The following is a 72089-nucleotide window of genomic DNA, read 5'->3' as shown; positions in this document are numbered from 1 at the left end:
AACTTCTTTTTACAATATTTCTGTACTGGATCAGTCTTATACCAGTACGCAGGCTTCTACCTACAGAAGGCTACAACCTTCTCTCATTCACCAGCTTCTCCAGTAAGGGAGCTACTACCCCCTTAGCTCTTGAACTAGCTCATGTACTAGTACGTAGGTGCTGACCTACTGAAGGCTACAACCTTCTCTTTCTTCCTCCAGGTACCACGTTGCATAAAATTTCAGACTGGATACTCATGGAGCATAGCATCATAATCTAAAGGCCACATTTAATCCAATTTTTATACTCGACCCATTAATATCATTGAAGCACAAAATCAATCACCACTTTCATCATCAATCTCTGAATCACTCAATACTGAATCATTGAAACCCTGTCAACAAAATGCAGTCTCCAGAACACAGAGCAGAACACAGAATTCTGCAACAATGTCCAGATTCAACTGTATCATCAAAATCATGCATTAGAGTGCATACGCTACTTGGAAGAGCCGAACCATCATGTATACACAACTTCACCAAAGCGAACCAGCGTATATGTTATCAAATACTTACCAATAACTTCACTATACTTCCTGACTTCAGGCATACCCAGATCACTACATATACAAGGATAATACATGTGTTAGCAACCAGATCTAGTCCATCAGATCACACAAAGATAAGTCATTATGATCCTGATCCTTTATTAGATCTCATCCATCAACACTGAAGCTAAACACAATCAACCAATCTGAATATGCAGAATATGACACTAGTAAACAGTCACCAGAACTCAAAACTTTGTCTCAACCAGAACCACCTGTAACTTCAAACATCATAGTTTATATGGTATAAACTATTTGGATGTACCTAACTTGCGTATATACGCGCTTTTATCAAAGTCAACCAGTGTATACATCTGTAAATATTCATTCATGATTTGCAGCTATTCCAAACTTGAGTTATACCCAGATCATAATATTTACAGAACATTACATGCATCAGTATACAGATCTAGAATAAGCATGATCAAACCATATAGAGATGATTCATTCCAAGCCATTAGATCCCGATCTATCCTTAGATCTTGTTCTCCATCAACTGTTGAGATTCCTCCTTGGATCAGATCAAGCAAAGCATCATGAAACCACAACCTGCATCCTGGATCTTATACTTCATAAGATATTCAAGACTTTTTGAGTGCCTTTGCCTAATGATCTTCTCCTCCTTTTATAGTCTTGGGCCTTACTCAATACCATGATCCAAAACCACTTAGAACCAATACCTTGGACCGAATACCTGGGATCAACATGTTGGACAAGATACCTTGGACCAATACCATGGATCACAATACCATTGTCCAAATACCACGGACCAAAACCCAATGTATGTGCCTTTCCTTGTATGAAAGTGTGTGTATACGTATACGCACCTTTTGGTCAGCTAACCTATGTGTATACGTAGATTTATCAAGGGGAACCTACGTATATCTCTTTTTCTTTGTTTTGTGAGCCTGAACTGTGATCTGTCATCTTAGTAATTTGCCATCAAGGACAACACCTGTATCATAATGCCAACAATCGCCCCCTTTGGACTTGATGGCAAAGCTAACTTGCCATACTAAGAAATGTCATATTAATGAGTTGCCATTGTACATTACATCTGAACTAATTCCTTTGAACTGCCCTACATCCCATGTATTCTGTCACATCTGATATCTCTTTTGTAGATTCATCTAGTTATATATGAGTGAGTTGTTTTGCTACAAGTGGGTTGTGATCAAGTACAACACATGCATCATAATGCCAATAATCTCCCCCTTTGGACTTGATGGCAACAACCACACCAAGTCACTCTCCCCATTTGACATTAAGGGCAAAGGGCGAACCAAGATATTCTCTTCCTTGATATACATTCCACTGTCCATACTCCCCTTGAGTACCTGCTGAAATTTCTGATTGATCTCCCCTTTTATATATGCCAAGATGTACCAATCCATCCATTCTCCCTATGCCAAAATCTCTGCTTTGCTGAAGTGTGTTGTTCATGCTCCCCCTGACTATAAGCAAGGTCTACAAAAAGATGTTCTACAAGAAGAACATGGCTCTATACATCATAAATGACCTTCCTATTAGCAAAGACTCATACATATATCCAACTCCCAATGAAGTGGGGATTGACTCATCCACCCAACCAAGTGGGGATACACCAAAAGTTTACACATGATAAGACAAGAACATTACATCATCCATCCCAGGCATAGTGGGGAAACCAAAATAGGTCGTTACATGACCTTGATAATAAAAGAAATAGATGACATAGAGACTAAATATCTAAGACAAGACTATGATAGTCATCAGCATCAGCAGCATCTGTCAATCATCATTCAGACCAACAACCTATATTTGTCCATTAGTGTAGATAACATCAACCTGTGACAAGGTATGTCTGCATCAATTCATCCTCTTGATCTTGAGCATTGTCATAACCTTCCATGAATCAATTCTACATATGTCATACAAAATCATTCACATTATATCATATGTGAAAAACATCATAGCCATCACATCATCATCATGATCTGCATGATCTTTTATACCATTCATGTCTCATTACTCAGGAACATCCCAATCTGATCAACATATGTGAGTATCAATATAGGTAAGAACTCATCATCATCACGTCTTCAAATAGTTATGTCTTCATGTGATCTTCTTGTCCAACCAACAATGCAACTTCATGTATCTAGCATATTGTATATATCACTATGTATCTAGCAACCCTTGAGCTCAAGATCTTTTGTCAAGACTTCTTGATATCATCAACAGCAACAATCCTCAATCATGTGAGAGCCAAGAACTATAGGAATCGTGCATCATAACTGTATTATATGATCTTTATGCATATGACGACAACAGCATATGAGTGACTTATCATCAAGTAATGAATTTGTGTATTCAAGCTTTGTACTTCTCCTTATCCTTAAGAAACATAGATGCATTGTCAGAGAATCAACCACAAATCTGGTCTGAACACCAACTATGTAACCCCAAGAATCATATGAGGTTTTGTCATGGACACATCATAACCATATCATAGCAAGATGTATTATTTAGCCATATAAGAATCATCACCAAGGACTTCTAACCATAATGCCAACAATGCATTATTCAAAGCATAAACTCCCCCTGAACCTGTGCCATCTATTTACTGTCAGATCTGATCATGCATATATCAGCAAGAAGTATCAAGGCATTATCATCATCAAGTTAAGATCAAAAACACTTCTAAACATCTTATGAGTATAAAGAAATTTCCACACATCATCGGCAGATTGTAACCATTATTTAAATAGAGCAAATAATGGACTGAATCATATCATTTTTCCTGAGCCTATCCCACTAATTTTCCTCAAACTACCATATACACGACTGTGCATTGTCTAACTGGCATATATACGTGACTTCTCTTTATGAAACTTGTGTATGAGATTTAGAACACTAAAGTTTTATACTTTTAGCTTCCTATGAATCTGTTATGTCTGTGTATGGTGTTGTGCCACATCTTCCTATCTGTACTTCCTTCTTCTTCCATATCTTCAAGTGTGATGATGTTTTCTTCTTTTGGTATGATGCCCGTACTTTTTTCCTGCATTCCTTTGCTATATGTCCAAGCTTGTTACATGCATAACATCTTACATGTTTCATATTCCTTCTATAGGAATCAATAGCTTTGTGACCAAACATATTGCAAGAAAAACAATATCCCTTAAAGTACCTTGAACATGATGAGCTTTTTGTGTGATGGTCTTGAACCATTCTACTTCTGCATCTGGCTGTAACATGTCCAAAATTATGACATACATAACATTCAACATTATTCATCAGAGGAAATAACTGACTATCACTTTCATAGTTAGGAGTAAAAGATTTTCTTTGAAGAATTTCTTTCCTTGGTTGTTGATGGGATTGGCCTCTCATCTCCTTGTTGAGCATTTTAGATTTTGCATTAGAGTTCCTTGTCTTACTCTATGAACTAGATTCACCTTCAATAGATTCATGAAAACCAAGACCATTTTTGATAGCGGGAGACCTTTGACTACTAAGAATATCATTCAAGATCTTAGTACTATCTTGAAATAATAAGAGCTTATCCTTTTCTTCTAATTTATCTTTTAGAATATTTACCTCAACTTGATGTTGCTCTTCCTTCTCAAGATACTGTTTCTTCATGATTCCTTCAGCTTTTCTTCCTTCTTCCAACTGATGACTTATTTCAAGAACTTTGTTTTCTTGTTTTTCAAGGGCTTGGAGTAGTTCCTTATTCTGCTTATTTGATTCTTCAAGATCTTCTTTTAGCGAGAGGATCTTAGCTTCAAGACCTTCATAGTAACTAGATCTATCTCTGAGTTTCTTGATTGTTGTGCTCCTTTCATTTACTTCATTTCTTAATGATGTCACTTCATCCTGAAACTTTTGACATTGATCTCCCTTTTCCTTGAATAGATTCCTTACCTTGTTTGCTTCCTCTAGTTGAGCTTTTAGTTTGGTAACTTCTTCTATGGAGACACATTCCCTTTTGTGCAATAGATCTTGTTGATCTCTAATTTTGTCTGTAAGCCTTTTAAATTCTGCCTCTATTTGATATCTTTCTTGCTCACCCATAAGAGAAAATTTATTTGTTTCGCTATCACTTTCATCATCTTCAAATTGATAGAGAAATGTATCACCAGAGGATAACAAATTCATACTTGATAGTTCTTTTGCTTGTTTATCTTCATTCTGAGGTGATTCTGAATATGAAGTGTTGCCTCCACATATTCCCTAATGGATTATCCCACTGTCATAGTTCTTTTGAGATGTCTTCTTCTTCTGAGGTGCTTTCTTCTTTAGCTTCTTTCCCATTGTTCTATGGATCTCCTTCAAGCGATCAAGCTTCTACCAAAGGACCTGCTCTGATACCAATTGTTGGAAATAATATTGAGAGGAGGGGGGGGGGGGGGGGGGTGAATTAGTATTATCAAATCAATAGAACTTTTTCATTTCCATACTCAGATTCATATATGCTACTTCAGTTAAGGGAACCCGCGTGTACACGCAACTAGCGTATATCTAGTAACCTTATGATTCAGTTAATCCATTAAATGTTGATCTTTAATTAGTGCATCAGAACTTCATTAACCATATGAACAATAAACCGGTGCAGTAAAATAGAATAGATCATCACACGCAAGAAGCACACATGAACACCATGATGTAAGGTGGGAACTCAATGTGGGTGAAAACCACCTGCTACAATTTGTCTCTATCTTCTTTTAATAAGAAACTTCCTTTTACAATATTTCTATACTGGAGCAGTCTTATACCAGTACGCAGGCTTCTACCCGCAGAAGGCTACAACCTTCTCTCATTCTCTAGCTTCTCCTAGAAGGGAGCTACAACCCCCATAGCTCTTGAACTAGCTCATGTATTAGTACATAGGTTCCGACCTACTAAAGGCTACAACCTTCTCTTTCTTCCTCTAGGTACCATGTTTCATAAATTTTAAAACTAGATACTAATGGAACATAGCATCATAATATGAAGGCCACGTTTCATCCAATTTTCATACTCGACCCATCAATATCATTGAAGCACAAAATCAATCACCACTTTCATCATCAAACTCTGAATCACTCAATACTCAATCACTGAAACCCTGTCAACAAAATGCAGTCTCCAGAACACAGAGCAAAACACAGAACTCTGCAGCAATGTCCAGATTCAACTGTGTCATCAAAATCATGCATTAGAGTGCAGACGCTACTTGGAAGAGCCAAACTAGCGTTAAAGCGAACCAGCGCATATGTTATCAAATCCTTATAACTTTGCTGCACTTCCTAACTTCAGGCATACCTAGATCATTACATATACAAGGATAATACGTGTGTTAGCAACTAGATCTAGTCCATCAGATCACATAAAGATAAGTCATTATGATCCTGATCCTTTATTAGATCTCATCCATCAACACTGAAGCTAAACACAATCAACCAATCTGAATATGCATAATATGACACCAGTAAATAGTCACTAGAACTCAGAACTTTGCCTCAACAACCAGAACCACCTGTAACTTCAAACATCATAGTTTATATGGTATACGCTATTTGGATGTATCTAACCTGCGTATATACGTGCTTTTATCAAATTCAACCAGCGTATACATATGTAAATATTCATTCATGATTTGCAACTATTCCAAACTTGAGTTATACCCAGATCATAATATTTACAAAACATTACATGCGTCAGTATATAGATCTAGAATAAGCATGATCAAACTGTATAGAGATGATTCATTCCAAGCCATTAGATCCTAATCTATCCTTAGATCTTGTTCTCCATCAACCATTAAGATTCCTCCTTGGCTCAGATCAAGAAAAGCATCATGAAACCATAACCTGCATCCTGGATCTTATACATCATCAGATATTCAAGAATTTTTGAGTGCCTTTGCCTAATGATCTTCTCCTCCTTTTATAGTCTTAGGCCTTACTCAATACCATGGTCTAAAACCACTTAGAACCAATACCTTAGACCAAATATCTAGGGTCAACATGTTGGACAAGATACCTTGGACCAATACCATTAATCATAATACCATGGTCCAAATACCACGAACCAAAACCCAATGTACATGCCTTCCCTTGTATGAAAGTGTGTGTATACGTATACGCACCTTTTGGTCAGCTAACCTGGGTGTATACGCGACTTTATCAAGGGGAACCCGCGTATATCTCTTTTTCTTCATTCTGTGAGCCTGAACTGTGATCTGTCATCTTAGTAATTTTCCATCAGGGACAACACCTATATCATAATCCCAACAATCTCCCCCTTTGGACTTGATGGCGAAGCTAACTTGCCATACTGAGAAATGTCATCTTAATGAGTTACCATTGTACATTACGTCTGAATTGATTCCTTTGAGCTGCCCTGCATCCCATGTATTCTGTCACATCTGATATCTCTTTTGTAGATTCATCTAGCTATATATAAGTGATTTGTTCTGCTACAAGTGGGTTGCGATCAAGTACAACACATGCATCATAATGCCAACATGAAGGATAACTATCCCCTCCCTAAAATGGACCACATTCTCCAGGGGGTAGTAGGCTCATCGAGAATTTCATTACTTGATGGATTCTTTGGATACATCCAAATCTTAGTTCAACTAGAGGATCGAGCAAAGACTGTATTTACCACTCCCTAGGGTACTTTCATGTATTTTAAGATGCCCTTTGGATTGATGAATGCTGGAGCAACATTCCAAAGACCAATGGACATAGCTTTTGCAAAAGAAATCAATGACTTTTTAGTTGTTTACCAAGATGATATCACAATGTTTTCCAAGACAGATAATGAACATCTAGATCAGCTAAGAAGAGAATTCATAAAATGTAGAAAATTTGGCATATCCTTAAAACCCAAAAAGACACTCTTTGGATTAGAAGAAGATAAACACTTAGGACACATAATTTCAAAAGAAGGCATTAGAATTGATCCATCTAGAATAGAGGCAGTCCTAAATATCAGTCACCCTAGAAACATTAAAGAATTGCAATCATTCTTAGCTAAAATAAATTTTCTTAAAAGACTCATTTCTAACATAGTTGAATTAATCAGAGAATTGAATAACATGTTGAAGAAAGACTCAACACTTAGGTGGATAGTAGAGGCTAAGCAATATTTTGAGGGAATTAAAGAAGCCCTTACTAAAACACCTGTCCTCATCAGTCTTGATTTCAAAAAAAAAATTATATTTTTTTCTTTTACTTCAGAACATACTATTGTAGCAGTCTTGTTGCAAAAGAATGATCAAGGTTATGGGCATCCTATTGCATTCTTCAGCAAATCTTTGAGAGATGCTACACTAAAGTATAATATAATGGAAAAACAAGATCTTTCTTTTGTAAAATCCATAAAGGATTTCAGAGTGTACATTTTATACTCACACATTATTGCATCTATTCCAAATTCAGTAATGAAGGACACTCTAACACAGAATGGGCCTGAGGGAAAGAGAAGCAAATGGATTGCCACTATTTGGAATATGATATTGAAGGAAAGCCCACAAAACTAATCAAAGGCCAAGGTTTAGCTAAACTCATGTCTGAATCAAAATCCTAGGCCTTAGATATAGATTTCATTGGTGCTCTAGATGATAAGGAAGAGATGGAAACTCCATAGATCAATGAAGTCTTTTTAGGTTCACCTTTGTATACATATATCATATTTGTTTTACTAAATTTACAAGCTCCTCCTGGTTTATCTAGAAGTAAAGGTAGATTCTTGACAATGAAATCAATGAAATATTGTATCATAGACAATGCTTTATTTTGGAAATATAATGGTGGTATTTTGTTGAATTGTTTATTAAAAGATGAAGTTGACAAAGTCATGCAATAATTTCATGTAGGAGATAGTGGAGGACACCTATACTGGAAAACAACTGTTGATAAGATCTTAAGGGCAAGTTCTTACTAGCCCACCCTTTTTGAAAATGTCAGAAAATATGTGACCTCCTGTTAGAAGTGCCAAATATTTAAAGGAAATAAGAAACTCTTTCCATTATCCCTCAAACCCATCTCCACGTAAATGCCATTTCAGTAATGGGGACTAGACTTCATTGCTGAAATTCACCCATCCTCCTCAGCCCAACATAAATGGATTTTGATAGACACTGATTACTTTACTAAATGGATAGAAGCCACCTCTTGTAGACAAGTCACTGATTTTTTCAGCATCTCATTCGTTGAAAACAATATCATTTCAACATTTGGATGCCCACAAAAGCTCATTATTGATAATGTAGCTGCCTTCAAATCCAAGAAAATGGTGGACTTTTGTAATCGATACCACACTACCCTTGGCCATTCCACGACTTATTACCCTCAAGGCAATGTTCTTGCAGAATCCTCAAAGAAAAACCTTGTTAATATAATCAAGAAATTGTTAGAAGACAATAAGAAGACCTGGAACAAAAAGTTGGTTAATGCCTTATGGGTAGATAGACTCACTACAAAAAAGTCCATTGGTACATCTCCTTATCAACTAATGTATGGAATGGATGTTGTTTTTCCATCCTCTTTAGGAGTACCAATGATGAAAATGATTCAAGAACTGCAGGTAGAATCCAATGATATCCAAAGGAGGATAAATCAGACAATACATTTGCAGCACACCAGGGAAGAAGTCTATGTCAAATCCCAAATGATCCAAGATAAAATCAAAAAGATTTTTGACAAGAAAACCAAAGCTAATTATTTTTACATAGGTGACAAAGTACTCATTTGGGATTCCAGAAGAGAACAAAAAGGTAAACATGGTAAATTTGATTTCCTTTGGCAAGGCCCTTATATCATTTATGGTTACAGATGTAACAATGCATTTTTCTTGAAGCAGTTAGATGGAAAAAATCTAAGAGGTGGACCAATCAATGGTAGAATGTTGAAGCATTACTTGTCCCCAGATTAAAATTAGCTCATTTGTTTACTTTTCTCATTGTACATAACATTGTAAATTTTAGATTGTATTGGATGATTACCTTTTGAGGTTGAAACCCAAAGAGAAGGCCCTACGCTTTGAAACGTGCACCATCATATGTATGAATAAAGGAGATCACAGAGAAGTAGTTACAAGGCAACCATAGTCAAAGTTTCAAAGGCTACTAATATTAAAGCTCTTGACATTTCACGAGGAAATGCCATCCCCATGTGGAGCCACTGTTAGGGTCTTATAACAATAGGATTCATAATTTTGAATTGGCTATGATTAGTCTTGTAGTATTGTACATACTTTTTCTTTCTGCAAATTGTTTTCCAATATTAAAAATAAAAAATGTAAAGAGGGTATGTCCTAAAAGAAAAATCAAAGCACTAAAACAAAAGGATCAAAGAAAGAAAATAAAATATGAACCCCACCAAAAAGAGATTGAAAAATAGATTCTGAAAGTGATGCAAATTCAAATGCCACTACTTTTTACTTTGCCTTGCAAAAAATAAGATATTGTGCAACTTGTCAAAAATGTCACAATCCATGATGGTCAAATAGTTTAATATTGATTCATTCATGCTTTAAATTTCATGTTGATAGATAGAGAATAAAGATCTAGCCAGATTGTTTAATCCTGGCAGATTAGTAGTTAGGTAGAGAATAATAATGAGCTCATAAGTTTAAACTGAGCCATTAGAAGTTATAAGATTAGAATTAGATAGTTTTCTTATCAAAGAAAAAGAAATAAAGGGTCAGTAGTCTCAAATGCACCCAATAAATGAAGAGAAAATGCTAGGGTAAATAAAGGGTAGGTAGAAGAGGTTTTGGAGTGCACAAGGTTGCAAGCTCAAATTCACCTTCATTATGCTTAATCCTATGTTTCATGTGCAGGAGAAACTATAAAAGAAAAAGGACATTCACAAAAGTCATATATTACTTTGGATATTTACCCTAAAAAGTTCTATATAATTTTGGGCCCGAATACTAAATCTTATTCACTAATTTCCCCTCATTTCATTAAACGCTGACATGTGTAGACTACTCATTTCCCTTCATTAACCCTTCATTACTTTTCATTTCCTAATATTATTTCCCCTTTTTTATTCCAAAGGACCTTTCCCTTTTCATTTCCCCTTATTCCTACACATTTCCATTGTAAAAACCTTTTCCCTTCATTTTAACCCTTTTCCCCTTTATTTCACACCTTTCCCTAGACATTACCCTATAAAAATCATTCTACCCTTATTAATTTCCCTTTTCTGTTTAAACCCACTAAAACCCTCTTATCCTAAGTATAAATAATGTATTGAGCCCCATTAAAAAACCCCCCCGATACCCTTTTTTAAATCATCCTAAATGTTTTTCTAACACCCGCTCGCATATTCCCCAAACCCTTTATATTATTTTAACCTATTATTTCTATACATTTATTCCCACTTTGTATATTTCACCCTCCCACTATATTATATTCCCGATCCCAAAAACCTTTGTATATGGGTTATAACCCTCCGTCATATAACCCATGGTCCCCACCTTTTAATACCCACCACATATATTATTTCCCCATACAATTAAATTAAACCTGACCCCACACCCCGACTCAGCCCTCGCAACTCTGTCGTGTGATAACCCTTTGATCACCCTCTTCCAGATCCAACGGCCCATACCCATATCGTGTGCTCCCAATGTTCAACTGTTAAAATCTCAAAAGCAGGCGAGATTCATGGTTTTGCCCGATCACCTTTTTGCTACATGGTAGCCCCACGTTATATCGCGTGCTCTGAAAACATACCACTCTACACTCAAAAGTAGTGTGATAAGCCACAATACTGCCTCCCTATGTAGGATGAAACCACCTACTATTCAAACATTAATTCTTCACCCAAAGGTTAACCACTGTTGGTTAAAAACCAAAAAGCTGCCCTTTTTACCCTTTTCACTATTATTTTGTTACCAAGAAACCTCTGTCAACCAATTCTAAACCCTAAAGCTTTGCTAAACCATTTTAACCCCACTTACAACCAGAAGACGCTGCAGACTCCCATTTGAAGTAGCACAAAGACAATTGAATCCTTACAAAGCCTCTGTTGCTCCCACAGAACCTTGACTACATACCAAATCTTTGTTTTCTAGGTATTCTTGAAAGAACTAGAATGACCCTATACTTAAGCTCTGCATAGTGTTTATAAGAGGTTAATTAATTGAACTAATTAAAAATCCTTGCCAAACTAAAGAAACCCACTGTGCATCCAACAACCCTTTCCAGCAGATTGTATTAACCTTTTGCACTGTTCCAGAAGTCCTGAGCTTACTCCATAAGCCAGATAGTAATTAATTCAATAAAATAAACAAAACCATGGATTCCCAAAGCATTCTAAATTAAAAACCCCTGCAAATCCCTCAACTAGATATTGACCACCTCCCATTGGCCGACAAAGATTTCCAAATCAAAGACACATTTTCCCCTAGCTATCTATTGAAACTCCACTGCTAGAGTAAAGACAAATTCCTCAACCACAGTGATGATATTAAATTATGGGAATCAAATTTTCCTAAATACTTATTCAGACAGGTATACCAGTTCCGTGAAATCATCCTCCTATGCCAACTTTGTTATATCCCAAGCGAAAGAGGCATAGTATCTCCTAACCAACAAATTTTATTTGCAATCACTGCAAAGTCAATAAACCAAATGTTCCAAGACCAACCTAAGCCAAATGAAACACCATTTTCTATTAAAAACCTCATTGAACTATACTTGATGGTGGACCTTCCGAAGAGGTCTCAAATTTTTCAGACTTTCACCCTAGAAGAGGCTCATATTCCTACAGACAGTCCTCCATACTCTGCCACTATTTTTTGTGAGAGGGCCAGACAAATTGTAATCATGCTCTCTTGTACTCCAGGATATAGCACTAATGAGCATGTAGATGAGCTTGTACTTGATTTCCTCTCTATTTTCTTCCCAGGCAAGCCTCCAGTTACAGTTTTCAACTTTGCCTAGTTCTTAGCAGACAGAATACATGATCAATTGATCAGATTGCCAAATGAAAGGGTATTCAAATACTCTTCAATATTGGTCCATGTGTTCTTATATTTCTAATCAGACAGGTTTCCAGTCAACATCCAAAACCTAGATGCTAAGGGTCGTCCTAGATCTCTCATCTTTTCGACACCCTTAATCCAAAGATATTCCAATATTTTCAGCTACAAGGAGTTCATTGGTTCCTTTGTTCACCAAGTTGTTAATATGCTAAGCAGTAGCAATCAACCGAGGATCAGTGATGAGATAAAGAGAGTTTTATAGTTGTCTAAAAACAGTAGAATAGGAGACTGTTATTTATACCAGGACCACATTAAAATAAGGGTGTATGGATGCCAGCTTACTCCCTAAGCTATCCAAATATCTCCCCATGAGAATATTTTCTTTAGAGTATATCAACCAGATTATAAATTCAAATGATGCGAATTTTCTACCAGCTAGGAAGCAAAAACAATTCAAAATCAAAAACTAGCTTGGTCCTTTAATCTACAACAATAGGGAAGCCGGAGAAGAAGCAGAAAGATGTTTGCAGGAAATGAAGTTTAGTAATAGTTTCAAATGGTAGTATGACCCTTTAGGTGCCAAATTTTGAGTCTAGGCCAGAAATTGAAAAATATGCCAACCAGTTAGAGTGGTTGGAAGAAACCTTGATAGATATGGAGAAATAGATGGATACTAGTTCCATTCTGCGTACTCCAACCCTACAGGACAGAAATGCAAAAAGGACCAGGGAAGAAGGTTCTTTCTCAAACATAGATACAACACATGATAGATTTGAAATTATGTACAGGAAGAATCCCAAGATAAATCCTGTAACTGAGCAAGAAGAGAGTTGAAACAGTTGAGACAGTTCAAATCATTGATACAAATACAATGGTTAGAGAGAGTACAACTCTAGCAATTTCATAGGATAAAGAAAGGATATAAAGGAGAAGTATAAGGAAATCAAGTTGAGAAATGAGGCATTGAAAGCTGAAACCTATGCCCAATATTTCAAACAGAGTCCTTGTAATAAGAATAGGTTACTTTCAGCTTTTCACATTAAAATAGGGCAAATGCAAATGACCTTTTTGCAGCCAATAGTACAACAGCCAAAGTCATCATCAGATTACAACAAGATAGAATTTGACGTTTTGGCCAAGAATGTTCATCCCATAGATCGGATTGCATTTCATAAGAAAGCAGGAGAAAAGATATACTCAATAATGACCAACAAGACTATGAGTGTACAAAAACTTCAAAATTCTCTAGACAATATCACAACATAGTTCAAGCTAGAGAAAGCATCCTCACAAGCAAAGGATAACAGAATCGACTCACTAGAAGACTTGGTTATTGAGATTGGCTATAATCCAAATGACATCAAGGCAGCATAAAATCTCATAAAAAAGAAGAATGAAGACATTGCTGCATTGAAGAAGCAACTAAAGTTGCCTCCTTCTAAACATCCACATCCCAAGGAAGTTCTAAAGAGCCAAAGCCAAAAATATGAGATGATGTACCTCATTTTGCAGTTAAATGCTCAGTTAAAAGAAATGGAGAATGAAATGGATAAGTTAGTACATGAGAAACATGCCATCATGGAAGTAGCTACTGTCACTGCTATTCCTACAGTTACTACAATAGTTCCTTTTACTTTGGCAACTTCACTGGCCCCACCAGCTCCAGTAGCTACAACACTTCCAACTGTATCAAGAACTACATCAACAACAGGTTCCACAATTGCAGCATGTCATCCTAGTGATGAAGCAAGTAAACTCATCAAATCCATGGAAGATATGTCCAGCAAAGCCACTGAAATAAATAGAATTAAGGAACAAATAAAAATTCTAGACGATGAAAAGAAATTGGCTCAAATCATGCATAAGAATGAAGCTAAGAAGTCAAATAGGTTAAACGAAAGGATACAAAAGTTGGAGAAAGAATTGACACTAAAAGAGCCACTAGCCCAAGAAAAACAACTTTTATGGGCCAATAACATTGACTCAGTCAATCATATTTTTCCATCTATATAAGTGATATTTGAGCAAAACGATTTGGTCAAAGAGGCTCGTGAGTAAATTCAAAGGATTAGAGCTGAACTTGGAAATATTCCAAAAGACGCCTCAAGAATAATCCAGTTCCTTAGCTCAAAGAACATGTATGAATTGTGGTAGCTTGGAATAGTTGATAGAACTGGGACCATACTAGAGGTAAAGAAGGTAATCACTAAAAGGAACTTGATGGCACAACTTGAGGATAAATGCCAAACAATGGAGCTAGCAATATCTAGGTTTATGGTAAAATTTGATGCTTTGAGGCAGAAAGGTCTGCCTAATCCATTGGTGATTAATGACAGATTGATGTCACATGAAGACTATCATAAGAAAATTAGAGAAGTGGAAAAGGAACAAGCCAACAATTCCTCTATGAAAGGGATGCCTAGAGGAAAATTCCTTTACCAGACTTTTGAGAACTTGCTAGAGGTAAAAATTCTTTTTGTAAACAATCCCACTTTTGGAAAACACACAAAAACTAATGAAGTCTACAGGAGAATGGTAAATATTAAATTACCAGAAGGAGAGACATTGGAAAAGTTGAATGATTTACTGTAAAAGTGCAAGCTAAATAGCGAATATAGAACAATGAAGGTAAAACAATAGATCAACTATGTCAAAGAGTATCAGTCAAAGGCAGAGTAAAAGGATAGCCAGCGTAGAGCAACAACAAAAGAGAGAAAGCAACAAAAGATCAAAACAACACATAATAAAAGTGGGATAGCTTCCATCAATTACATATGTCTTTATATTCTTTCATGAAGATATTTTATTTTCCTTGAATAATTCCTAAAACATTTTAAGATATTTTGTAATAAGTTTTTTTTGTATATATACTTCATAATTCGAAGTATAGAGGGTGGATTACTGAACATTTCTATAGTTACATTGACCTAAAACCTAAGGGTTTATTGTAACCTTTTGATGTCAATAGATTAGACTGAGTAGTAAAGGCATTACATTACAGGATTCATGTGTTGGGCCACTTTAGTGAAGTATGTTTCATTTGTTAAATTGTTATTTTCTTAAGTATTTCACATACATACATGTTTTCCAATTTGAATGAAATAATGGGAATGTTACTTCATAATTTGTTTAAGTACACTCTGTGTTGAACAGTTATTCATTTTGATGTTTTCTTCTCATATCCAGAGTAGGGAATTCTTCATTGCTCCTTAGTTTTTATTGATCTCTTTCATTTCCTTTATTATCCGGTTTGAGGAATCCTTGACTTCTCCTTGACCCCAATTGAAAAACCACTTCACCATCCAACCTAAAAGATCTGAATTTACTCAGCTACCTTGCCTTGTGAACACTATTTTTAAAACTTGATTGAGTCCTATTTTCTTGACATTTGGAATCCATAGCCCAATGGTAAAAAGACATTTATCTATCCATCTAAATCAGTGATTCCACCACCAAATCAAATCAACAACCAACCAAGCTTAAATAACTAGCCTAAAATTAACTAATCCAACAAAGTTAAATCATTAAGAGAGAGCCCTCTCTGAGCATTAGGAAGGCTAGATCCTGATATCTAAAGTAGGTTTGTGGTTACCTCTATCATTTCTTTAAACACAACATGACAACCCTAGGGAAATTTAAGAGTGATAACAATTCGAACTATGTAAACATTTGTCAAACTCATTGACAAAGTTTTAAGCATTTTCGCACAAGTGTCATCAAAGTCATACCAAAGTTTATATTAAGTGTCTCACTTGTCGTAATTGGTCATAAAGTTGTCACACGGAGGGGAATTATTTTTTCATGGTTCATGGGTCATCTTTGTTGTCATATTGTCAAGTATTCTATGTGTGAGATCACAGTCAAATTATTATCATTGTTTACATCAGTCTCATTGGTCTTACACTTAGCCATTTATGGGAAGGCTTACTGTCTTAGCAATTTCGCTTCACTTGGCCTCACTTAACTATGCACTGCATAGTTTCAGTCCTTTATCTATGACTTTGTCCCTTGTCACTTCATAATGTGCAGTTATTGCCTCCCAGGACTGTTGAATTGTGTAGTTTTCATGCCCAAGCTCTAACCTTGACTTCTAGAATGGCACAATCATTCTTCCCAGCCTGGTCTTCAATGTGCATTGCACAATCATAAGACTCAAGATAATTCGCTGAGCCTCTGAACTATGTATTTGTGTAGTGACCCTACCTCCATCTCCTCTTAGTTCCCATCCCCTCAACCTATCCCACTGGCTCTTAGAACTATGCAATTTTTTCCCTTAGCCCTACCTAAACTATGCATTGTGGAGTCTCAGGGCTCAAGCCTCACCTCTAGCTACTTGAAATGCACAACTACATAGTCACTGAGTCCTCTCTCCTAGCCTATCACCTGGTTCTAGCTTAGGTAATGGATCAAAATGCACTATCCTAAACTATGGTGTTTTCAGATTGATGTTGTCCCATTATGATTGAATAGTAGATGCAGGTACTCTATCATATCATGGAAAGATGATAAAGATGAAGATGAAGGAGGGAAGCATGTCGAAAGACACACTTGTAGTTGAACACACAAGTCTATCAATTAAGAAAACTGAAGGGACACTAGTTTGCGACCACCATTCACGACTTGAGATCATTGAAGATTCCTCGTCATGAAGCCATGCATAGGTGAAGAGAAAATCACTCTCAAGAAGACATTAAGTACTCAACAATAGTGGCTTGACATTGCAACATCATCAAGCAGTCCATGTCAGCAGTGTCATGTCATTTCATGTCATGAGTGGTCATATGCCACACCTTGTGGCCAATGATGTAACATATATTTCGGAAATGTATTGTAAAGTGAAAGTCCAAGGGATATGTGTGGAATACGAAGGGTCATGTAAAGTTGGATAGTCATAGGAAGTCAATGAGTCATGAGGGTAAATGAAGAGTCACAAGGAAGGTGAAGGATCACCTCTTGATTGTTATATATACTCTCCCATAGTAAGACCAAAGCAATTTTCACCTTGTCTCCTCCCGCAAAGAATTAGAGGGATAAGCTAGTTCTTTTGGGGAGTAGTGATGGCTCTAATGATCCACTACTGGAGCTAGGGATGTTCATTGTATACATGTGTCTTGGAAATTTTACTTAATAATAGAAGCCTTCAAGGTAAATACATTCTTCTTACATGAATTATGAATGTTTGTATGTATTCTGTGGGTATTTGTTCTTCATGTTTGCTTTCACATGCGATAAGATAGTGGAACTATTTATGTTGTTTAGTACTTATCTTATTGAGAATTTGTTGTAATGATTTTCGTTGTTATCCGATCCTTGTCATCTATTACGCAGGAGACTAGACAGACCTTTTTATTTGTTGGTTGTAACGACCATCATATCCTTTGTGGACTATTCTACTTGATGTTAGACATATCCTTTTGGCTCATGTGTGTATCCTCTATGGTGGTACTACTACATATCTATTAGAGGCCAACTTTTTTCCCCTCTCCGTAGTATAGTAACTTTGACACATCTACGACTAAACACTCACTAGGCACACCTTCTTGTTTTTCGAAGGCGCCATTTCTCCCCTCTTTCTTGCTAATAGTTAGATCCAAGGAAAATCTTTAAGAACTTGGAAATTAGGCCTTTATACCTGATGGGACTCCTACACTAAAAAGTGTGAGGTCTAATTAGGCATTTATATAGGGGAGATCCCCTGAACATTGTCAGATCGAGCACCGTAAAAATTGTGTAATTTATTTGGTATTATGTGTGGATGTTATGTTGTTGATTGGAAATGAAAAAGAAATTATCTAGGATTTGAACATCCAATTGTCCTCCAAATGTGACATGAGGGATCTTGGTGCAACAAACTACATTTTGGGCGTGGATATTAAACATGATCAAGTAAAGAGGAACCTCTAGTTAAAATAAAGGAAGTATCTCGAGATAATATTGTAGAGGTTTAATATGTAGGAAAACTAACCAGTGAAGGTTCCTATTACTGTACATGTAAATTTATGTACTAAACAATGCACCAATACACAAGAAGAATAAGAGAAAATGTCATGTTTTCCATCTACAAGTGGAGTTGGTAGCTCGATGTATGAAATGATCGGTAATAGACCAAATATTTAACATGCAGTGGAAGTATTGAGCAGGTTTATGTCAAAACTAGGAAAGGAGCATTGGAGAATAGTGAAACAAGTTTTCAGATACTTGCATGGCACTAGTGATTATGGTTTGTGCTACCAAGGAAGACTAGGATTGGAAAAGTTTTGGACATACATGGATTTGTTGATGTAGATTGGGTTGGAGATCTGGATGGAAGAAGATATACAAGTGGGTATGTCTTTAACCTTTTTAGAGGAGTAGTCAATTGAATGACAAGAGATAGTATGTTGTGGTAGTTTCAACTATAGAGGTTGAATACATGAAAGCCACTTATGCATTCAGGGAAGTAGTTTGGCTCCAAATATTTTGATCAAATATGGGGTTCGTACAACAAGCTATAAGGATATAATGTGATAGCAAAACTACAATTTTATTAGTAAACAACCCTTCTTATCATTCAAAGACAAAGCACATTCATGTTCAGTATTACTTTGTGAGGGATATCGTTGAAGACAAAATGGTGTTGCTTGTAAAGGTGAAAAATTTGAAGAATGTTACAGATGCATTAACAAAGGTCGTGAGCATTGAGAAGTTTTCATGGTGTAAAGGAATAATGGGAATTGAGGGCTATACCAAATATTGTGCACTCTTGTGGCCCTTATGCAATCCTAGGGAAGACCCACCCATGGTTTTGCACATGGTTTTCCGCATGTGGTTTTGGGCATGATCTTTTTATACCCATGGTATTTTATAGATCCAGTCATGGGACCTATAGTTATTTTATAATCCAAGGCTAATGGATTGGGGTTGATGAATGCTTCAACATGTATATCTATGTATTGTAATATTGAAAGGAATATAATGATAAACCAATCTAATATTAAGCAGAGCCTTTTGGTAGAAATCACATAAGAGAATTTTTTAGCTGACGCATTTTGAACCAACAAGTGTGGTTCATCCTCAAGACCAATTGAAGAGGCATAACATGGAAAAGGCTTAAATAGAGATCAATGTAGCTACATAATTTCAACTAATGACTATATTTGAACAATAATATTTAAATTGTGATATTAATTTATTAATATATTAAAAACAAATATTATTAAGTAACGGTTATATTAAATGACTATTTTTAAAAAATAATATTTAAATAATGATATTAGTTTATTAATTTTTAAAAAAATATTGATAAGTAACAGCTATATTAAAAGACTAGTTATTCAAAAATAATATTTAAATAATGATATTGGTTTATTAATTTATTAAAAAATATTAATAAGTAACGACTATAGTAAATGGCTAGTTTTTGAAAAATAATATTTATATTTAAAAAAGAAAATTCAAACTCTAGACAAGTAGGGAAGTCAAATATTATAAAAATGAGTCGAGACCCTAATTGAGACAAGATCATTTAATAAAAAAAATAATTAATGGAAAAACAAATAAAATAAAACAAAAGTATACATAGTCATATATATATATATATATATATATATATATATATATATATATATATATATATATATATATATATATATATATATATATATATATATTCAAAGAAAAGCAATCAATAAATAAAATAGGGTCAACAATAAAATATGGGGTTGAGTCCCATTAAACAAATAACAAAAATACTAAAAGGAGTTAGGAACGAATAGGATGATAAAATACGAAGGATCAAGAAAGTAAACTCTAATGAAGAATAAATCAACAACAAATACTATAAAAAGGATGGAAAAACCTACATAGATAAATAACCAAACAAAATAAATCTCAAAAAGAAGCCTAAAAAATTATGAGGACATGATAAGGACCCAACTTCTACTAATATTCCAACCATCATCTCTATTCAAATTATTGGGTTTTTTTCCAATTTCTAGGGCCTCCCTCAATTTATGATGATGGAAACGACTAACCGTAGCAATGACTTGGGCCTTCTCAATGTAGATGTGATGCTTAGATTTTATTTGCATGGTTTGGCAAAGTAGAGGAGTGGGTCCTACCATGCTTGATGTCAGTGGCATGCCCACGAATCCTTTGATTAATTGAGTGACCAGTCTCACCAATGTAGGGTGTCCCACAAGAGCATGGGATAACATAAACACCCTTCATATTCTTGGGGTCCATTGGGTCTTTTACAGATATAAGGGAGCTCCAGATGATATTTAAAGTCTTAAAGGTTGAAGCCACCTTATGCTTGCTTAGGATCCTTGCAATCTTGTCAATGGTCCCTTGGATAAAAGGAACATGAACACCAGAAAATCGATCCATGCTATCTTTTTTAGCACTGAGACCTCTTTCAGCTCTAAGGAAAGCCTTAGTACATTGGTGTCTACTATACCAATTATTAAAGAAAACAGTTAGGATAAGTGCTTTCTCTTCATGGAGATGGTTGTCATGAGAAACTCTTAAAGCTCTAATCACTAAGGTGTTGAGAACACCAAGCTTTTGAGCTGGGAAATGATGAGAATTAGCATGAAGATATTGTTTCGTATGAGTTTTCTTACGAAATACCTGATGAGAAAGAGAGCCATCATCATTCCTTGAGAGGAGGATGTCAAGGAAGGGTAGATTACCATTACATTTAAAATCCATGGTGAACTTTATAGAACTATATAGATTGTTAAGATGGAGGAAAAATTGTTCCAACTCTTCTTTACCATGGGATGAGATGACACAAGTGTCATCACCCAAACCTCTTCAACATATTAGGCAGAAGAGGAGAATAAGCTAAGTCCCTTCATTCAAAATCCTTAATGAGTATATTAGCTACCATAGGGGAGAGGGGGGAACCCATGGTGACACCACAAGCTTTCTCATAGAATTACCCATCGAATGAAAATAAAGTAGAAGTAAGACAAATAACAACTAAATAAGTTGTTTCAGGATCTGTGATGTGCTTGATGACTTAGATGGCCTCGTTGATAGGGATATTAGTGTAGAGGGAGACGACATCAAAGCTCACAAGCTTGTCATATTGATCAAGCTTGAAACTATTTAGCTCATTAACAAACGATGTAGAGTCCTTGATGAAGGATTCTGTATAGCCAACAAGGGGCTTAAGCTTTTGAGCTAAATATTTATGAAGAAGATAATTTGGCTCTCCTATCATGTTGACAATGGGTCTCAGAGGAGCCCCTTCCTTATGAATCTTTGGAAAACCATAGATTTTGGGAGTTAAAGGGAAACTTTAACGAGATGACCGAGCTACTAGCCTTTATAGCAAGAGCCACACTTTTTCAAATATTCTTTAGGGGATCCTTGTTGAGTTTCCTGTAGCTCCTGCTATTATGGAGGTCATCCAACATCTTCTGACAGTAATCATATTTATAGAGACTAACCACAACACCACATTTTTCATCTTTGAGAACAACAATATTCTTATTATTTTTTAATGATTTGAGAGAATCAAACTCAGGTTTGTTGATGTTGTTCTTGGGGGGCTTTGCCTTTCTAAGGACAACCACAGAGTATATATGAATGATATCTTAAGTGAATTTCGGTAAGTCTCTAATACCATATTCAATGTGACATATGAAATCGTCAACCGAGATCATTCTAGGAGAAAGAGAAAAAATTAAACCTTTCTCCAAAATACTAAAGATAGGGGCATCAAAAGAAAAGATAGAGAGATTGTCAACCGTCTTACTAAAAGAGGAAAGAAAATTAGAACAAACAATATTATCCAAACCTAGTGCCTTATTACCAATCCTATTATTATTACAACTACTAGAATTGAAAAATGTTACAGCACATTTTGTCACTCTCCCTGTACTCCCTCTTCCTTGATCCTAGAGGACCTCTACAATGAACTCTACATGCTTTCCCATCATGAAGAAACTCCCATTGTGTCCCTCTTCATGAGAAGAACAATTCCCCTTTGCATCATTTCCAAAAAATCTTTTGTTTTTCCTAGTTTACAAGACTGACGCTAATGACCCGTGTCCTCCCCACGCCGATATGCAGGGATTATAACTGCCCCCCATGCCAACCAGATCGATTGAGCCTTTTTCCAGTTGCACTGATCCTCTTTCGGAAAGTTTTTTAAATTTGGAGCCGAAGCTTCCAGCTCTAGAAGCTTTGCAATGGAAGTTTGGTAAATGGTTAGGCCGGATGGAGCCAAGGAGGTCAGATTGGGCTTCTTTCCCCTATTAGAATGGAACTACCTCAAGAGATAAGACCTTCTCCCATGAGAAAATGAACCATCTCCCATTCGTTCGAGCTATATAAACCTCCACTTTTCCCAAGCACAGGCTAGTGTGGGTGTGCTAGTGCTAATTAAGCTTTGTTTGGAGTAATAAACAAGTTATCCATACTTTGTAGCTTTCTAGTTTGTGTTTAAGGGAGAATTGTGAGTAGGTTTGGTGTGAAGCCTAAAGGGAAGAGCATTGAGACTACCATTTCTGGGGCCATCCATGAAATGATAGCAAAAGTGTGTGGGAACTTGGATTTGTCAGAGGAGAACAGCAACGTCGAGAAACCGATTGTAATCTCTTCTTGATTTAATAAATATGGAACTATTGATTGATTTCCTACATAAGATGTTATTTCACATGTTTATGGCTTGATGTTTCTTGACTTGTTAAGTACGTTGAATACAATTTGTATAGTATCATGGTTGTTGTCTATTGTTGTCTACTTGTTTCAGGTGTTTGCAAGAAGAAACGGAAGATAGCCGTAGCAAGGAAGCAAGGTCGTCACCAAAAAGATAGCGTACTAAGAGGAAGGCCCTCTTAATTGGTTCTAACCTAAGGAAATATTCCATAGAATGTCTTGTTTGTGGCTAGAACCGCTCTCGAGCTAGAGGAATTGTTTGTGTCTGCACTTAGAATTTTACCTGCACAACAAATTTGCAACACCACTAGGGAGCCAATCCTTCTTTTTGCTTGTTTGTAATTCCATGGTTCTATGTCAACCTTTCTAGTATCACCATTTTCCTTTAGTTTTGTATGCTATGCCTTGTTTACTGCTCCGGGCTTGAAATTTATAGTAGCAAGTTTGGTCTCAACCTTTGAGTTTTTTTTTTTTTTTTTCCTTGTATCCTTGGCCAACGCGCTTATTTCTTTGACAGTTGGACCGAATGAAGCGATATACTTAGGAACATTTGCATCAACCCCCTTCTGGTGCTTATTGTCAATTAGGTAGTCGCGTCGATGCCTATACGTGAAGATTAGGTTTCACCCTAGATCTCGACCAGTGTGTCTTTCTCTCTTGATTTTTGCCTTCTAGCTTGTTTACACCATGTTCTCCTTGACTAGAAAGCTTCATTTAGCTTAGTTTATGTGCTTTCCTGGTTTAGCCCACCCTGTGATGTGTTAAGTCTAGCCCTGTGTGAAGTTCTTCTCTATTTTTTCTTTGAATCCCTCAATCAGCGCTAGTTTTCCGTTAGGTAGTCGCGCTGATCAGGCCATCAGTGCTAGTTGTAGTCTGGTCAGTCATGTTGGTTGTGCCAATCGACATTAGTATTTAGTTAGGCAGTTGCTCCAGTCTTTGAGTTAAGAAAAAATATGAATTTTTCCCATTCCATTGCTAGTGTGTCGTGACCCTTAGACTCCCTTCTTCATACTCCCATCTTCATTACTTCATTTTCAATTGAATGAGTGAAAGAGTCATTTTTTCTCTTATTTCAAGTGTCTCTTTTCTCGTTTCGAGCATAGATTACATTGCTTGGTTTGTTGATTGAAGCATTTATGTGTTTGGTTTGTTTGATTCAGGAAAAAGTTTCTTTTAGTTTCATTTATCATGCGTTGGATTTGATCAATGCTTGCTTGTTCGGAACTGTGAAAATTTTCATTAAAGTGCTTTCTGCGAAAGATTCATTTTTCATTTTATGAAAATAAGAACGTCATTCTAGTTTACTTAAGTGATAATATTGCATTAGTAGCATTATTGAGAAGCTATAATTGCATCATCATAGGCTTGGAAATGAAATGAAACTTCTTTTGTTGCTAAGGGAAGATTAAGTGCATTTAGTACATGTATAAGTGTAATTTTCATTCTTTGATTGTTGCATTGACTGTGTGCTCTCCATCCCTCAATTAGTGTTAACTTTCATTGAAGAAAGATTTATTTTGTCATATAGCTACATATAGGAGTTTTCAAATGATAGTGGTAGGGCCTTGAAATTGAAACCTAATTCAAGATCAACTATTAAAATTTATTAAATTAATCTAAGGAAGCATTGAATCTTAACCCTCACATTTTGTGGTCTAGGCTAGAGATGTGTTCCAGTGTCTTTAATCCTAGCAGTTTTCATTTACTTCGGCATTAGACAGTGCTAGTATGGACTTGTGCTCCCCGTATTGTTGTGTATATAAAGGGATACCCCACTAGGTTTGTGATCCTTTATCCGTTGGAAGCCGAGTCTACCGCCTTGTAAATGTGATACACCGAACACAACATTTGGGGAGATTGCTTGTGCGTACTTCTCGGTTCGCCTAGATGTATTATGCAGTTCATGGTTACCTGGTAATCCTTTATGCCTAGAGTACCCTGAGTAGTCATCTTTTATCTTCACTGAGTCTTTAAATTTGAAACAATCATTGAGCATTTTTCCTTTTGAGCTCATTAATTTTGAAAGTGACTAGAGTCACCTTTCATCGTTTTCTCGACTCTTAAAATAAGAAAAGGCAAAGTTCTGTTTCAGTGTCTTAAAATTAACTACCCATGAAATATTCCTGGTTAAAGTTATCTTCCTTAGTGTTTCTTTAAAAGCTGATTCCAATGGAAACATTTCCATAGTTTACCAGTTAAGGGTTCCCTTCAGATGGGAATCCTGGTCCTTTTCCTTCTTTTGGAAATGTTGATGCTCCATATATGTCAATGTTGTCCCTCCCTAGGTTAACCATTGGTTTACCTATCTGTTTATTTTCGACCTCGATGGTCCTGAGTGTCCCAACATCACGTTGATTCTAAAGTTGAACTATCCCCTTCTTCCCCTATTTCTTCCTCTTCCTCTTCTACTTTGCCTAGTGAACTTTTGAAATCCAGTAACCAGGAGGCTAAGAAGAAGAAGAAGAAGAAGACAAAGAAGAAGAAGTCATATAAATGAGAGGCCAATCGTGCGGCTGTTACTCTAAATTCACCTCTTATCAAAAAACCTTCTGATCCTCCACGGAAGGTTAGATTCCCTTGCAAGTTGTGTAAGGGTGACCATCTCCTTCAAGACTATCCTGGCATTCCCAGAGTCTTAGAGGTATGGTCTCAATACCTGAAATGACCATCCTCGTCGACCTCTAGAGATCGTGTCGATGCTATGCCTTCAACTAATGATGGTAAGAAGAAGGGAAATATTAGATTCCCATGTAGATTATGTGAAGGGAAGCATCTTCTTCACCTTTTTCCTCTTGTGGATAAAGCTTCCAAAGTTTTGGAAAACCTTACAGATCCCCAACCCCGACATCCTGTTCGTTATCAGAGGCTTTCTTCTAACCCTCTCCTGGTTGGTAAAGAGATTGACTTCGATTCATCTCTTGATCTTCATGGTCTTCCTAAGCGAGACTCTCTGTGTTTGTTCCTAACCAACCATTAGTCGAAAGGAGTGTCGAATTGGCTCCACCTTCAGTTTCTCTCTCTGTTTTGGAAGAGAGTGGTGATCATATTGCTCATGTTCTTCTCGTCTCATCAAATTCTCATGAATTGAAGAGAGACCCTCTCATCCTAGTTGCTCACGAGAGTCCTTCTCCTATTCCTATGGAACATGGGGGAAATCATATGATACCCCCACCAAGTAGTTCTATCATTTCTTTCGATTGGAGTCACTTGACTACTAACAATGTAAGCTTTGAAATGGGAATTGATACTGTTACCCGTTTCATAGAGATAGCAAAAAAGTGACCTGATTTTGAAAAGGGGTGATGCAAAACGAACACATTTTTTTTAGAGCATAGTTTTTGGAAGGAATGTCATGGGAAGGATAGTTTTATGTACATTAAATTTTAGAATGGTAGTGATTTTCATGCTGATTTTAAAAAGTGAGTATTCTGCATCACCCCCATTTTTTAAAAGACCTGTTTTTTGGGTTTAAATTTTCTAATGTATAAAATGTAAATAATTATTTTGTAAATTTGATCATTTTTGAAGTGGTCATTTTCTTCACATTCTCTCGTTTTTTTTTTTTTTTTTTTTTTTTTTTTAGTGAGGTTTTTATTGTTTTGCATTTTTAAATTAGGAGGTCGATATTTAGAATTTTCGATATTCTACATATCTATACATCTTTAATTGATTTTTCAATCCACATGAAATAATTGTTTCTAAAAAACAATATTTTTTAACAATGGACATAAAAATAACCATTTTTAACATAAAAATAATTAAAAAACTACACGTTTTGATAATTTTTTGCTAGAATTGACATGTCAAAATCACAATTTTTATACAATAATTTTAACTAAAAATGGTTAAATAATAGCTTTTTTTATGAATTTCATGTCAATAAAAAATAATAATAATCACTTTTTTTTTCAAAAAATAATGATTAACTTAAAAATCAATGCGAAAATCACATATTACAAATATTCAACGTATAACAACCCTAATTGAGTGTTTATTCTTCTCATAAAATGTCAAAGTCAAAACATTGCAAAGCTTGATTTACAAGCATTACTTAAATTTAATCAATAATGTCACGTAATCCAAACTCTTCATCCTCTAGAGTTTCATCATTGTCTTCTTCCGCAATATTTTCTGTTTCCTTTCGCTCATTTTCCTCTTCTAATGGGTCTTTGATGTCTGTGAATCACCCAATGTATGTCTTTCCAAACATTCCATGTAATGGAAATTGGGGTTCCTTTGCCTTTTTTTCCACACGTGATTCACTAAAGTCCCCTTTCTTCAAACCAATTTCTTGCATTGCATTAGAAGAAATTGAAGAGAATTAATTCTTTGCTGAATGAAACTGTAATGGATCTTTCTCAATTGCAATGCAATTTCTTCCTTTTTGAAGGCATCATGCTAGTGTTGTACCTATTTATCAAGCACAAAAGAAATAATGAAGTAAATTAGTACAATGACATATTAATTAAAAAAGAACATATTGAAATTCAATTCCATATAGCAAAACTTACCTGAGCTAGAAAATAAATCCAGAACCCAATCTCCTTCATTTGACTGTCGCAAAGACATGGCTAAATCGAGCTCCTAAATAACATTGGGTTACATTGTTTAAGTGCTCAAACAGCTCAATCGAGCGCTTAAAAAGGGCTCAATTGAGCAATCATTTTTTCCACCCAAATGTGCCATCTCTTGCCAAAAAGTGTGACCCAGCTCCATGCTTTCACCCTTATAGATTATGAATTTCTAACAATCTATATCCTAATTATTATTATTATCCAATTTTAAGGTCATAGCCAAGCCAAACACCAAATTGGTGTATGAAACCCCCTTGTTTGTGGGATAAGAGACCCACCTCCACGCAATGATTTGATTATTGTCTACGAAGGAATACCTACTCTAACCCCTTTTAGTTTTTGAACCTATGACCTCTTAGGAGGAAACACATGCTCTTAACCATTAGGCACTTGACCTGAGATGCCTCATGTTTAACTCTAATGTTATAGGAGCATTTTCTCAAGAACTCTATCCAATAATTGGACACCACACACTCTATTGACCCCTAATTCAATTCTGTGGCATTTCAATGTTTACCCTCCAAAACTCATTTAAGGCCATAAATCACACTTAATATTGGTTTACTATATTTGTGAAATTTTTAATTCTTTATAACTAATCATTTAGTTTGGGTTGTTGTTTCTAAAAGGGTATGGCCCAAAGCTTAATTATGTCCAATGTCACTTCATAATCTAATGATATGTAAGAAAGATCTCTTCCACTTGAATTAATAAGACAATAGAAACCTCACATACTCAAAAAAAACATATTGAAAACCAATTTGATTCAATAGACCTAATCAGAATGAATAAAATCATTTTTCACATAAATGGCTTATTGAGATCAGTTTTTCATATTGTACAACTGTACATCGATTGTCGCATTTTTCATTTGATTTCATGGCATAAATTTTGCTAACAATGTTGACAAAATCCAATCCATTTAATGTTGACAAAATACGATCTATTTAATGAAGTAAAAAATTACAATAAAATTTTTTCCTTTTTGGAAATGAAGTTCTAAAACATCTTTAATCCATCTATTTTACAAGGCATTGACAACAAGCAAGCAGTTCACATCACAGGGCTCAACTGACATATTGTTGAGCATAGATGCTATTTTAGATTTGTTTTTCAACCTCTTCAATTTCATGCAATGATAATATGAATGTGTTGTGCCTTATTTTCGTAAAAAGTTCACATCACAGGGCTAATGTAATTTGTCTTATTTTTTTTATCTATTGTAACAACGTAAATATCTATCTCTCTTTTTGTGTCTTCATATAATTATGTGTATCTCTATGTAAGAAAGAAATTATATAGGTACAAATAGAAAGTAAATAGTATATCTATCTTAAGAAACTAAATAGTATATCTATTTTAAGAGGAACATGATTATTCACAAATGAATGTACTATCTATTTGCGATGAACTTGATGATATATATTGTATTATCAAGATTCATTGTCTTGATTTTTGTTCGTAGTTAGTCACTTGATGACATATATTGTATTATCGAGATTCATTGTCTCGATTTTTGTACGTAGTTAGTATGTTTTATCCATGTCTCGATTTTTGTACTTAGTTGGCCTATTCTATCCATGTTTATTTAATGTTTATATATGATATTTTTAAATTTATTTTATTGGTACACACATATGTATGACTTTTTCAGGACATTAATCAAGAATTTCCATTGCAAATTTGTAAAAGAGAGATCTCAAATATAGTTTTTACTTCTCTATCCTAAAAGGAGCTTTTTGTCTTGAATAAAGCTTGAATGATCTTGGATCCAGTTTCAAGTGCAGATCAAGAAAAAGTTACAGAGTATACCTAAGTAAGCAGCAAAACAAAGTCAAAGGTAGATGGTCCTTTCCATTCTTGTCATAGACTTCCATCCACCACTGTTGTGGCTCTTGTTATAAACTCGTTTCTTTTATCTACCACTGTTGTGGCTCTCGTTATCAACTCATTTTTAGACAAATTGGTTAGTTTTCTCTCACGGCCATTAGCCATTTGGACACAGAGTTTATGCGATATGTATATATTCCCAAGCGTAAGTTGCATTTTCTTTAACTTCGTGATATTTAGTTGCATTTTTTGACAGTAAATGTTTACTTGTCTAAGTCTTGTTTACAGTGGATATGACTCTTGGTGAAGACATTTATCGAACTCTATATATAATGTTTATTTCAAGACTGACAAATTCATTTTCTTTTATACTGGAAAGGAAGAGGATTTCGACTTGTCTATACTGTTCCTACTTTCTTTTCACTGTTTAGAAAATGAGGTCTCAATTTAGTTGGTTGTAAAACCTCATCTTTCTTCTTTTTAGTTTTATAACGAATTTCGTTAAACAACATTATTCACACATAACGATGATTTTAATTTATTCATAGACCGCACATCATATAATGTAAATAGTTCAGCCCAGGATTAATTCAACATAAACCGTTTGACTCAAGTTGCTTATAACCTTGAATCAATAATCATTTGGGTTCATAAGAAAAGTGATATATATTCATTTTAAAATTAATCAATGTAATTAAAATGACCGATGGGGCGATTCTGAGAATCGCCCGGTGGTGGGGCGATTCTCAGAATCGCCCCGCCACCGCCCTGCCACCAGTTCTGGTGGTGGGGTGGTGGCGGGGCGATTCTGAGATTTGCCCAACACCTAGCGATTCTCAGGAACGGTTTATGTTGAATTTCTGAGATATTGCACCATTGTATAATTCGAACTTCATTAGCCTATACATCTTAAATATGATTCTCTGACTTCAAGACTATACATCTAAACACTCTTTACTGTTAAATCAAATTCCGTCAGGATTATGTCAATCCACTTGTAAAATGTCCACAAAACCCTTATTTTGGATCCATGTCCAGAGATCCTAAAAACTGGTAGTTAAGCACTAACATACCAATAAAAGACAACCATATGTATAGGTTGGCAATACAAAGGAAAGTGTAAAAGAAATGTAAGAACTGACACATAAATAGTCATATATCAAAAAAATTTAAAAATATGTTTAGGTAAAATCCTAAGAACTTTCATAAGGAGATGGTCATCTTTATCATGAAACAACCATAGCAAATTACTCTTCTAAAATATTAATATCCACCCTTCAAATCATTAACAACATCATATGGAATAGGTGTGACTGTCTCCAAAATAGCACCCTCAACAAGAAATCCTGGCTTAGGGCCTTCAGGTTGCCTCTTGGTACTGAGAGGAGGCTCACCATGTGCTTTAGCCTCTGCCTTCAATCAGTCATTGGTTTTTCTTCTTAATAAGGCATCCTCTGCGCACCTAGACGGTTGCACATGCTCAATTCGAACATGAATTCTCCTTTGATAATCTTGTTACGAACCTCTTTGTTCATTTCCGCACCGATGGCTCACTTGGTGACGTTCTAGACAACGCCCGTGCGGCCATGGTAGAACTTGTGAGGCATACATTTCTGAATCGAACCATTGACCTTAACATCCACGTTCTGACCTATCTTGAAGGTCCTCAGATATGTGCTGATCTGGGCATATCCCTTTTTCCTGAAGGGCCTGGCGAACAGATCCCTCGTCCCCATGGCCTGCCGGCATTGTCTCTTCCTTCTGTAGAGAATTTATATATGTGTTAAAATGTAAATATGATATATACACAATACCAGTTCAATTCCCAGTGGTGATTCAAGGTTATAAGCAACTTGAGTCGAATAGTTTATGTTGAATTAATCCTGGGCTAAACTATTTACGATATTTTTCACTTATTAATTTGCCATTGTATAATTCCAGTGGGTGACTTCATTGGCCCATTTTAAAGGTGAATAAAAAAACAAAAGTTGCATTTTAAATATGATTCTCCGACTTCAAAACTATACATATATGTGTGTTAAAATGTAAATATGATATATACACAATACCAGTTCAATTCCCAGCAGTGCCATCACCGCAGATCTTTCGCAAGGCTAGGATTTCTCATATTGGATGCCCAGTAAGCACTGTTTGGGGCAATTTGTAGCAGATGGGGCAATTCTCAGAATCGCCCCATCGGTCATTTTAATTACATTGATTAATTTTAAAATGAATATATATCACTTTTCTTATGAACCCAAATGATTATTGATTCAAGGTTATAAGCAACCTGAGTCGAACGGTTTATGTTGAATTAATCCTGGGCCGAACTATTTACGACATTTTGCACTTATTAATTTGGAATTGTATAATTCGAGTGGGTGACTTCATTGGCCCATTTTAAAGGTGAATATAAAAACAAAAGTTGCATCTTAAATATCATTCTTCAACTTCAAAACTTTACATCTAAACACTCTTTACCATTAAATCAAATTCCGTTAGGATTATGTCAATCCACTTGTAAAAAGTCCACAAAACCCTTATTTTGGATCCATGTCCAGAGATCCTAAAAACTGGTAGTTAAGAACTAACATACCAATAAAAGACAACCATATGTATAGGTTGGCAATACAAAGGAAAGTGCAAAAGAAATGTAAGAACTGACAAATAAATAGTCATATATCAAAAAAATTTAAAAATATGTTTAGGTAAAATCCTAAGAACTTTCATAAGGAGATGGTCATCTTTATCATGAAACAACCAGAGCAAATTACTCTTCTAAAATCTTAATATCCACCCTTCAAATCATTAACAACATCATATGGAATAGGTGTTACTGTCTCCAAAACAACACCCTCAACAAGAAATCCTGGCTTAGGGCCTTCAGGTTGCCTCTTGGTACTAAGAGGAGGCTCACCACATGCTTTAGCCTCTGCCTTCAATTGGTCATTAGTTTTTCTTCTTAACAAGGCATCCTTTGTGCACCTAGATGGTTGCACATGCTCAATTCGAACATGAATTCTACTCTTGATAATCTTGTTACGAACCTCTTTGTTCATTTCCACACCGATGGCTCGCTTGGTGATGTTCCAGACAACGCCCGTGCAGCCATGGTAGAACTTGTGAGGCGTCCCTTTGTGAATCGAACCATTGACCTTAACGTCCATGTACTGACCTATCTTGAAGGTCCTCAGATATGTGTTGATCTGGGCATATCCCTTCTTCCTGAAGGGCCTGGCGAACAGATCCTTCATCTCCATGGCCTGCCAGCATTGTCTCTTCCTTCTGTAGAGACTTTGTATGTGTTAAAATGTAAATATGATATATACAGAATACCAGTTCACTTCCCAGTGGTGATTCAAGGTTATAAGCAACCTGAGTCGAACGGTCTATGTTGAATTAATCTTGGGCCGAACTATTTACGACATTTTGCACTTATTAATTTGGCATTGTATAATTCGAGTGGGTGACTTCATTCGCCCATTTTAAAGGTCTATAAAAAAACAAAAGTTGCATCTTAAATATGATTCTTCGACTTCAAAACTATACAGATATGTATGTTAAAATGTAAATATGATATATACACAATACCCGTTCAATTCCCAGCAGTGCCATCACCGCAGATCTTTCGCAGGGCTAGGATTTCTCGTATTGGATGCCCAGTAAGCACTATTTTGGGTGATTCGTAGTAGATGGGGTGATTCCAAGAATCACTGGGTGGTGGGGCAATTCTCAAAATTGCCCCGCCATTGCCCCGCCACCACAACTGGTGGCGGGGTGGTGGCTGGGCGATTATGAGAATCGCCCCACCACCTAGCGATTCTCAGAATCGTCCCATCGGTCATTTTAATTACATTGATTAATTTTAAAATGAATATATATCACTTTTCTTATGAACACAAATGATTATTGATTCAAGGTTATAAGCAACCTGAGTTGAATGGTTTATGTTGAATTAATCCTGGGCCGAACTATTTACGACATTTTGCACTTATTAATTTGGCATTGTATAATTCGAGTGGGTGACTTCATTGGCCCATTTTAAAGGTGAATAAAAAAACAAAAGTTGCATCTTAAATATGATTCTCTGACATAAAGACTATACATCTAAACACTCTTTACCATTAAATCAAATTCCGTCAGGATTATGTCAATCCACTTGTAAAAAGTTCACAAAACCCTTATTTTGGATCCATGTTCATAGATCCTGAAAACTCTTAGTTAAGCACTAACATACCAATAAAAGACAACCATATGTATAGGTTGGTAATACAAAGGAAAGTGTAAAAGAATTGTAAGAACAGACACATAAATAGTCATATATCAAAAAAATTTAAAAATATGTTCAGGTAAAATCCTAAGAACTTTCATAAGGAGATGGTCATCTTTGTGATGAAACAACCATAGCAAATTACTCTTCTAAAATCTTAATATACAGCCTTCAAATCATTAACAACATCATATGGAATAGGTGTGACTGTCCCCAAAACAACACCCTCAACAAGAAATCCTGGCTTGGGGCCTTCAGGTTGCCTCTTGGTACTGAGAGGAGGCTCACCACATGCTTTAGCCTCTGCCCTCAATCGATCATTGGTTTTTCTTCTTAACAAGGCATCCTCTGCGCACCTAGACGGTTGCACATGCTCAATTCGAACATGAATTCTCCTCTTGATAATCTTGTTATGAACCTCTTTGTTCATTTCCACGCCGATGGCTCGCTTGGTGACGTTCTAGACAACGCCCATGCGGCCATGGTAGAACTTGTGAGACATCCCTTTGTGAATCAAACCATTGACCTTAACGTCCATGTACTGACCTATCTTGAAGGTCCTTAGATATGTGCTGATCTGGGAGTATCCCTTCTTCCTGAAGGGCCTGGCAAACAGATCCCTCGTCTCCATGGCCTGCCGACATTGTCTCTTCCTTTTGTAGAGACTTTATATGTGTGTTAAAATGTAAATATGATATATACACAATACCAGTTCAATTCCCAGCGGTGATTCAAGGTTATAAGCAACCTAAGTCGAACCGTTTATGTTGAATTAATCCTGGGCCGAACTATTTACGACATCTTGCACTTATTAATTTATCATTGTATAATTCAAGTGGGTGACTTCATTGGCCCATTTTAAAGGTGAATAAAAAAACAAAAGTTGCATCTTAAATATGATTCTCCGACTTCAAAACTATACATATATGTGTGTTAAAATGTAAATATGATATATACACAATACCAGTTCAATTCCCAGCAGTGCCATCACCGCAGATCTTTCGCAGGGCTAGGATTTCTCGTATTGGATGGCCAGTAAGCACTGTTTGGGGCGATTCGTAGCAAATAATCGCCCCATCGGTCATTTTAATTACATTGATTAATTTTAAAATGAATATATATCACTTTTCTTATGAACCCAAACAATTATTGATTCAAGGTTATAAGCAACCTGAGTCGAATGGTTTATGTTGAATTAATCCTGGACCGAACTATTTACGACATTTTGCACTTATTAATTTGGAATTGTATAATTCGAGTGGTTGACTTCATTGGCCCATTTTAAAGGTGAATAAAAAAACAAAAGTTGCATCTTAAATATGATTCTCCAACTTCAAGACTATACATCTAAACACTCTTTACCATTAAATCAAATTCTGTTAGGATTATGTCAATCCACTTGTAAAAAGTCCACAAAACCCTTATTTTGGATCCATGTCCAGAGATCCTAAAAACTGGTAGTTAAGCACTAACATACCAATAAAAGACAACCATATGTATAGGTTGCCAATACAAAGGAAAGTGTAAAAGAAATGTAAGAAATGACACATAAATAGTCATATATCAAAAAAATTTAAAAATATGTTCAGGTAAAATCCTAAGAACTATCAGAAGGAGATGGTCATTTTTATCATGAACAAACCAGAGCAAATTACTCTTCTAAAATCTTAATATCCACCCTTCAAATCATTAACAACATCATATGGAATAGGAGTGACTGTCTCCAAAACAGAACCCTGAACAAGAAATCCTGGCTTAAGGCCTTCAGGTTGCCTCTTGGTACTGAGAGGAGGCTTACCACGTGCTTTAGCCTTTGCCTTCAATAAGTCATTGGTTTTTCTTCTTAAAAAGGCATCGTCTACACACCTGGACAGTTGCACATGCTCAATTCGAACATGAATTCTCCTCTTGATAATCTTGTTATGAACCTCTTTGTTCATTTGCACGCCGATGGCTCGCTTGGTGACGTTCCAGACAACGCTCGTGCAGCCATGGTAGAACTTGTGAGGCATCCCTTTGTGAATCGAACCATTGACCTTAACGTCCATGTACTGACCTATCTTGAAGGTCCTCAGATATGTGCTAATCTGGGCATATCCCTTCCTGAAGGGCCTGGCGAACAGATCCCTCGTCTCCATGGCCTGCCAGCATTGTCTCTTCCTTCTGTAGAGACTTTATATGTGTGTTAAAATGGAAATATGATATATACACAATACCAGTTCAATTACCAGTGGTGATTCAAGGTTATAAGCAACCTGATTCGAATGGTTTATGTTGAATTAATCCTGGGCCGAACTATTTACGACATTTTGCACTTATTAATTTGGCATTGTATAATTCGAGTGGGTGACTTCATTGGCCCATTTTAAAGGTGAATAAAAAAACAAAAGTTGCATCTTAAATATGATTCTCCGACTTCAAAACTATACATTTACGTGTGTTAAAATGTAAATATGATATATACACAATACCAGTTCAATTCCCAGTAGTGCCATCACCACAGATTTTTCGCAAGGCTAGGATTTCTCGTATTGGATGCCCAGTAAGCACTGTTTTAGGCGATTCGTAGTAGATGGGGGATTCTGAGAGTTGTTGCGAGTTGCCGCCACCACAACTGGTGGCAGGGCGATGGCTAGGCGATTCTGAGAATTGCCCCATTGGTCATTTTAATTACATTGATTACTTAGTTACTTTAAAATTAGTATATATCACTTTTCTTATGAACCCAAATGATTATTGATTCAAGGTTATAAGCAACCTGAGTCAAACAGTTTATTTTCAATTAATCCTAGGCCAAACTATTTACAAAATTTTGCACTTATTAATCTGGCATTGTATAATTCGAGTGGGTGACTTCATTGGCCCACTTTAAAGGTGAATAAAAAAACAAAATTTGCATCTTAAATATCATTCTCTGACTTCAAGACTATACATCTAAACACTCTTTACCATTAAATCGAATTCCGTCAGGATTATGTCAATCCACTTGAAAAAATTCCACAAAACCCTTATTTTGGATCCATGTCCAGAGATCCTAAAAACTGGTAGTTAAGCACTAACATACCAATAAAAGACAACCATATGTATAGGTTGGCAATACAAAGGAAAGTGTAAAAGAAATTTAAGAACTGACACATAAATAGTCATATATCAAAAAAATTTAAAAATACGTTCAGGTAAAATCCTAAGAGCTTTCATAAGGAGATGGTCATCTTTATCATGAAACAACCAAAGCAAATTACTGTTCTAAAATCTTAATATCCACCCTTCAAATCATTAACAACATCATATGGAATAGGTGTGATTGTCTCCAAAACAGCACCCTCAACAAGAAATCCTGGCTTAGGGCCTTCAGGCTACCTCTTAGTACTGAGAGGAGGCTCACCACGTGCTTTAGCCTCTGCCTTCAATCGGTCATTGGTTTTTCTTCTTAACAAGGCATCCTCTGCACACCTAGACAGTTTCACATGCTCAATTCGAACATGAATTCTCCTCTTGATAATCTTGTTATGAACCTCTTTCTTCATTTCCATGCCGATGGCTCGCTTGGTGACGTTCTAGACAACGCCCGTGCGGCCATGGTAGAACTTGTGAGGCATCCCTTTGTGAATCGAACCATTGACCTTAACATCCACATACTGACCTATCTTGAAGGTCCTCAGATATGTGTTGATCTGGGCATATCCCTTCTTCCTGAAGGGCCTGGCGAATAGATCCCTCGTCTCCATGTCCTGCCGGCATTGTCTCTTCCTTCTGTAGAGACTTTATATGTGTGTTAAAATGTAAATATGATATATACACAATACCAGTTCAATTCCCAGTGGTGATTCAAGGTTATAAGCAACCTAAGTCGAACGGTTTATGTTGAATTAATCCTGGGCCGAACTATTTAGGACATTTTGCACTTATTAATTTGGCATTGTATAATTTGAGTGGGCGACTTCATTGGCCCATTTTAAAGGTGAATAAAAAAACAAAATTTGCATCTTAAATATGATTCTCCGACTTCAAAACTATACATATATGTGTGTTAAAATGTAAATATGATATATACACAATACCAGTTCAATTCCCAGCAGTGCCATCATCACAGATCTTTCGCAGGGCTAGGATTTCTCGTATTGGATGCCCAGTAAGCACTATTTGGGGCGATTTGTAGCAGATGGGGCGATTCTGAGAATCGCCGGGTGGTGGGGCAATTCTCAGAATCGCCCCGCCACCGCCCCACCACCACAACTGGTGGCGGGGCGATTATGAGAATTGCCCCACCACCCGCTGATTCTCAGAATCGCCCCATCAGTCAATTTAATTACATTGATTAATTTTAAAATGAATATATATCACTTTTCTTATGAACCCAAACGATTATTGATTCAAGGTTATAAGCAACCTGAGTCGAACGGTTTATGTTAAATTAATCCTGGGCCGAACTATTTACGACATTTTGCACTCATTAATTTGGCATTGTATAATTCGAGTGGGTGACTTCGTTGGCACATTTTAAAGGTGAATAAAAAAACAAAAGTTTCATCTTAAATATGATTCTCCAACTTCAATACTATACATCTAAACACTCTTTACCATTAAATCAAATTCCGTAAGGATTATGTCAATCCACTTGTAAAAAGTCCACAAACCCTTATTTTGGATCCATGTCCAGAGATCCTAAAAATTGGTAGTGAAGCACTAACATACCAATAAAAGACAACCATATGTATAGGTTGGCAATACAAAGGAAAGTGTAAAAGAAATGTATGAACTGACACATAAATAGTCATATATAAAAAAAAAATTAAAAATATGTTCAGGTAAAATCCTAAGAACTTTCATAAGGAGATGGTCATCTTTATCATGAAACAACCAGAGAAAATTACTGTTCTAAAATATTAATATCCACCCTTCAAATCATTAACAACATCATATGGAATAGGTGTGACTATCTCCAAAACAGTACCCTCAACAAGAAATCCTGGCTTAGGGCCTTCAGCCTCCCTCTTGGTACTGAGAGGAGGCTCACCACGTGCTTTAGCCTCTGCCTTCAATCGGTCATTGTTTTTTCTTCTTAACAAGGCATCCTCTGCGCACCTAGACGATTGCACATGCTCAATTCGAACATGAATTCTCCTCTTGATAATCTTGTTATGAACCTCTTTGTTCATTTCCATGTTGATGGCTCGCTTGGTGACGTTCCAGACAACGCCCGTGTGGCCATGGTAGAACTTGTGAGGCATCCCTTTGTGAATCGAACCATTGACCTTAACGTCCATGTACTGACCTATCTTGAAGGTCCTCAGATATGTGCTGATCTGGGCATATCCCTTCTTCCTGAAGGACCTAGCGAACAGATCCCTCGTCTCCATGGCCTGTCGGCATTGTCTCTTACTTCTGTAGAGATTTTATATGTGTGTTAAAATGTAAATATGATATATACACAATACCAGCTCAATTCCCAGCGGTGATTCAAGGTTATAAGCAACGTGAGTCGAACGGTTTATGTTGAATTAATCCTGGGCTGAACTATTTACGACATTTTGCACTTATTAATTTGGCATTGTATAATTCGAGTGGGTGACTTCATTGGCCCATTTTAAAGGTTAATGAAAAAAAAAAGTTGCATCTTAAATATGATTCTCCGACTTCAAGACTATACATATATGTGTGTTAAAATGTTAATATGATATATACACAATACCAGTTCAATTCCCAGCAGTGCCATCACCGCAGATCTTTCGTAGGGCTAGGATTTCTTGTATTGGATGCCCAGTAAGCACTGTTTGGGGCGATTCGTAGCAGATGGGGCGATTCTGAGAATCGCCGGGTGCTGGGGTGATTCTCAGAATCGCCCTGCCACCGCCTCACCACAACGGTACAACTGGTGGTGGGGCGGTGGCCTCTTCTCAGAATCGCCCCACCACCCGATGATTCTCAGAATCGCCCCATCTACTACGTATCACCCCAAACAGTGCTTATTGGGCATCTGATACGAGAAATCCTAGCCCTGCAAAAGATCTGCGGTGATGGCACTGCTGGGAATTGAACTGGGGTCGCCTTGGGTGTTATTTTCAGAAAGAATAGACTCGGCAACATCTTTTGCATCCCATGTGTTCTTGTCCTTCGAAGTCAGAAAGCAATTGTTTGGAGGACCTATCGAAACAGAAATAACAAGGTTGTCTTTGATGTCTCGATGTTCGGAAACAATGCACTGCCGGGCATCGACAGATAAGGGCGCAGCTGAAGAATATCGTTCTGGCTTTCTAGACTCGATCCACTTCAATTTGTATTGTCGCTTGGGTACATTCAGAGGATAAGAAAATGTGTAACCATTTATCTCATCAACCTGTAAACCATATTCTGGCTCTTCAAATATTTTATCTGTATCAAGAGCTCTCCCAGACTCAGCAGCAAATAAAAATGATATAGACCTAATCAAAACAAATAAAATCATTTTTCACATAAATTCCTTATTGAGATCAGTTTTTCCAAAGTCCAGGCAATCTATTTCGTAGTCAAGAGGTTGGACCCTCCTGGTGCGGTGCGGGAACCACCTTCGGCCCAATATGGGAAGTCGCCCCGTATCCCACTCCCATAAGCACTCCAGTCCAGCAGCCATAACTTGGTGTCGCGAAACATAGGATGGGAAAAGGAATAATAGTGAAATCCTATATCTGGAAACAACTTTCAATCTCTCCCTAGGAAAACTTGAATCATCACGCCTAAGGCACCCATGCAAGACACGAAGTGGGAGATTCGAACCTGAACCTTGATATACGAAATTGGACTTCCAGATGACGGCTCGAGATGGGTCATAGCCCGGTGAAATCTCTAGTTTGGTTTGGTAGTGGCTTGGCAGGTCGGGTATTTTCTTTTATTAGCCTTTCTTTTCATTTATTTAAGTGGTTCTTGTTATTATTTCAATTTACATTCTTGATTTATCGAGGTTAAGAGTTCGGTTAATTGGCTTTCATTTCATTCTATTTTCTTGGATTTCATTTCATTTTATTGGATTTTGCGTAATTTATTGATTTTCAGGTAATTTCAAGGTTCGCTTGGTTGGATTTCAGGGATTCCAGGAACAGCTCCGTCTGGCCCGGTCCGGTCATCAGATGACCTCCCCGGCTTCGGGACAGGCAAGACCCACTTGTTTATATTATTTCTCATTCATTTAGGCCTTGCCCCTCCGTCCTCGGCTTATTACAAATCGATCAGCTCGATTTGGCATTCATCTCACTTTATTCCCCCTAATTGGTTCTCCCCGATCGTAATGATGGCTGAGGGAATGACCTGATTTATCTGGTCATGACTAAATGACTAAATCTTAAAAAAAATGCATCAAATATATCTCCTACCTGAGTTGCAAGGAAGATTCTTAAAAAGCAGAAAAACATTATGCCATCCCTTGTTCCAGGTGGAAAGTGTGTGGGCATTTCTTTGTTTGCCCCATATCACTCAAAGCCCAAGTGATGCAATTCCTAATGCAATTCCTAGCACACACTGCATTTTGAAATAGGTAACAGCTCTCATCTCATCGTAACATTGGTGTTATAATTATATAGTTTTTGTCCATCCTGCACGGCTGGAATCAAATCATAAGTATTTTCCCTTAGCATTTGCAAAACACTATATATCACTATGCAATCCCTGGTAAAACTATATATTTATGGTTTCGCGACCCTTCAAATGAACAAATCTTAGTTTATGGTTCTTTTCGATTGTGATTATGTTTTTGGCAAAGTGAAATAAATACAACTCAGGTAAACTCTGGGTATTAATGAAAATCTTATTATATAAGTTGAGCATATTATTATCGAGTTATGTGATGTGGCAATACACTGATTTTCATATTGTACAACTGTACATCGATTGGTGCGTTTTTCATTTGATTTCATGGAATACATTTTGCTAACAATGTTGACAAAATCCAATCCATTTAATGTTGACAAAATACGATCTATTTAATGAAGTAAAAAATTACAATAATTTTTTTTCCTTTTTGGACATGAAGTTCTAAAACATCTTTAATCCAACTCTTTTACAGGGCATTGACAGCAAACAAGCAGTTCACATCATAGGGCTCAACCGACATATTGTTGAGCATAGATGTTATTTTAGATTTGCTTTTCAACCTCTTCAATTTCTTGCAATGATAATATGAATGTGTTGTGCCTTATTTTCATAAAAAGTTCACATCACAGGGCTAATGTAATTTGTCTTATTTTTTTTATCTATTGTAACAACGTAAATATCTATCTCTCTTTTTGTGTCCTCATATAATTATGTGTATCTCTATGTAAGAAAGAAACTATATAGGTACAAATAGAAAGTAAATAGTATATCTATCTTAAGAAACTAAATAGTATATCTATTTTAAGAGGAACATGATTATTCACAAATGAATGTACTATCTATTTGCGATGAACTTGATGATATATATTGTACTATCAAGATTCATTGTCTTGGTTTTTGTTCGTAGTTAGTCACTTGATGATATATATTGTATTATCGAGATTCATTGTCTCGATTTTTGTATGTAGTTACTCTATTTTATCCATGTCCCGATTTTTGTAATTAGTTGCCCTGTTCTATCCATGTCTCGATTTTTGTACTTAGTTGGCATGTTCTATCCATGTTTATTTAGTGTTTATATATGATATTGTTAAATTTATTTATTTAATTACAATAGTTTTTTCTTTTCTAACATATTTATATTGGTACACGCATATGTATGACTTTTTTGGGACATTAATCAAGAATTTCCATTGCAAATTTGTAAAAGAGAGATCTCAAATATAGTTTTTACTTCTCTATCCTAAAAAGAGCTTTTTGTCTTGAATAAAGCTTGAATGATCTTGGATCCAGTTTCAAGTGTAGATCAAGAAAAAGTTACAGAGTATACCTAAGTAAGCAGCAAAGCAAAGTCAAAGGTAGATGGTCCTTTCCATTCTTGTCACAGACTTCCATCCACCACTGTTGTGGCTCTTGTTATAAACTCATTTCTTTTATCTACCACTGTTGTGGCTCTCTTTATAAACTTGTTTCTTTTAGACAAATTGGTTAGTTTTCTCTCACGGTCATTAGCCATTTGGACACAGAGTTTATGCGATATGTATATATTCCCAAGGGTAAGTTGCATTTTCCTTAACTTCATGATATTTAGCTGCATTTTTTGACAGTAAATGTTTACTTGTCTAAGTCTTGTTTACAGTGGATATGACTCTTGGTGAAGACATTTATCGAACTCTATATATAATGTTTATTTCAAGACTGATAAATTCCTTTTCTTTTATACTGGAAAGGAAGAGGGTCTCGACCTGTCTATACTGTTCCTACTTTCTTTTCACTGTTTAGAAAAGGAGGTCTCAATTTAGTTGGTTGTAAAACCTCTTCATTCTTCTTTGTAGTTTTATAACGAATTTCTTTAAACAACATTATTCACACACAACCATGATTTTTATTTTTTCATAGACCCCACATATACATATATATATATATATATAGTATCAGATGCCCAGTAAGCATTGTTTGGGGCGATTCGTAGCTTATGGGGCGATTCTGAGAATCATCGAGTGGTGGTTATGCTACCTTCATTTCTCAGGAACACATTTTTGAGGGAGTAACAAGGTTCTTAAGGTGTAACTGAGTTGCTTTAGAACAAATGAAACTTGCTTATGGGATTCCTTGTGAACTTTTGTGAACATATTTTATGGAGAGGGTGATCAGTTTAGCGAGGGTCATTAGAGGAGATTCACTGTAATCTGAATCCAGTTCCTCTTTTTGGCGAAATCCTGGCCTCCTATGAATTTGTCATGCTCAAAATTAAAATAAGGATAATCAGGAAAATGTGCTTGATGTGATATGATAAAGTTGTCCATCTATGTTTAGGTGAAATAACCATGGTATGTAATAGTTGAAAACATGTTGAATTTATACTTAGGAAAGAAAAATGATATTCTACCAAAAACATTAATGTGTTTTTTTCCTCATAAACAACTTTGTTTGGCACATAAAAATTTGGTTTTACTAGCATTTTTTTTAAATTTTGAAAATTGACCCTAAAAAAAAAATCATCGTTCTAGTATATCACTTTTTCCTTTTGAAGCTATATTTTGCACGAAAATTTCGTAGTAAATTTCGTAGTCACTGCCATTTTTAAAACAAAATTCACCCCTAAAAAATAAAATCATCATTCCAATATACACAGTTTTTGTTTCTAGCACTGTTTTTGATGTTTTTTTGGGGTTTTTTGGCCAGAGTTCACGTTTTGAGTTTATAGTTCTCGTTTCAAAGTTTACATTGTTTACTTTCCACCTCCCATCTTATGTGCCTTTCCAGACCACAGTTCAAGCCTATAATATGGTAGTACCTAACACTATATTAGATGAAGGTGCATCTGTTAGCATCATGTCTTCAACTACTTGGCAAGCTTTGGGTTCCCCATAGCTTGTGCCTGTCACTCAGAATCTGTTGGCTTTCAACAGAGGAACCAGTCAATCCTTATGGGTCCTTCCAAAGTTCCCTATTACTTTGAGAGGAAAGACCTTCTATATAGACGTGATGGTAGTCCAAGGTCCTTTAGATTTCAATCTCCTCCTTGCGCGCAACTATGTTTATGTCATCGGATCTCTTGTTTCTTCACTTTTCTGTGTGGTTTGTTTTCCGCGTGAAGGGAGAATTCTAACTATCGATCAACTGTCGTTCATTGGTCACCAGGTGTGTCCTTTGCAACCATCATCCTCTATTGGCTCTTGTTTGCAGGTAATACCTTCCCCACCACAGGTCAATTATGTGGCTATCCGTTCCATATCCGCATCTGTTGATGATCACACAGATGGTATAGTATGTTATGTACTAGGGGCATTGGAACCCGATTTTTCTATAGTACTAATTGACATGTATTCCTCCTAGAGCGTGGTTCTTCCCTCTAGTGAAGACCTCTTGGGCCATGTTCTTGTATGGTTCACGAACATATTTCATAAGGATAGTTCTTGGTATTGTGTCAACCTTGTTAAAAAATGAAACAAGGGATGGTGAGCATAGTTCTTGGTCTTGTGTCAAGCTTGTTAAAAAATAAAACAAGGGTCTCGAGGGTAGTTCTTTTACTGTGTCAACCACATTAAAAAATGAGGCAACTCCCTTTTCCAAATCGAGTCTTTAATTAAGATCTTGTAAAATCCCAGTCAAGTCTTTCCAAGATCTCGAAAATCAACCTTCATTCCATCCACCTAGTTGACTAAAATGAAGCTTGGGGGGCATGTACCTCGATTGAGTCATTTTTTTGGGGGTATGCAAATTTATAGCAAGCATAGTTTTTTGTTTCATGATTGTGTTAACATGAAACTAAATTCAAGCAGAGTTTCCCATGGTTCAAGCTTGTGAAATAATGAACTCATGCTCAATTTACATCTCATGATTGCTCTTTTTATCAACTGATTTCTGTTAGATGAGCCTTGGTTGTTTCAATCTATCACCACAATCTCTATGACCGATCATATGCATTTACTTGGTTGTTTTTCCCTTCCTGAGGAACCGCAATGATGAGTAGTCTTACTAGCCAGCCTCTTCACCATTACATGTTTTGAGTAGTTCCACCATTGTCGGAACCAGTTTCCACCCTTTATACCACTTGCTCCACCAAGATGAGTCACCTTTAAGAACTTTTCTGACTCGTAAAAATGAAAAGATCGTCGAGTCCTTTTCCCTTTTTGACTCATTAAAAGAAAATAAAAATGGGGGTCTACTTTCAAGCTCTTTTACGACCCTTTAAAAATGAAAATCTTGCTGAGCTCTTACCATTTTGAACTCGTTAAAGGTTGTAAAATGTCTTGTACCCAGTATACGTTTACCTCCTTTTCAGGTTTAGATGCCCTATTTATGAAAAAAGGTACTCCTTGACTAACATGGTCAAGCGGTTCTCTCAAGTATTATTTTCTACCTTTTTTGGCTCAAGAGACACAAATGTATGAAAAGGAACTATGTGGAGTTTTATTTTCCGTGTCTTTTTTAAACTCTCTAAACATAAAAAAGATACCAACTTACACCTTTGCCAAACTCATTAAAATATTAAACAACATCAGATTCTTCACCATGACGAAACATGATCTTCTCCTTCCTAGGGCTCATTAAACTTACTAGGTTGGGTTCACCCGAAGGGTAGACTTACAGTGCAAGCATATGCTATCCCTTCCAAGATCAAGATTAAAAAATAATTGGGTACTTGCTAGAAATGGTGGGCGAAAATGGGAAATTCTATCAGCCGTGTCGGAAGCTCACTGTTGAAAAAGATACTTTCTGCTTCGTGTCTAGTTGGGATATCCTTCCTTATTCATTGACCTTCCTGGGTTGGGCCATTTATTTTTTCCATCCATTTGATCTATGCCATGTCATCATGACCACCAATCCTATGGATCCAAAAGCTTCCAAACTCCATGTTGTATCGTCGAAATGTTCAAGAGTTGTCTTTCTGTAGTTACACTTACGCCTGATTCTCTGTATCATCCAAAATAATTTACATCCCTTTGTCTCATGTCAATGATGTAGGGTACATCATGGCCCTCCATCCACATGGTTAGTTCCTATCAACTTCAACTCATTATCCAGGAAGTTGACCAAGAGACTCCCTTCTAGTACCTTAGAGCTTGCATGCCCTAATGGTAAATTCTTCGCACTTAACAACAAGTTCACATCATTAGATTTTGATCGAGTGATTTCACGGGTGTTCGACTTCAGTTCCTTTATTCAGAGTCTGTGGATCATGCTGCTCGTACCTTGAGAGTCATTGTTATTATTGGTGGTTTCTCTCGTGCTTGTAACAGTTTATATCATTGACTGATAATCAAGCGATTTTCTAGCATGTTCGATGTCAACACATCTATTCACATGTTAGATTTTGCACTTTAATCGAGTCTTGTTGGAGCGCAAGACCCTAGGCTCAGATTACAAAAGTCTAGGTTTCAAGGCAATGTGAAATGGTCATATTGATATACATGTCTCTTTCAGATGGATGGTTGCATCGATATCTTGGTTTCTATATGATCCACTTTATCGTATGGTTGTGCCCATGCCTGGATCCATTTACATGATTATTCTCTGGATGGCTGCATCCATACCACGATTCATGTAGCATTTGACGGGGTTTTCAATAATGTATATGTACTTTCCTGTAGGTTTTTCGATGACAAAATCTAGTTCCCCACACTAATCTATAAAGCATTTCACCCCTTACTCTAGTTCAACCTTCACACTTTAGGGGACATTTGTTACACAAAATTTTGTCACTGTCCCTATACTCCCCGTTCCTTGATCCTGGAGGACCTCTAAGTGAACCCTACATGCTTTCCCATCATGAAGAAACTCCCATTTTGTCCCTATTCATGAGAAGAACAATTCCCCTTTGCATCATTTCCCAAAAATCTTCTATTTTTCCCAGTTTAAAATACCGACGCTAATGACCGATGTGCTCCTCGCGCTGATATGGAGGGATTATAATTGTCCCCTACGCCGACTGGAGTGACTGAGCCTTTTTCCAGTCACGCCAATCCTCTTTTGGAAAGTTTTTTAAATTTGGAGCCGAAGCTTCCAGCTCTAGAAGCTTGACAAGAGAAGTCTGGTAAATGGTTAGGCTAGATGGAGCCAAGGAGGTTAGATTGGGCTCCTTTCCCCTATTAGAATGGAACCACCTCAAGAGATAAGACCTTATCCCATGAGAAAATGAACCATCTCCCATCCATTCAAGTTATATAAACCTCCACTTTTCCCAAGCATAGGTTAGTGTGGGTGTGCTATTGCTAATTAAGCTTTGTTTGGAGTAATCAAGAAGTTATTCATACATTGTAGCTCTCTAGTTTGTGTTTAAGGGAGAATTGTGAGTAGGTTTGGTGTGAAGCCTAAAGGGAAGAGCCTTGAGACTACCACTTTTGGGGCCATCCATGCAATGCTAGTGAAAGTGTGTGGGAACCCAAAATTGTCAGAGGAGAACAACAACGTCAAGATGCCAGTTGTAATCTCTTCCTGATTTAATAAAGATGGAACTATCAATTGATTTCCTATGTAAGATGTTATTTCACATGTTTATGGCTTAATGTTTCTTGACTTGTTAAGTAGGTTGAATACAATTTGTATAGTATCACGGTTGTTGTCTACTATTGTCTACTTGTTTAAGGTGTTTGCAAGAAGAAACTGAAGATAACTGGAGCAAGGAAGCAAGGTTTTCACCAAACGGATAGTGTACTAAGAGGTAGGCCCTCTTAATTGGTTCTAACCTAAGGAAATCTTCCATTGAATGTCTTGTTTGTGGCTAGATTCACTCTCGGGCTAGCGGAATTGTTTGTGTTCGCCCTTAGAATTTAACCTGCACCACAAAAACACAGTCACTAACCTCATTAATATTATTATTATTGTTAAGCCCAGTATTATTATTATTATTATCCAAACATAAAGTATTATTGTTATTCCTATTATTATCCAATTGAATAGTATTATTAATAGAACCACTTCCAGTATTTTTGAAACCAACAGAAACAAAAGAAGAATTAATGGACAATGAACTTGAGGGAATCTGAACGGGTGAATTTGCAGAGTTATTAGAGCCGAAACACCAGACCATTCCAGCTTCACCCTCGATGGTGGAAGGGTGAGAAAAACCATCAACCCAAGACCGAAGAGTAGAAATTTTATTAGAATTAATTCTACTTCTAGAAGGACCACAAAAACAACTAGACTCATTAGGTTGTGAGATCAATTTCTCTGAGAGCTTACCAAACTTCTTGGACTGCTTTACTTTCCATATTTCTTCCAATCGAGTTTGTTTCAGTGCTGAGCATGCCTTGATCCATTCCACCATCGAGTGTGAAACTGGAACGGTCTCATGTTTCGGCTCTAATAAGTCTGCAAATTCACCAGGTCAGATTCCCTCAAGTTCGTTGTCTGTTAATTCTTCTTTGGTTTCTATTGGTTTTGAAAATAGTGGAAGTGGTTCTATTAATAATAATATTCAATTGAATAATAATAATAATAATAATAATAATAATAATAATAATAATAATAATTGGTTTAATAGTAATAATAATAATAGTGACTATGTTTTCACTTCAGATAGGAATAATAATATTAGGAATAACAATAATAATTTATGTTTGGATAATAATAATAATAATAATAATATTAATGAGGTTAGTGACTCTCTTTTCAATTTTGATAATTGTAATCATAATAGGATTGGTAATAAGACTCTAGGTTTGGATAATATTGTTTGTTCTATTTTTCTTTCCTCTTCTAGTAATAGTGTTGTTAATCTCTCTAGCTTTTCTTTTGATCCCTCTGTCTTTAGTCTTTTGGAGAAATGTTTAAATTTTTCTCTTGCTCCTAGAAAGATCTCGGTCAGTGATATCATTGTGACATTGAATATCATATTAGAGTCTTATCGAACGTCACTAAAGATATTATTCTTCAAGACTATGCGGTTGTCCTTAGAAAGGAAAAGCCCCCCAAGAACAACATAAAAAAAAATGAGTTTGATGTTGTCAAATCGTTAAACAATAATATGAATATTGTTGTTCTCAAAACTGACAAAGGTGGTGCTATGGTTATTATTGATCAATATTATTACCATTGGAAGATGTTGGACCACCTCCATAATAGCTGGAGGTACAGGAAACTCAACAGCGATCCCCTAAAGAAGATTTCCAAAAGTGCGGCTCTTTCTATAATGGTTAGTAGCTCGATCATCTCGTTCAGTATTAGGCTTATTGAAAGTTTCCCTCTTACCCCTAGAATCTATGGTCTGCTAAAGTTTCATAAGGAAGGGGCTCCTCTAAGACAAATTGTCAACATGATAGGAGGGCCAACTTATCTTCTTGCTAAATATTTAGCCCAAAAGCTTAAGCCCCTTGTTTGTCATATAGAATCTTTCATCAAGGACTCTGCATCATTTATTAATGAGTTAAATAGTTTCAAGCTTGATATAGATGACAAGCTTGTGAGCTTTGATGTGGTCTCCCTCTACACTAATATGCCTATCAACGATGCCATCAAAGTCATAAATCGTATCACAGATCCTAATACGGTTTATTTAGTTGGTATTTGTCTTACTTATACTTTCTTTTCATTCAATGAGGAATTCCATGAGTAAACATGCATTGTCACCATGGGTTCCCCCCTGTCCCCTACGGTAGCTAATATATTCATGGAGGATTTGAATCAAAGGCCTTAGCTTCTTCTCGTCTTCTGCCTAAGATGTGGAATAGGTTTGTGGATGACACTTGTGTCATCTGGTCCAATGGTAAAGAAGATTTGGAATTATTTTTCCTCCATCTTAACAATCAATATAGTTCTATAAAGTTCACCATGGAATTTGAATGTAATGGTAGTCTTCCCTTCCTTGATGTCCTCCTCTTAAGGAATATTGATGGCTCTTTTTATCATTAGGTATTTCGTAAGAAAACTAAAACAAAACAATATCTTCATGCTAATTCTCATCATTTCCCAGCTCAAAAGCTTGGTTTTCTCAACACCTTAGTGACTAGAGCTTTAAGAGTTTCTCATGACAACCATATCAATGAAGAGAAAGCACATATCCTAAGTGTTTTCTTTAATAATGGGTATAGTAGACACCAATGTACTAAGGATTTCCTCGGAGCTGAAAAAGGTCTCAGTGCTAAAAAAGATAACATGGATCAATTTTCTGGTGTTCATCTTCCTTTTATCCAAGGGACCACTGACAATATTGCAAGGATCCTAAGGAAGCATAAGGTGGCTTCAACCTTTAGGCCTTTAAATACCATCTGGAGCTCCCTTATATCTGTAAAAGACCCAATGGACCCCAAGAATATGAAGGGTGTTTATGTTATCCCATGCTCTTGTGGGACACCCTACATTGGTGAGACCGGTCACTCAATTAATCAAAGGATTCATGAGCATGCCGCTAACATCAAGCATGGTAGGACCCGCTCCTCTGCTTTGCCAAACAATGTAGATAAATCTAAGAATCACATCTACATTGAGAAGGCCCAAGTTGTTGCTAGGGTTAGTCATTTCCATCATCGTAAATTGAGGGAGGCCCTAGAAATTGGAATAAAACCCAATAATTTGAATAGAGATGATGGTTGGAATATTAGTAGAAGTTGGGTCCCTGTCATGTCCTCATAATTTTTTAGGCTTCTTTTTGGGATTTATTTTGTTTGGTTGTTTATCTATGTAGGTATTTCCATCCTTTTTATAGTATTTGTTGTTCATTTATTCTTCATTAGAGTTGATTTTCTTGATCCTTCGTATTTTATCATCCTATTCGTTCCTAACTCCTTTTAGTATTTTTGTTATTTATTTAATGGCCCTCAACCCCATATTTTGTTGTTGACCGTATTTTATTTATTGATTACTTTTCTTTGATATATATATATATATATATATATATATATATATATATATATATATTGACTGTGTATGTTTTTGTTTTATTTTATTTATTTTCCACTAATTATTTTTAATTGAGTTTATTTTATTTCCATTAATTATTATATTTATTAATTATCTTGTCTTGATTAGGGTCTTGACTCATTTTTATAGTTTTTGACTTCCTTCCTTGTTTAGACTTTGATTTTTTTTTTTTTTTTGTATAATTTAAATATTATTTTCAAAAACTAGTTGTTTAATATAGTGGTTACCTATTAATATTTGTTTTTAATAAATTAATAAAATAATATCATAATTTAAATATTATTTTTCAAAAACTAGTCGTTTAATATATTCGTTACTTATTAATATCTTTTAGTAAATTAATAAACTAATATCATTATTTAAATATTATTTTTCAAAAACTAGTCATTTAATATAGTCGTTACCTATTAATATTTTTTAATAAATTAATAAAATAATATCATTATTTAAATATTCTTTTTCAAAAACTAGTTGTTTAATATAGTTGTTACTTAATAATATTTGTTTTTTAATATATTAATAAATTAATATCATAATTTAAATATTATTGTTCAAACAACCTTACTTGAGATTATGTCTCTACATTGCTCTCTATTTAAGCATTTGCCATGGTCTGCCTCTTCAGCTGGTCTCGATGATCAACCACACTTGTTGGTTCAAAATGTGTCAGCCAAAAATTTCTCTTATGTGATTTCTACCAAAAGAGTTTGCTTAATTCATTATGGATCATAGAAGCCTGAATACAATCTAGTATTTATGGTTTTGCATACATGGGAAAATACTTGTGTACATTTGTTTTATGTTCTCACCATTGTATATTTTTCTATTTTAAGAATTCATTTGCAGGTAAATTTTATATAGGGTTAAAACCTACATTTCTTTTGTTATTGTTACTACAAATCCTTTATCAGTATTGGATAATTATTGGGTCCATGATTCTGGGAGCTTAGTACTTTTTGTGTTCAACCCTTTCTCTAGTGTTATTTCCCCTCAATCATTTTCCCAATCACTTCCCTATTGATGTCATTCCCATATCTAAAATCCTCGATAGTGGAAAAATCCTTTATAATATCATGCCTAGTTAGGTATTTCCTCCTAATGATATTTTGGTTAACGATCTCGGGAAAATTGTTCTTTATTCCATGGGTTCTAAGTCATGTGAAGGGAAGTCCACCATTTCAAAAGCTAAAGAAAAGGCTATATAGGAAATGGTCGTTGGTAGAAAATTATCCATCGCTAGGGTGCTTAGAACTATAAATTCCCAAGTGGTAGTGTGATAATCAAAATTTTGTCTTATAATTGTAGGGGTTCCATGAGTCCCTTCCAAAAACGCACTTTAAAAATATTGGTTAAGCTGGAGAATCCAGATCTTATTTTCCTCCATGAAACCATGGGTTCTAGTGAGGTTTTTTCTTCTCCATTGGCATCTTTTTTTTGAGGGTGGAGATACATCACCATGAGTTCCCAATGTCGCTTTTATATAATTTTTGTTGGTTAGTTGATGTGTAAAATGTAGGACCAAATTTTTTGGAGGATTAGTTATGGGTTGAGAATTGACATTTTCTCTTTGGAGTAAGGGGATTCTTTTACTTATTTTAACCTTTATGGTCAATATGATGGTATATTAGAATTCTGGAATAATTTCTTTGGTTCAAACATGTTTGAAGTCCAAAACTTGATTCGCAGGAGGGATCTAAAGTTTTCCTTGGGTGTTGCTGAGTTATGAGGGTGTAGAACCAGATTAGATAAGCTATAAGAATTTTTTATTGGAATAAAGAGTCTCCAAATATGTTTGATTTTAAGCCTGTAAAAATTAATCCTACATGATTGAATCATCATATAGGGGAGGCGATAATTGCAAAAAGGCTTGATAGATTTCTGACCTCTGTTTAATTGGTGGAGTTGTTTAATTATATTTATTAGTGGGTTGGATCTTGGGGGAAATATAACCATTCTACTATTTTGTTTGATCTAAAAGGTCACAGTGCCAAGCGTGGAAGCCCTTTTAAATTAAACTTATCTTGGATTAAAGAGGAAGAGGTCCCTTCTTTGATCAAAGAAGGTTGGATTCATTTTGACTCACATAGACGATGGTTAGTGGTGAAGCATTTAGAGGAAAACATAAAGTGGATTAAAAGTAAATCTATGGAGTACAGAAAGTAAAAACATGGAAAACAATAAGAGGAGCTTGTGGATATTGAAAGGGAGATTCATGTTGTCTCAAACTTTGCTGATGGGGCGTTTTTGAATGCGATATATTTATGGAACTTATTCCTCTTGGAATCCAAAAGAAAGTCCATATTTGAGGCTCAAGAGGTTGTCTGGAGATTCAAAAGTAGTGCCATGTGGCTTGAAGGGGGGACAATATCATAAACATTTTTCATGTTGATCCAAAGGGTAGAAAATTTATTAATAGAATTTGGAATCTTGAGGATGGGGATGGTAGGGATGTCTCATATTTTAAGGGACTAACCTCTATGGTTGTATACCACTTTTAGAATCCTTTTCATTAGCTTGTAAGGGCTAATATTGTGCATGTCATTAGGGTGGAAATTTTTCTACCTAGATTTGTAAATGACAAATGTAATAGAGAACTAATATATGAGGTTTCTACATAGGATTTGAAGGTTTTTCTGACCAATTTTGAGAAGGATAAAAATATTGGGCTTGATGGGTGGGGGATTGAGCTCTTTCAAGTTTTATTTAATATCATTGAAAATGATATTTTACAGGTGTTAAATGAGTCTAGAAGTGAAGGTAATATTTTGACATCTTTAAATTCTACTTTTATCACTACCATTCCCAAAGGTGATGAGAATTCCTCCTTCAAAGACTTTCTCTCCATCTCATTGTGTAGTTGTGTTTATAAGGTCATCTCCAAGGTCATTTCAAAAATATTAAATCCAAAATGATCATCAACTATATCTAAAGAGTAATTTTGGTTTCTAGAAGGTAGATCGATCCATCAAGCCATTGGGGTGGCTCAAGAGGGCCTCCATGGTTTAAAATATCTTAGAACAAATTGGTACTATTGTTAACATTGAACTCCCTAAAGCTTATGATCGTGTAAGATGGTTGTGCATTTGCATTATCTTGACTAAATTGGGTTTAAGCATTGACATTATAAATTTGATTACAAGATGCCTAATATCAGCCTCATTTATTGTATTAATATATTGTTATGCCTATTTGTCCTTTCATGCATAAGAAGGCCTGAGGCAAGGGTGCCCCCTATGTCCTATAATTTTCCTTCTAGTTGTTGAATGTATCATTTGTTTAATTGTAGATTATAAGCATGTGGAAGTCCTACAGGGTAATGTTAAATCAAATTCTCTTGTTATTACTCATTTATTATTTGTGGATGATGCTCTAATTTCCTGTAATGGTTTTGTTCGAGATGAGGCCAATTTAGCTAAGGTTATTATCATATTCAAGAAGGAATTTGGGATAGTTGTAAATGCTTAAAATTAATGTATATCTAATCAATACCTGAAAGGATATGAACTCCAAAATAATAGATTTGTTTTCCATATCAATTGTCTAATCTAGATGAAGGATGAAAATACCTTGGTTTTCACTTGAAACCAAATTCGTGTATCGAAGAAGACTAGATGTGGTTAATGTCTAAGATAAATAAAATATTAAAATGTTGGTCCTTCAAGTGGATTTTTTGTGCAGGAAGGTTGGTCGTGGTGATGTTTTTTCACAACGAAATTCTTATTTTCTAGATGTTTATGGAAAGGATTCCAAGGCGAACAGTAGAAAAGGTCAATAGATCATGTTTCAATTTTTGTGCGTAGGTTTTTATGATTAGTTTTTTCTCCGTTAGGTGAAGTGGAATCATATTTACTTGCCAAAATGACCTTGTGTGTGGGGTTTAAAAACTATTTTTATGTTCTCGAAGGTACTTGCAACAAAATGTGGGTGGAGGCTTCTTTCAACCTTTATTCTTTGCACCACGGTTGTTTTTTAGATATATATTCATCCCTACTCACTTGAATATTGGATTAGGCTCAGTGATAAACAATGATCAAATATCTCTAAGCACATTATGAGGATACAAAGAAAAACACCTTCTATAGACAAATCTTAAACAAAAGGATTCAATGGTAGAGCACATTGAGGACTTCTAAAAATTGAATATAAGGGTAAATGCTATTCCAGAGAAGTAGAGGATTAAAGTCTTCATACAGACTTTAAAGGATAACATTCAACATGAGGTTTATCTTTGGGAACCTTATTCTTTAGAGAGGGCATTCATGCTCGAAAGAAAAATTGAAAGCAAAATTATGACAACAAGAAATCCTATCACTCACAATTATAAAGATGGAAGTGTTATTGCTCCTAGCCTTCCACAACCTGCAAGGTTGACACCACGAAAATTGGAAGAAAAAGGAGAAAGTGACCTTCATTACAGTTGTGATAGAAAATACACTAAAGGTCATAAGTGTGTTGAGAATAAATTATTTTACATTGATTGTGAAGAGGAGGAAGAAAAGGATCAAGAAACATCAAAAGAAGAGGATATACACTAGGAACCAACTCCAAATAAAGAAGAAATGAATTTGATCATATCTTGTAATGGATTGGCAAGAATTACCACTCCTCAAACACTCAAGATAGAAGGAAATATCATGAAGAAAAAGGATAAACTCACTTTCGTGCAGAATCGAATGAAGCAACAGGGATATCAACATCATAGCAAAAGAAGTTTTGATATAGGCCACTCCGTACTTTTACAAATACAACCATACAAATAAATGTCCCTTAAGCAAGCTAAGAAGGATAATAAATTATTACCAAAGTATTATGGTCCTTACAAGGTGTTGCAAAATATTGATACTAAGGCATACAAATTGGTGCTTCCTGCATCTTCCCGAGTGCCCCCAGTTTTCCATGTTTCATGCTTAAAGAAGGTTATAGGTGACAAGCTCCTAGTTCAAACAATATTGTCGGAACTTGACGAGGAAGGAAAAGTCATATTGGAACCTAAAGCAATCATGGAAACAAGAACCCAACAGCTACAAAATCAATCAATTTCAGAGTATCTCATCAAGTGGAAGAACTTACCCGATGAAGATTCCACAAGGGAGGATGAGACTTTTATACAGAAGCATCCATAACTACTCAAGCGTTGTGGACAACACTTTTTGAAGGAGAGGGGCATGTTAGGTCCCTATACTGCTAGTGTAACCCCTTATTTTTATTAGTGCAACACCCTTATTATATTGTTGTGCCCATGTAGTCACCATATTGTTATTATTGTGCCCCATAGAAGCCCATTATTGTTATTGTTGTGCCCTTACATTATTATTATTATGTCGGCTCTGATTATATTATGACCCCTTAGACTCCTATATATAGAAAGGAGGTCTTGCCATTTCTATCATCCAAGAATTGTTCATTTGTGTAATGTGAAGGAGGCTCCCCCCATGAAGAGACTGATTTTTAAGTCGTAGATCTATCTTTTCTATCTTTTTGTGAGGTGGTTTCATAACATATTCCCACTTTACACCAATTTTGGTTTTATCTCTTGGGATATCAACTAATTCCCAAGTAAGTTTCTTCTCTATGGCAACAATTTCTTGATTCATTGCATCAACCCAATGTTTTTCTTCTTCCTCCTCTTGAGAATGGGTTGGTTCAAAGGAAAGAAAGGAAAACATATTATGTTGTTCAAATTCATGTGCATGCTCATATATCTCTCTGATGCTTCTATTTATTTTATTGTCTTCTAAAGATGATGAATCATTGTTGGATTCATTGTTTCAAGATGTACCCTTTTTAGAGTGGTATCGGTCTTCCTAAGCCTGTAATTTTGGTAGTTGAGGTGGATGAACAGGCATATTTAAAACTTCATCAATTTGATCAAACCAAGATTTACTAAAAAAAAATTAACATCTCTGCTTAAAAGAAACTTCTTTGTGACTTGATCATAGATTCTATAGGCTTTAGATTGTTCACTATAACCTACAAAAATATCTTTCATTTCTATCATCAAGATTCTTTCGCGGCAGCTCAAAAACATGTGCAAATGCTATATAACAAGAAAAATGAAAGTGAGAAACATTCACCTTCTTACCATCCTATGCTTCTTGAGGTACTACATTTTGGACACAGGTTCTTGGATATCTATTGAGAACATATTCTGCGATCGAAACTGCTTCATCCCAATAGTCATTAGACAACTTCTCACACAGCATACATTTTTCCATATTAATGATTAATTGGTTTTGCCTTTTTTCTACTCCATTTTGTTGTGGAGTATATCTTGTTGAATTTTGCATGACATTGTTGTTGACAAAAAGCTTTGAATTCATTGAAATTGTATTTTGCTCCTTTGTCTGACTTGAAGTCTTTCCACTTTGTTTTTCTGCTTATGCTTTAAACTTTTTGAATATTGAGAAAGTATAAAATTTATTTTTGAAAAAATAAACCCATACCTTTGAATTCATAGTTCTTTTCCCCAAAAAAATCAAAATTTGTGGCAAAGCACTGAAATACAAATGTGCATTTTTTTTTAAGAAAAATCCTTTTTTTTAGTTTTTTAATCAAAAAACCTGTTTGAATGAATTAACCATTGTTATAATAAAAATATCCATTTTCTTAATCTCTTTTTTGAATAAAAAACCAACCTGCCTCCCTCCTGTACGTTATAATGAACTTTTCAAATCAGGGACATTTCGTTTTTTTTTTAAATAAATAAAATAGAAAACTGTTTAAGAAGTCCAAATCTCACGCACACCTTTTAAATATATTTTGATATTTGACTGCTTTTGCGGCTTCTGCTCCTACCTTTGAAATGAAACCTCTGCTCCAAATTTGACTGAATTTGTAGTTTCGCAAGTTTTTGCCTATTTGACTCAATTTGTCAGTTTCGTAAGTTTTTGCTTATCATCGCACTTGCTCCTTTTTGCAGGGTGACCTAACTTCATCCCAGTTTTGTTGTCGGTAGAGTGAGATGCAGTGTTTTTTGTTCTCTCAGCAGTATGTGGTGGGGTACACTGTCAGTCTTTCAAAACTGTGATGGTATCCTCAGCAACAAAAAAAAAAAAGCAACGGGATCCTCTCCAGCTCTCGTCCTCGACCTCTGCGTTTACAAAAAAAATTCAATGTGGGTCTGCATGGACTTTTATGCAACCCCATGCTCAGATACCATGACAAAGAATGCGGACGCTGAAATATATAGAGATTGCATTAAAAAATGGAATCGATCGAACCAACTATTCTCATTATTCAAAATAAGTTATAAATAAAATTATATAGGAAACAAGGAAACAAACCACCCTAAATGACTAGAGAAAGTTCCAAATAAACTCAAATAACTATGAAACCAAGAAGACAGTAAGATTAATTATCAAGCTAAGTTTAAAAAAAATCCAACAAATGCATATTTTCTACAGAGAGTTGATAAGTACATCTTCTTCCAATACCGTTCTTAATGGCAACAGATGAAAGAGGCAAAATAATGTATTTAAATGTCTTCTCTGCAAACTACATCCATCCATGACACAAAAAGCAAAAGGGAAAACTGAAACTTGAATCCAATTCGTTACAGAAAACAAAAACTGAAACTTGCAGAAACTTCCAATACTGAAGAGGAGGAATCAATACCTATGTTATTCAAAATATTAAATCTCTGTGCCTACACTGGCTTGATGGGCTTATGGTTCCTTCGTCATGGGATGCATGCAAAGCCGGATGCTGCACCAAAATATGAGTTGCCCACAAACGAACTCAACCGAATGGCAAACAACAGAACTCTCAATTAATAGCAATTCTAATAACCAGTACGTCACGTCATGTAGGCAATTCATTCTTGGCTGAGTAACCTGCTTTACATATTCATGCAACACTGCGCATCTATACCAGGCTGCTGCTCGAGCAGAGCATGCGATTAATATCACGAGGAATGACCCGACACCATATCACGACTCTCACCATCTATATATCTCATCGGAATCGACAGTCAGAATAAATCGGAAGGCAATATTCTGGATTTCTTAGTGATGAATTATTCTTTGTTTTCTCGATAAATTATTCTTTACTTTCTGGATTTCTTAGTGATGAATACGAGGATAAGTTATTCTTCGATGGGACACCATCCAACACTCTGAAAGAACAGTGAAAGGTAGAAATTGCAGAAAGAAGGTAGAGTACTATGTGAAGCTCAAATTTCTCTATGTTTCTCCATCTTTCCAAAGTTTCTCCTTGTTTTCAAAGTTAAAAAACAATACTCAACTCTATCTTTCCACACGATACTCTCCATGATGGCAACATCGATGCCGTTAATGACAACATTATTTAATCGTCTGTACTAGATATCCATATCTACGTGAATGCTTCAATAATTCAATGTACAGATTCCTTAAGATGTGCTATTATTAAGTCAACCCTAGAAAGCCATCGCTTCACATATGAGGGTAAGAGTTGGACAAACTTTGATCGAAGCAATGGAGATAAGAGTAAGCCATACTATGGTTTTCTGTTACCTGATAATCTTAGAGACAATTATAGCATAAAAACACGAGCTCGAAGGGTTTAGCATAAAATAGTTAGCAGCTGTTCTTTTCCAATTTCACAGACGCTTCGTAAATCCGGGATAACGAGGAATTTATGAGAATGTCTAATTTCAAAGCATTTAGAAATGTGGATAAAAAGGAATTTGTGAGAATGTCTATTTTGAATACATTTAGAAATGTGACATGATCACATGGCGAATCGAAGGGAATGCCTATATTAACTGTATTTAGAAACCTTTCGCGTTGAAGGACCACCAAAATAAAGTAAAGATTTCATCTAAATATTCATGGCTTCCAATTTACCTTTTTGTATTTTTGGATTGTATTCTTATTTTTGTTATGTTGTTATTATATCTTAGAAATTCCTTTTTCTTTATTCTTTTAAATATAATGGATTACAGTGTTGACTAGTCCATATAAGTGTTTATATTCTAGGTTTTTCAAATAATATTTTTAATTATTAAGCTCAGTCAAATTAATTATACATAATCAATTGATATTAATTTTAAATTAACCAGTAATATTAATGAAAATTAATTTTTATTTTAATAATCATATATTATGTTGTTGAGACAAATTTTTTGGTGACAATGACCTCAAAATTTATTTGTAGACAAGTGTGGTTCATCGTTAAAAATAGTCGTTTTTTAGCTATTTGAATGACTAGTCTCTCTATTTAATTTGTTGCCATGATCTGGTTATTTATCTTGTCCTGACAATGAACCACACTTGCTAGTTCAAAAAACTTGATATAGATCAGAGAAATCTTAATTCAATAAAACATATATTATATTTAAAGTTTAGCTTTCTAATATTATTATCATTAATAAAATGCTATTATAAAAACAGAAATTTAAATATTTCAAATAAGTTTGACAATATTAAAAAAAAAGATTGAAATTGAAATCAGTATTACTTTGACAATATTTAGAAAAAAAAAAATGAAATGAGTGTTTTCTCTGTTTGTAAAATATGCAATCAATAGCCATTTTATGTATTAGTGAGAGTACAATTAAACACAATTTAAATAATATATAGAATTTGCTATTCTCAATTTATAAACCAACCTTTGATTACTGCAAAAGAGAGTTAGAAATCCACATGCAAATAGTGATAAAATGGAAAAAAACTTATAATTAACCTACAAATCACAGGAGCGTAATTACAGGAGGGTGCATTGTTCAAGAAAGAAAATTACCAAACAGAAAATTAGAGACCAAGAGGGTAGGGACTTTCCTTTTTATTATGGTTATTTTTCTTCAATTTATGGTGTGGGTTGGGAAAACTTAGGCACCGATAATCTCATTTGAGAGACCTTCGATAGATTCAAATCTGCCCTCTCTTCTACAGAGCGAGCATCCTCTGCAACCTTCTCCATGAAAGTACTAATGTGAAAAATAACTTTCATAAAGGCCTCATGTTTGGATTGGTGCATCAAATCTTCAACTTCAGCATACCCAAGCACCATGATTTAACCGACCATGTCTTTGGTAGTCCAACATATCTCAATACTTGATCTCACTCATCGTACAAATCCAACCCTAGGCCTGCGTTAGCACATTGTCAGTTATTCCCCTCAACATGGCCGACATTTCTATGGTTAGAATCCCACGTGATGGTTTTTCAGTGTAAAGATTGTTACCTGTGATAAAGGAAAAGATAAAAGATTTAAATTGAGTCACATATTATTTTTACACTTTCTTCCAAAACTTCTAACTTCGGGTCCTTTTCAGTGGGAAACAGAGATCTTTTACCGAAAAGTGAAGACGCGATCACTGGAGTGAGCTAGCTTTGTTACCCCAAGGACGTGACACGATATTGTGATCGCTGGTAGCGTTATAATATGAATACTCTTTTTATGATCACTTTCCTCCATGTCGAGTGGTTTCCACAACGCCCGCTTTGTAGTAGCGGGGCAAACTTATTACCCATGCAGATGCCCCTCGACTGAAAATAGTTCGAAGCATGGAAGAAGGTAGAAACATTGAATAGCTAAGAGGTATATTATCCTTGTGCAGAGTATGGAACATTTTCGGTTTTCAATATTCCACTTTCCATAATGCTACGACTATTATATAATATATTATATAAGAGTTTGTACGATCATTCCCATTGGAAAATATCTCTTCAATATTCAATTTTTTTAAGTATAGCATATAAATTTAATATTATAAAATATGTTTTCGATATGTTATATTTTTTTTTTAGTTAGTTTATTTTCAATAAATTATATGAACTATGTTTATTTCATTTTCTTTTGTGGTATTTGTGAGAGTATTATATTTGTAAGGATGATATCAATAATAATATGGTTGATATATCACGTCTATTTCTTTTCCAAACAATAATGTCTTAATTATTTCTTTGTTTTATAAATGGAACCATTGAAAATGATGTCATTTGTTATTTGATAATTTTTTTTAGTAATTTTATAATATATTAAATAAAATGAAAAAATTAAAATGTATATGTATAATGTTATTAGTTATTTGATAATTTATATGGTAATTTTGAAATTTTATTAGGTAAAAGAGTAAACGTAAACATATATTTAGAAATGTAGTCATGGCTAGTAATGATAAGCATTAAGACAATTACTTCATTATACCTCTAGGGTTGCTAAAATTAAAAAACTCATAAAAATTAACTAAAGTATAACTTTATTTAGAAAACCATGTTAGTTCACCATTGCATTACTATGAAGATAGGATTCTTAATCTGTAAATAGGTATTGTTACAATGTAATGGGTCAATATCATAGCTTACTAATACAATATGCCCAAAAAAAACCCATGACTCATTTCATATATGTAACATGTCTATGTAATTACACATGTAAAGGTTGTAAAATGTAAATTTCATTTTAAAAAAATGTTTGAAATTCCACTTAAATTGCCTTAGTAAAATATCAACAAATAATTATTGAATATTATACCCTTAGTTAATATAGTTTTTTGGGTAATCCTTTATTCTAAATGGTATGTATTTTGAAATTTTCTATATTGCCACATGAGTTATTCACGATATTTGTAACCTTACAGCTTCTATGTGTCCATTGATAATGTTATATCTACATGAATATATTTTATCCTTGACAAAGGGTTCTGAATTTATTATAGTGTGGAGTCTTTGTGTGATGTCAATCTCAATCCCAGATTACTAAACTTAATGTCGATTTTATGTCCTTGCGGATTACATAATGATTAACATGAAGACTATGGAAAACCTGAAGGATCATTCAAAACTTTGTAATCTTATTTATCATAAGGTTTGCCAAACCCTCTAGAAGCGGCTAGCTGGCATACTTGTATTTTTTGCCAAATATATCATGTCACAGATCGGGTAGGTGAGGCGTTGTTGATGTTTAGGGTTTTCAGATCAACAGTGGTGATGGCAAGTTGTTATTTATGGCAACTACTATACCCCTGCCATGTTGTCGATGCTCATTTGTATCCTCTAACCCTCCGGCAAGCTCTGCAATACTTTTCTCATGCTTCATCAATTTTTCTCACTGTTTCATAGACTCTACAACCCTAAAACCCTTCACAACCGGTAATATTGGTTTGCACGTAAGGTTTTTCTCCTTAAATGTCAAAAGTTTTATCTCACATAGTATTTGTGCAATTAATTATTGGTTATTCTATTCTAGTTTTCATTTTGCATCTCATGGGTTTCGTCCCAATTGAAACCACAAATAAAGGCGTTTAGGATTTGTTAAAGAATGTTTACTCGCAACACAATTTATGGGCATTAGAGGGGTCGAGGCGATATGGTTATCTCAATAAGTACCCAATTTGGTCATCCAATCACAAAAAAATGGACAAATGTTGTTTAATGTCTTGTTTTTATTTTTATTTTCTCAATTTCTCTCTAGTAACTTAATTTGTGACTATGTGCAGAGCATTGGAGCCATGGTATAGATGCTAGCCCTTCCATTCAAGTAACACCATAGTCTTTAGGGTAATTCCTATATTCCTTTCTTTCCCTTGATGAACTCACACTAACTAGGCTCCCTTGAGAGGGGATTGTCCTTTTGCATGTATGAGCTTCGGCCCCTAACAACGGCAAGGGTTAAGAGCTTTAATAATGTAGGTTTTAATCCCGTATAGAAATTACTTGCATATGAATTCTAAAATACATAAAATAAACAATGTGAGAGCATAACACATAAAACACATATACACAGAGATTTTCCCCTGGATCCCAAAATTGGGACTACCACCTTGATTTTTCATTATGTTCCTTTCAATGTTACAATACATATCTATACATGCCAAAGCATCCAATACCATGGATCGAAAACCATCGTGTCCAAAACCATGGACCGAAAACCATCGCGTCCAAAACCATGTGCGAAAAACATGTCTAAAACCATAGGTAGGTTTGCCCAACCTAATATAGGGTTCAAAACCAAATTTTTCCGGGGCACTTCCCCGAACCCCATAATGTGGGGTTATCTGCACCCCTCAAACCCCATATGACTCCCCTCGCTACGCAATCGGTGCAATGAAGGGGGGGCTCCGCGCCCCTTCTAACCCCCCAGTTAACTACGTGGGCTAGTCGTGGAAAGAATATAACACAACCCAAACAATAAGATGTTGTGTTATCGATTTACCAGGTACTTATTTTGGTTCCTTAAGTTTATAATTTTAGGTTCTCACCAAGAGCCTTCTCTGGGCATGGGGTACTTAAGACCTGTATTTTAAAATACTTGACAAAAACTATCTATTTTAGAGATAATTGTTTCCTTCATAATGTATATATGACTGTTCATGACCTTCACTTTACTTTACTTAATTTATCCATTACGAGAATTTTGAGGTCTAAAAGCTGCCTCCTAAGAAAAATGTACAACCAAAATAAACTTTATAAGAACCAATAAAATTCAAGATGATGATGTAAACCATGCAAAATGATTCCACATTTTTGGAGTAAAAAAGTAAGAAGATTAAAAAATAATGAAACTACTTTTTCAACTTATCTCCCTAAGGTTTTACTCAAATTTTGAGTTGGAGTACTCGTTGGATGAAAAATTTAATTCCTCATACAAGGAGTACCCATGTTTCATACTTTTTATGGACCCTGCTACACGAAAAATGAGAACTACATGAAAAATTTGTGATTGCAATCACATTTTTCATGTATTTCTCATTTTGCATGTAGTAGGGTCCAGCTAAAGTATGAAACATGTGTAATCTTTGGATGAGGAATCAAATTTTGTATCTAACAAGTGTTTTCACTTGAAATTTGAGTAAACCAATAGGGAGATAAGTTGAAAATATGAGTTGAAAAAATAGTTTTTTCTTTTTTCCCTCTAAAATTTAATGATGTAATCTAATATTACTCTATTATTTCCACTATTATTTTATAATTTCCTTAGGAGGCCCATTTTGTATCTCAAAAGTCCCCTAAATCCTTCGAGGCTGACTGTGGAGATTCTAATATGTAGATATAATTTTTAAAGTTACAAACAACATTGATAGTACATGGGTTTTATAAACATGGGTATAATGTTTAGAGATCCATGGTCTCTTTGGCCAATTGGATGTACTAAATTTTATTTTCATTTTACTAAAGGATAATAGCATGTTATTCATTATATTTGGTATTTCTTTCTACAATGTTTCTTTTGATCATTCATTTTTCTTACCAGAGAAAAATCTATTTGTTTTGGGTGATAAACCTTATAAGAGACTTCTCAACATATATAATTGATTTTTAATTAATTTTATATTTTTATTTAGTTCTCATGTATTACGTTATTGGGCAATGTTAGTTTATTCTTTCTACACTATTGCTTACAATTGGTATTTTAAAAGGTAGCTTGAAACCCTTCTTTTCACAGTCCTCAGTTTACATATGTAGGATAGTAAAACTTAGAGTAAGAAGTCACCTAATATTACAGTCAAATTGCACCTTCATTTACACATTTATTTATGTTTTCAAGGGTGTAGATACATATTTATATGTTTAGTCTGTGGATAACATGGGCCTAAATCAGGGTTAGAAAAAATATTTTGACCTATTAATGAGGGTTTAGGACTATTATCCTTTAGTTGGAGGACTTGTAGTATGTTTATTAACCTATGTAACTAACATAACCCAAAAGAAGCAGTTTAAGTCCTATCTATTGGCTCCATAGTCTGCAAGTTACGAAACATATATGCACTGAAATATACATCGGCACAAAAACACAAACAAAAAATAGAATCATAAATACATAATTAATTTTTGTTCACTTATATGAATAAATCATTTCGCCTAGCACAACACCACAATGAACAGAAAGATGCTCTACCCAACTAGTGAGAATTGGTACCTTTACCAGAACTCCCCCCTTACTAATTTCACACCCACAAAATCTTTGTCATAATAGAGACCCTTCCAGGTCCACATATGATTCCTCCTAGCAACATCCTGCCTTCCTCAACATAACATCCTATCCCTAAGGAATGTAGCACAATATTTAATCATATTACTTGGGTCTCCTCCTACCAAGCTCTGACTTCACAAGTGATCCAGGTCGATATTGGTGGCCACCAGCCTATTCCACTTGGAACCTCACCATTTTTCTTTTAGTTCTTTTTCGTTTCCTTAATTGTAGCACATTTTACAATTTTTGGCAATTTTTTGGGTCATGAACATTCAGAGTCGTTTTGAGGCCCTAAATGAAATTATTTTGCCGATATGCATTTTGATATTTTTAAGGAAATCACATCAACAGATCTAGTCCTTAGAGAGATCTTTCCAACGAGGTATGATATGCATCAAACAGACATAATATCACCAAGTTACGACCCCGGGAAGTTAGCTGCCCAACTAACCCCAACGAGGCCCATAAACGCTTGGTGTTACATCTCCTCGGGTTACGGTAATGGTTGTTTAGGGTTTTCTCTTATTGTTCAATAATAAAAATTCCATTGAGCCTCATTGTAACTCAGTTAAGAGCCATGTAGACACCACATCTCTTCTTAGAGATAAGCTACCATCACCCGAGATAGTCTTATTTCCATTCTGTTTGTAAGCATATTTTAGTATTTGATATTAATGAAATGGAGTGTTATTTCTGTTGCATCTCTATATTTATCATTATATCTGTAATTTCTTGCGTTCTTTTTTAAATACGGATGAACAAGGTTTCCTCAGGATTTCCCCCTTTTACCCTCTTGGCCAACCATTTTCCCAAAACTGAGATAATTTATCTCTTGGGGAGAGGAATCTGGGCAGGATACTACCTTTGCCCTTTTTCCCTTCTTGAGTTTTCCCTAACTCTCTTTTTAACTATATGAGTGTGAAATTTTCTCTATCATTTCACCCCACCATAATTTACATAGTTGGCCGAATGCAACAATTATTAATATAAAATCAAAAAAACATTTATTTACATCACACATTCATACTTTTCCCTCATCATGGTCTAGGGAAAATTTTAAGAACCCCCCCTAAATTTATAAATATAATAAATGGGCGAATCTCCATGGTATATAGGAAAAATGGAAGGCGATTTTATCAATAATATAATATGTATATATAATTTTTTGGCGAATCTCTCACCACGCATGGCGAATATTTTACTCAATTATAAAATCTTGTAAGATCTTGGCAAGTCTTTCACTAAATAATAAAACTTTGTATGGATCTAAGACGATATAATTTCCCCTTTAAATAGTCTATGCTCACATGAATACCATGGTATTACCATGGGTCAATACCATGGGTTATCATAAACCTGGAGCTTAAAAATTACTATTAGTAATTTATAAAAATTAATAAAATTAATAGTTGATTTTTATTTTATTTTTTATTTTAACCAAGCTAAAACGTTTAACCTATATTAAACTACAACATCCATTTTTACTCTTGACCAAGCCCCAAGAGGATCAAATATTTTTTCACTCTATGCTACTTTGCATATCACGATATTTGATACCTCTCGGGGGTTAGTAGATCCAGAGATGGATCTATGCTGGTTTAATTAATTCCCCCATTTAAATAGGCTACATTCCAGGTCAATACCATGGGTCAATACCATGTGCCATTTTGGTGAATACCATGGGTCAATACCATGTGCCATTTTTATTTTTATTAATTCTAATATTAGGGTTAATGATGGTTTTTTGCATGGTATTAAAAACAATCTAGTCCATGGTATTTGTCCCATAGTATTTTGCCCATAGGTTTCACCTAAATATAACCCATTTTTTGAGTGTTCGTAAATATAAGGTTACTTATGGAGTAAATATAAAAAAATGTTTTATTTGTTTACCATACCTCTTTTTTATTTATATTTTTATTAATTTACCATACCTCTGTTACAAATATGGTATTTGGCCCATAGGATTCACTTAAATAAAACCTCTTTCTTGAACCTTCATAAATAGAATGAGGGTTATGGACTAAATATAAAAAGAGGTTTTATTTATTTACCATACGTCTAGTTTATTTATATTTTTATTTATTTACCATACCTTTTGAGGAAGTATAAAAAGACGTTTTATTTATTTATCATACCTCCACTTTACTTATATTTTGATTTGTTTACACCAAGTGACTTGTGGAGTAAATATCAAAAATGTTTTATTTATTTACCATACCTCTCATTTATTTATATTTTTATTAATTTACCATACCTCTTTTATAAATATGGTATTTGGCCCATAGGATTCACTTAAATAAAACCTATTCTTGAAAATGGGCGAATGGATTCACTTAAATAAAACCTATTCTTGAAAATGGGCGAATGGAAGGTTGTAACTCCTAATTTCAAGGGCTAAATTTACCTTTTTTACCCTCTCCCTTAAAATAAGGTGGGCTATTTGAGGTGATTTGTAAAAATGTACTATGATACAAAATATTCGCCCACTAAAAATTTAAAACCCCTTAATTTCGCCAAAGGGCGAACATTCGCCCCTAAAATTATCCTTGTCATGGTCCCATATGTTGTAAATGTAAATTCACAAGAAGGAAAATGAAATATTTACAAGTCACTGGCAGGTCTTACATCTTTCCCCCTCAAACAAAACATCATCCTCGGTGTTTTTCTGGCCTTTGAATAGAATAGGGTATGGCTCATGCATAAAATTTTCATCTTCTTAAGTAGCCTCTTCTTAGTTGAAGTGCATCCACTACACTTTATCCTGGGTGATTACTTGCTTTCGTAGCACAATCTCTCTCTAGTGTAGCATGCACAGAGGCTTAATGAAGAATTCTCCATCTAGCTTGACCTACATTGACAACCATCAAGTCAACCATTAGTTTCTAACATTTATCAAAGAAAACATATATAATCATTACAATTTCATTGTTTACCTGAAAATCCTACTAATTAATAATACTCTTAGTATCATGTACATATATTTTTAGCAATGAAACATGAAATTCATTGTGCTCTTGTATATGAATAAGTAAAGCTAGTTGATAAGCTAAATGTCCAATCCTAGCAGGTACTTAAAAATGGCCACATAACTATGGAGCTAGCTTTGTGCAGGTTCCCCATCATAAGGTGTTTATTTTTGTCTTGAAATTAACATATATGTGTTCTCTCACTTCAAATTCTTTGTACATCTATCTTTTTTCTGCATATGTTTCTTGTTAGTCTAGGGAAACTTTCAAGTTTCCTCACACCTTTTTCATAAATTTTTCCATTTCCTTCGGCATATCGGGTCTAAATATTAGTCTATCCTTAGGATGACTCTATTTAAGATGTTTTCTAAACCTTTATCCATACAAAACTTCAAATGGCCTCATTCTTAAAAAAACATGATAACTATTATTATAGGAAAATTGTACTAGGTGAACATATTCTTCCCACATGGTTAGTTGTAGCATGACATACATCCTTAGCATGTCCTCTAATACCTCATCTACCCACTCCATTTTCCCATTTATCTGTGGGTGGTGGGTAGTACTAAATTGCACTTGGGTGTCTTATCCTGTGAATAAATCTTTCCAAAAAGCGGAAGTAAATTTGACATCTTGATAAGAAATTATTGTCTTAGGTATACCATGCAAGCGAGAAATTCCTTTCATAAATACATCAACAATTTGAAACACCTTATAATTAGATTTCAAAGGAATAAAATGTGTCAATTTTCTTAACTTATCTACCACAACCATTATTGAATCATGTTTCCTCATTAACTTGGCTAGACTTGTGATAAAGTCTAGAGTGATACTTTCCCACTTCCATTCTAGAATGGGTAATGGGTGAAGTAAACTTGTTGGATACTAATGCTAATTTTTCACATGTTGGCACTCTAGACATTTCACCAAGTATTTTTTTACATCCCCCCTCATCTATGGCTAAAAGTAATCCCTTCTTAAGTTAGTGATCATTTTTTGGTACTCGACATGAGCACCGTAAGGACTTGTTGATGGTGTTGGTCCCACCAACATTCAAGGGGTCTGCCTCATATGTGCTCCCAATTAGACCTCACACCATTTGGGATAGGGGATCCATCCAGAATATGGCCCAGTTGGTAGTTTCTTAAATATTTTCCTTGTCTCTAATTGTCAACAAGAGAGAGGAATTTAAATGTGCCTTCAAAAGTAAATTGAGCGTGCTTGGTGAGTGTTCGATTGTAAGTGTGTCAAGGTTATTCTACTGCAGAGCGAGAAAACAAAGTGAGCCTCTAAGAGAGAGGTAATAGTACCACGCTGGTAGAGACACACACTATCAATATTAATTTGTCTAATATCCAGCGGAATAGTCCACAAGGATGTGATAGCAATAATAACCATTACAACACATTCTCAATATGATAAGTACTAAAATAACCATAATATTTCATCTTCTTTAGCACATATGAAGAAAACATGAATTACAAACATCCACATAATAGTCTTACAAATATTCATAATCCATGCATGAATAATGTGTTGGCCATGATGCTTATTATATTAAGTAAAAGTTCCAAGGCAAATGTATACAATGAACACCACTAGCTCCAATAGTGGAGCATTGGAGTAACTCCATACTCCCCAAAAGAACTAGCTTGTCTCTCTAATGCTTTGTGGGAGGAGCCAAGATGAAAATTCCCTTGATTATACAATGAGGGTGTATATATAACCAATGAGGTCATGCTTCGTCCTCCTTGTGACTCTTTGAGTACCCTCATGACTATTTGACTTCCCATGACTTTTTGAATTTACATGACTCTTCATATTCTAAATGTGTCCTTCATACTTCCACTTTACAGTACATTTTGAATAAGTAATGCATAATCCACAATATTGATGTGGCAAAAACCCACCCATGACTTGACATGACACTGTTGAAATGGACTGCTTGATGAAATTGTAATGTCAAGCCAGTTTTGTTGCTTCTTGCCACATGTCTTCTTAAGGATGCTCTTCTATCCACCTCCTTATGCCTAGAGGTAAGAAGTCTTCAATGATATCAAGTCTTGAGTTGTGGTCGTAAACTAGTGTCCCTTTCATATTCTCTTGATTGATCAACTTGTAGAATTAACTACAAATATGTCCTTTAACATGTTTCCCTTTTTAACTTCCTTAATCATCATCATGTCATGGTATGGTAAGATACCTATATCTACAATTCACTCACGATGAGATGACATCAGTTTGATAAACCCCTAGTCTAATATGATACATGTTGATCTGCTGATTGAGCCGAAATTGAATTGTAGGCTGGGAGAGAGGCTCAGTGACTATGCAATTGTGCAGCTCAGGATTTAAGGGGTGAAGCTTGAGCATTGAGATTGCGTATTGTGTAGTTCAAGTTGGATTGAGGAAGCAAACTACATAGTCTAGGATCAGTGAGACAAGCTCAGGGGATGGGCACTGGTTCAACCCATTGCATAGTTCTGTCATGCGGAAAGAGTCAATTTTGCGGACAAAACCGACCTCCCTAGAAGCTAACACTTTCTAGTGACAAACAAGACAATTAAACACTATCTTTCCCTAAATATGCATTTAGAATACAAGTAATTAGGTGTTTATAACATACCTTTAGTCCAACGCTTTGTAGTAGTCCAGTCTCTCCGATCCGGATGAGCTCCTCCTTCTCTTCAAAACCTGCATTCACTAACAAGAAAACGATTACATAGCACCTAAATAACTCATAAAATAAAACATATTCATCATAAAGACCAAGGAGTATATGAAACAAATCATGTATAACAACTTGTTGAGAAAAATGAGCTTAATTGTACTAAGTGGAAACAAAAGAAACCATTACAACCTGTGCCTTGGTGTTGTGCGGGTCCCTCCCAGGGTCCAGCAAGAGTTCTCCTTT

The 72089-nt window shown here is 35.3% G+C and overlaps 6 pseudogenes; all 6 read right to left on the bottom strand.

The window, feature by feature from the left end:
• Positions 1-30877: 30877 nt before the first annotated feature.
• Positions 30878-31363, bottom strand: LOC149226347 (large ribosomal subunit protein eL21x/eL21w pseudogene; annotated as a pseudogene).
• Positions 31364-32328: 965 nt separating this feature from the next.
• LOC149226346 (large ribosomal subunit protein eL21z/eL21y pseudogene) lies at positions 32329-32887 on the bottom strand (annotated as a pseudogene).
• Positions 32888-34041: 1154 nt separating this feature from the next.
• LOC149226345 (large ribosomal subunit protein eL21z/eL21y pseudogene) lies at positions 34042-34528 on the bottom strand (annotated as a pseudogene).
• Positions 34529-35551: 1023 nt separating this feature from the next.
• LOC149226344 (large ribosomal subunit protein eL21x/eL21w pseudogene) lies at positions 35552-36035 on the bottom strand (annotated as a pseudogene).
• A 1103-nt stretch (positions 36036-37138) lies between these two features.
• On the bottom strand, positions 37139-37625 carry LOC149226343 (large ribosomal subunit protein eL21x/eL21w pseudogene; annotated as a pseudogene).
• A 1145-nt stretch (positions 37626-38770) lies between these two features.
• On the bottom strand, positions 38771-39257 carry LOC149226342 (large ribosomal subunit protein eL21x/eL21w pseudogene; annotated as a pseudogene).
• Positions 39258-72089: the final 32832 nt, after the last annotated feature.

The sequence above is a fragment of the Pinus tabuliformis genome, chromosome J (assembly GCF_031772625.1).
Source record: "Pinus tabuliformis cultivar Carrire ecotype Pingquan chromosome J, CPIR1, whole genome shotgun sequence".
Lineage (NCBI taxonomy): Eukaryota > Viridiplantae > Streptophyta > Pinopsida > Pinales > Pinaceae > Pinus > Pinus tabuliformis.
This window is presented reverse-complemented; position numbering and strand designations above follow the sequence as displayed.